General features: G+C 40.6%; 2 protein-coding genes across 3 annotated transcripts in view; one reads left to right on the forward strand and one right to left on the reverse strand.

Annotated features, from left to right (window-relative positions):
• Positions 1–8955: 8955 nt before the first annotated feature.
• Positions 8956–52523, forward strand: LOC115215759 (S-methyl-5'-thioadenosine phosphorylase). 2 transcript variants are annotated; one of them, XR_005000557.1, is made up of 10 exons: positions 8956–9102; positions 26183–26269; positions 29506–29564; positions 35083–35250; positions 36791–36893; positions 41234–41386; positions 44223–44309; positions 46047–46169; positions 51005–51140; positions 52386–52523. XR_005000557.1 is itself a non-coding variant. In XM_029785056.2 (9 exons), exons 1-9 carry the CDS (start codon positions 9088–9090, stop codon positions 52419–52421), a joined length of 831 nt encoding a protein of 276 aa, XP_029640916.1. In that variant the 5' UTR covers positions 8957–9087; the 3' UTR covers positions 52422–52523. The 2 variants fall into 2 exon arrangements, 1 of the variants encoding a protein (XP_029640916.1); XM_029785056.2 differs by lacking the exon at positions 51005–51140 and having other exon boundaries at positions 8957–9102.
• A 16711-nt stretch (positions 52524–69234) lies between these two features.
• Positions 69235–72089, reverse strand: part of LOC115215521 (RING finger protein 11) — an 81048-nt gene continuing 78193 nt past the window's right edge. The window contains exon 3 of the mRNA XM_029784696.2: positions 69235–69803. Coding sequence (XP_029640556.1) covers positions 69629–69803 — 175 coding nt within the window. The 3' untranslated portion in view covers positions 69235–69628. The remainder of the gene's footprint in view (positions 69804–72089) is intronic.

Here is a 72089-nt window from a genome sequence, read left to right on the forward strand (position 1 = left end):
ACAGATACTCAGAAAACAGATTCTATTACACTCCAGAGGGAGAAACTAGAAGTTGTTGATAGTTTCTGTTACCTAGGTGACCAAGTTAGTAGTGGACGTGGATGCTCAGAGAGTGTTACCACTAGAATAAAAATAGCCTGGGCAAAGTTTAGAAAGCTTCTACCCCTAATAGTGACAAAGGGCCTCTCGCTCAGAGTGAAAGGTAGATTGTACGATGAACGTGTATGAATTGCCATGCTTCACAGTAGTGAAATATGGGCTGTGACTGCAGAGGACATGCGTAGGCTTGAAAGAAATGAAGCTGGCATGATCTGCTGGATGTGTAATGTCAGTGTGTATACACGGCAGAGTGTAAGTGCCCTGAGAGAAATGCTGGACATAAGAAGCATTGGATATGGTGTGCAAGAGAGACATCTGCGCTGGCATGGTCATGTACTACTGATGTATGAGGAGAGATGTGTGAAGAAGTGCCACTCCCAAATAGTTGAAGGAATCTGGGGTAGAGGTTGACCCAGGAAGACATGGGATGAGGTGGTCAAGCATGACTTTCAAACGTTGGGCCTCACAGTGGCAATGACGAAAGACTGAGACCTCTGGAGATGTGCTGTGACTACGAAGACCCGACAAATAGCGTGCATCAGCTTCACATAGAAACCCCAGCCCATCCAAAGTACCTTGGATTGCAGGACAGCCTGCTGTGCTTACCTTGGATTGTAGGGCGACCTGCTGTGCTTGAGGAGACCTATTGAGTCAAGTACATCAACATCAAAACTCAAATGGAAATTGTAGTTGTGATACCTGTGCCGGTGGCACGTAAAAAGCACCATCCAAATGTGGCCGATGCCAGCGCCACCTTGACTGGCTTCCATGCCGGTAGCATGTAAAAAGCACTCATTACACTCACAGAGTTGTCGGTGTTAGGAAGGGCATCCAGCTGTAGAAACTCTGCCAGATCAGACTGAAGCCTGGTGCAGCCTCCTGGCTTCTTAAACCTGGGTCGCACCGTCCAACCCATGCTAGTATGGAAAACGGACATTAGACGATGATGATGATGATGATGATGATGACGATGATGATGATGATGATGACGATGATGATGATGATGATCATCATCATCGTTTAACGTCCGTTTTCCATGCTAGCACAGGTTATATATATATATATACAAGCTTCTTTCAGTTTCCATCTACCAAATACCCTCACAAGGCTTTGGTTGGTCCGAGGCTATATTAGAAGACACTTTCCCAAGGTGCCATGCAGTGGGACTGAACCTGGAACCATGTGGTTGGTAAGCAAGCTACTTATCACACAGCCCCTAAATACAAAACAACACCACAGAGGAACCGACATAAGCTCAAATAATAAACCCTGATGGGTGAACCGCGAAATGGCGAGGGTTTGCTGTATCTTTTATCTCTTATCTTTCCCTTCTTTCCACCATTAGACTACGTCCATGCTGGAGCACTGTCTTGAAGGATTTTAGGTGAATAAATAAACTGTAGGGCTTATTTTTCTTTAAAGCCCTGTATTTATTCTATTGGTATCTTTTGCTGGACTGCCAAGTTACAGGGATGCAAGCAAACTAACACTGGCTGTCAAGTGGTGGTGGTGGTGGTGGTCCACTTTTCCTGCTTGCATGGGTCAGATGGAATTTGTGGAGGTGAATTTTCTATGGTTTTAGAATGTCCTTCCTGCCACTACTCCTCACGCATTTGCGAGTAATTTAATATTTCCCTGAAGCATGTTTTTCGCCTCCTTTATTTTATGAAAGATTGGAAAGAAATGATGCTCATCTCGACATCGCCCGATGGTTTCACAACTGTCACGTGATGTCTAGACAAAGAAACACACATGCACACACGCATACACATAAACACACACACAGGTACATACATACATATACGTGCATGTGCACTCGATGGGCTTCCTTCAGTTTCCGTCTACCAAATCGACTCACAAGGTCCTGGTCAGTCCGTTACAGCTGGAGGTTGACTTTTTCATCAACTGGGATGAGGGTAAAGGCTGGTGGGGTATTGGGAGACACAGACATGGATATGTGGGTCACACATACTCGCTTTCAAAACAGGTCGTCTCGAGTTCAGTTCCACCTTGGGTAATATGGCTCAACCCGAAACGACATAATTTGGCAGCAAGTTTTTGACCACCCAGCCATGCCTGCCCCTGCCAATACTTGACAGACTCCACTCCACACAAGGAGATTAAAAAGTGAATGTGATTCGGACAGCATTTTATCTCAGAATATTCTCGGATGTAAACAGAAACCAAAAGACGTTTTAAACGTCACTCTTCTGATAACGGAAGGCAGCGAGCTGGCAGAACCGTTAGCACGCCGGGTGTGATGCTTAGCGGTATGTGGTCTGTCTTTACGTTCTGAGTTCAAATTCCGCCGAGGTCGACTTTGCCTTTCATCCTTTCGGGGTCGATAAATTAAGTACCAGTTGAATACTGAGATCAATTTAATCGACTGACCCCCTCCCCACACAATTTCGGGCCTTGTGTCTAGTGTAGAAAAGAATGTATAAGATAACGAGATACAGAAACATGGGAGTGAACTCCATAGTAACTACAAGAAGAATTTGAGAGTTATTTCCCTTAGATTGTTATATTCATAACGTTAAAGATTCAGTCCTTAGACGTAAATTCAATTTCCACATACAAAGGTTATGGCTTTGCTATAATTTCGGTTGAATAACGTGAAATATTTGATGAAGTCTTAGTTAAATAGAATCTAGAGACGTGTTAAGGAAAAGATACAAATGTTTTAGACTGTGGAACTTATGAAACCATTATGTTGGGAATCAAAGTTTTCTTTACTATGCAGCCTTGCTGGAAATGAAGAAATTTCTTTTTTACATCAAACTCAAAGGTTGTCAAATATTTTAAGAATTCTTCACGTTATTGCATTCAAATATGCTCAGATATTTTTCCAATAAATTCTAGATTTGTTAGAATGCATAATTTCCAAAAACTTTTAACACAAAAAGTCTGCATTCTTCATTAAAGCTGTTTATATTTGTTTGGAACTTTCCTCACATTCTATCCAACATTATGGCAATTTATTCACTTGGTCACTCCCACAACGGAACTAATCGATTGCGGGAGAGATTATTCATTCATCACACCATGCAAAATTCTGCAATCTTTATTAGAAATGCCAAACTTTCACCAATTTCCGTTGACCAAATTCACCCAATTCAGAAAGCACCAATTATGTGGATTTCCAACTTCAGCACAAAGCTGGGTATTTCAGGAGAGGTGGGTAAGTCAATTACACCGACCACAATATACAACTGGTACTTCTTTTATTGACCCCACCAAAACGATGAAAGACAAATAAATCTTGGCAGAATTTGGTCTCAGAACATAAAGCCGGACACAATGCCGCTAAGTATTTTGCCTGGCATGTTAACCATTCTGCCAACTGACCACTTTACAAAGGACCAGTTATATGGGTTTCAAATTTTGGCACAAGGCCAGCAATTTCAGGGAAGCGGGTAAGTTGATTACATCGACCCCAATGTTCAAGTGGTATCTAAATTATTAACTCTGAAAGGACGAAAGGCAAAGTCGACCACGGTAGAACTTGAACTCAGAATGTAAAGGCAGATGAAATGGGGGTAAGCATTTTGCCTGATATGCTAATGATTGTGCCAGCTGCCTTAGAAAGAGCCAACTCTATTGAGAATTATTCATTTTCTTGCACCAAAATATGTCAATATTTTATAAACAATTATGACATTTGCAAAAATACATGATTTTTCCACTTTTTTTAATATGAATAAGTCACCATTTTCAGTGAAGAAAATATACCTGTGAAATATTTTTTAATTTTTACATCCAAATGCATGTTAAATTTCTTCAGAATTCTGGAGTTGGCTGCTCCAAAATTTTCCTGTTTTTCTTTCAGAAAGATATTTTGCATCACTCAGACCGAAATATTTCTACTTCTTGAAAATACAAAATTTCTTCACTTTTTAAAATCTATTTGTGTGGGGTGAAATCTGTTGAGTATTGGCAGATGCAGGCAGAAGTGTAACATTCTTTAAATGATGATGATTGTGATGACAACAATGACAATGACGATGAGAAGAAAGAAAGAAAGATTAGATAGAAACTTATCGGAAATGGGAAATTTTAGTTATTTTACTCCCAAACCTTCTTAAATTCTTCTTAGACTCCATTTTTCATAGAAAAGTTTAATTTCAAAATTTGTTTTCATAAATATACTCAGTGGTTCTTTTAATGGTACACGCCTACGAAATCTGAAAGTTAGTCTCATTCCATCCATCTTTATACAAAAATTCTACAGAATTGTTGATTTTGTTGTTCAAGAGTGACAGTCATGGACTGAGAAAGACGTTCTACCTCTATAACACCAAAAATATTTCTAGTTTTTGAAACTACAGAATTCCATAATTTCTACTGTGTCTCATTTTCACCAATCTCAGAAAATGTCAAATATCTTGAGAATTCTCCATTTTGTTGAAGCCAAACATGCTTAGATATTTTATTCCTGTAGATTCTACAGTTCTTAGACAAGAATAGATTAGAAAGCAAGCTTCTTACCACACAGCCACTATTCATTGTTACTATTGCTATTTATTAATATTCTGTGGAAGTGCAATGACCCAGTGGTTAGGGCAGCAGACTCGCAGTCATAGGATCGTGGTTTTGATTCCCAGACCGGGCGTTGTTAGTGTTTATTGAGCAAAGACACCTAAAGCCCCACGAGGCTCCAGCAGGAGGTGGCGAACCCTGCTGTATTCTTTCACTACAACTTTCTCTCACTCTTTCTTCCTGTTTCTCTTGTACCTGTATTTCAAAGAGCCAGTCTTGTCCTGTTCTGTGTCATGCTGAATCTCCCTGAGAACTACGTTAAGGGTTCACGTGTCTGTGGAGTGCTCAGCCACTTGCACGTTAATTTCACAAGCAGGCTGTTCTGTTGATCAGATCAACTGGAACCCTCATCGTCGTAACCAACGGAGTGCCACGATTAATATTTTACATTTTATGAATATTGTTTTCAAGGTTTGCTAAGGGTTGTACAATCATCATTTTCACTAAAGCACCCAGAAGTTCACCCACAGCAACTTGATGGATTAAATAGTGAAGGAAGTCCTTGTGTTGTTCTCGTCGTATGTCCAGAAACACATAAGCGGAGAGGAAAAGAATAAGTCAATGCATGGGGCAGGGGATTAGAATGTTGCAGGAAAGAATGGCAAGATGGATTCTCCAAGCCAAGCTAATGGTCAGGAGACCAAGGGGCAGACCAAGAATGAGATGGTTGCAGAATATCCATAGATCCAGGCATGGTTGTATGGTAAGAAGTTCACTTCTCAATCACATGGTTCCCAGTTCAGTCCCATTATGTGGTACCTTGAGCAAGTGTCTTCTACTATAGGTTCAGGCTGACAAAAGCCTTCTGAGTGAATTTGGCTGGCAGAAACTGAAAGAAGTCAGTTGTGTGTGTGTGTGGTGCTCTTAACCACTACGCCATATGCCCGTGGGCATATGGTGTAGTGTTTCAGTCATCAGACTGTGGCCATGCTGGGGCACCACCTTGACGTATTTTTAGTCAAATGAATCAAGCCTAGGGCTTTATTTTTTAAAAGGCTGGTACTTATTCTATCAATCTCTTTTGCCAAACCACTAAGTTACTGGGACATAACACACCAACACCAGTGGTCAGGCAGTGGTGGGAGACAAACACAAACACATGCACACATACACACACACACACATATACAATGGGCTTCTTTCAGTTTCCGTCTACCAAATCTATTCACAAAGCCCCAGGCTATAGTAGAAGACACTTACCCAAGGTGCCACGTAGTGGGACTGAACCCAGAACCATGAGATTGGGAGGCAAACTCCTTACCACACAGCCACTCCTGCACCTTTTCACTTTCGTTTCTTTAGAATTTGAGTTTTATTTCTTTTTGCTGCTCAAAAAATTGCAAGATGAAGTCACTAAATGGTCATTCCTCCTGCAAGAAATAACAGCTAAATCTTCATATTTAAAAAATTTTAATTTTTAAAGAAGGATACAATAAATAAGATAGACTTAGATATAGTGTGCCTGAAAACAGACTAGATGGCTATGGATGGAAAGCTTTCTTTCATAGGCCTGCTTGATTTGGGCTGACCTGTGGCTAAAGAAAAACATGAAGACAAGCCAACAAGGGAGCACCATTCAACTTGTTAGGAATTGCAACCAAATCGCTCCCCTATTATCTTAAAAGTGGAGATGAATGGCTTAGCGGTTAGAGTGTTGCACTCATGATCACATGGTTGTGGTTTCAATTCCTGGGCAGGGCAATGGGTTGTATTCTTGAGAAAAAACTTCATTTCACATTGCTTCAGTCCACTCAGCTGACAATAATAATAATAATGAAATTATTGTATACAGTGCTCAGGTGCACCACAACTTGTCAGAAAGTGCGTATAAAGAACATGTAGTAATGTAGAAATGTCTGGAAAGTAAACAGTGTAAGAGTCAGATACATGCTTGTGTGTGTATGGAGGGGAGAAAATCAGGTGTAGTGTTGGCGAATCTCAGAAAGCATGGAAGTTTTGAAGGATGCAGTGTTCCGACAACTAACAACTGATGCCGGCAGTTTGTTCCATGCTTCAGCAACTCTCAGCGTGAAAAAATGTTTCCGAAAGTCATGGAAGGAGCTGTGCTGTTTTCTGACTTTGTAAAGATATCTATGGGTGTTAGACAGGTGGAGTTTGAAAAGGTGCTCAGAGTTATTGTTTGTAAGATGGTTAATAATTTTATGGGTGTCTGCCAAGTCAGCTGCCAGACGTCGGAGTTTCAATGTGTCCATGCCCTGGGAAGTAAGGCGTTCAGAATATGGCAAATGCCTGATGGAGGGTATTCTCTTGGTTGCACACCGCTGAACGGCTTCCAGACGATTAATATCCTGGGCAAGATAGGGGTTCTTTCAGTTTCCATCTTGTAAATCTTCTCACATATACAAAATGTAAGAATGATGAGGTGTCTTTTCCAAGATGATAATTGGGAGGGTAGAAGTTCTACCCCTACCATAAACCAATGAATAAGTGGGGCAGAGATGGTAAAGAATTAGAACTTGATACAGTGTTTATATGGGGCATTCACCCAACGGAGATACGAGGATCAGGGCACGTGTAGGATTTCTGGCTTTTGGGCTGTAAGTTTTTATTCACACCTCATCTTTTATTCTTTTACTTGTTTCAGTCATTTGACTGTGGCCATGCTGGGGCACCACTTTGAACAATTTTTAATCAACCCAGTACTTAATGTTTTTGCTTAGCCTGGTATTTATTCTATTGGTCTCTTTTGCAGGGACGTAAACACACCAACACTGGTTGTCAAGCGGTAGTGAGGGACAAACACAGACACAAAGACATATACAACGGGCTTCTTTCAGTTTCCACCTACCAAATCCACTCACAAGGCTTTAATTAGCCTGAGGCTGTTGTAGAAGACACTTGCCCAAGATGTCACGCACTGGAACTGAACCCAGAACCATGTGGTTGGGAAGTTGGCAGAAACGTTACCAGTATTTCGTCTGTCTTTACGTTCTCAGTTCAAATTTCGCCGAAGTCAACTTTGCCTTTCATCCTTTCGGGGTCGATAAATTAAGTACCAGTTGCGTACTGAGGTCGATCTAATTGACCAGACCCCTCCCCCAAAATTTTGGGCCTTGTGCCTAAAGTAGAAAAGCATGTGGTTGGGAAGCAAGCTTCTTGTCACACATCTACCCCTGCGCCTATCGGTGGTACCATATTCACAGCTCGGTGAATCAGGCACCTAACAGTTGTCATTACTAAGGAGAAAAGAGTGGCATACCTACTCAAGCATGCCCTCTCCCTTCGACTTCCTTTCCTCATAACTTCACGCTCATTTGAATTTTCCGAAACTCCTCTCCCCAGTCACGGAGAAACTCTTTTCACAAATTTCGATGTAACTGGAATTTCATGAAAAAATATCCATTTTTCAGGAAGCTATGAGGAAATAAAGTCGGGAGGGGGACACTTGTGTAAGTATGCTGCAAAGGATAAATAAGCAACGTCCTTAAAACCTTGATAGGGCACGAACCGGTGACCCTTCTGTTCACAAAAGGACACCTTATCGACTCCGTTAACAGCGAATTTCCTTCTTTCTGGGAGTATCAGCGAAAGTAGAACAATTATGTTTTTATTGTAAGAGAATAAAGAAACAGAAAAAAAGAATGGAAAGCTGTGAGGAAACAAACCCCCTAATTTAAAATTTAGTCCCGTTTGTCGAGACCGCTTAAGTAAATGTTCGGGTATAACTACAGATTGGTGCCCCCAACTTTGCTCATAAGTCATAACTTTTTGAAAAGAGAGATTTTTACTAACATTTTGTGGGGATACATTTTCGAAGGTGTAGGTTAGAATTTTCTTTATAGAATTTAGGAAAAAAAAACCCCGTTTTTGATGGAGTTTCGGTTCGTTCTGACTTTGTCACAATTCAATTTCCATAACTTTGGCATTTTCACTAACTTTTATTTCCAAGTTTTTATATCTAAAACATAACCCCAACCCTAACCTCTACACTTTTGAAAACGTTTTTCTGCAAAATGTCATTCAAAAATAAGCATTTTAAAGAGGGTCATAAAGGGTGAAGAAACTCCTTAAAATTCTTTTCCAAAATTCGTCAAGATGATCGTAATACCCGAAAAAAGAAATCTCGGCAAAATTTATTTTGAAAGATGTGCATTTTTCAGAAAATTTTTAAGGAAAGAACTTTGGTAATTAGAATGCTACTCTGTAGTCAGGGTAAGATTTGTTCTCCTTCTTTCAGCAACAGTAAAAGAAATCAGCAATTTTGTAAACATTTATATTTTAAAGACATTTTATCTTGAAATTTTATAATATTTTTTAAAAATTCGGATCTATTAAATTTATTCTAAAAAAGGAAACCCATTGAAAAAGTAAACAAAAAGACGTGGTGAGGATCTGTTGTTGCGGAGATGTAGTTTTGTACCGGAAGTAGTTCTGTCATTAAGCCGTCACGTTGCTTCCAGTCGGGTTTCCTCCACAATTTCTCCTGCGATGACCAAACTCAAGGTTCGTTCAATTCTCTTCTTGTCATCATTATATTATTGGTTTTCTAACTAATATCGCCCTATTCATTTCTAATATTGACAAAATACCGTAAATTTAGAAGGTTATAACGTAACCGTTCTTATCGACCGCAAGTACTCGACTAATATTTTAGTTTAGCGACCCGGGAAAGAGTATAACTACACTTTAGGGCCCCATCCACTTTTTCTTTTCCTTATGTATTTGATATTTTATAAATATATTTTTGAGGGTATATATTACGATTATGTTGATAAGATTAAAGTGGAAAGCAAAATTTTTACCAAAGTTTTTCGGATCGTTTTCTCCCTGCTCCGATTTTTTTTTTATTCCATAACTCTCTATAAAATGCATATTTTCAAAAGACATTTTGCAGAACTACATTTTATTGAATACATTTTAGTGTTGATGTTTGAAGCTTGTAAGCTTGATAAAAGAAAACGAAAAGTGCAAAACTTAACAGAATTCGGTAACAAAATTGGGACAGAGAGATGCGAAAACGACCCAAAATTTCAAAATTCTTTTTCTAATATATATATATCATCAACATAATCGTATTTGACACTCTCGAAAGCGTATCTGCAAAATTTCATTGCAGTATATGCATTTTTCAAAAAGTTATGAGGAAACAAAGTCGTGAGGGTAGAGTACCACAACGGACCGGCGAAATCAACTTCAGCGGGATTTGAACTCCGAGTGTAAAAGTAACCAAAAAAAAAAAAAAAAAATCGTGATTCTGCAAATAACCTTCCGAATATTGCTATTAAATATACTTTCAGTTTAAATTTACTTGTTTACAAAAATATCAAGTTTTTAATGAGAGGAGGAGTGGATCGCCAAGGATTCCGGTTTAAGCATTCTTTACACCCCTCAGAACTTTTCCAGTTTTTTGGAATTTTCTGAAAATTTTTGCGAATTTGTATTCTACACACGGAAATTCATTTAGGAAAGAAAATTGTGTGAAAAAATGAAAAAAAAACTGTGATTTAAGTGCGATTTAGCTGTTGTTTTTAGCACATCTCACGACCACCTGATACCTTCCTCGTTTCGTTGTCACTCTGACATGTATTGATGTTTTTTAACATTTTTCTCTCCCATAAACACATTTTATGGAATGATAATGCACTTAAAGGGGGATCCATTGCTGGAATATCAGAGATCAGGTTGTGTTATAGTCCCTGTTTGTAACCAGAGGCGTTCCAACCGTGACTATACCGTCTTATCAAATTAGTGATTTTATTTAATTAGTTCTTCATATGAACATTGCATTTATCTTTGTGTAGAGGGCAATTTCAGATGGTGCCAGCCAGAGTCTAATGACAGGAACAAGTAAAAGACAGTCCCAACTGGAGCACTCATAAGTTCGTTATTCAAGAAGTGCTTATGAACATCACATCTTGCCTTTAACCCTTTTTTTTTACTGTATTTCTGTTGAGATGCTCTGTGTTTCTTTAAATTACTTTAAATATAACAAAGAATTTAGTAAAATAACTTAGTTATCATTCAGCTAGTGTTAGGAACATAAATTGTGACTAAGGTCTGGTGGAGGATTTTAATTCAGAACTTATGAAAACAAGACATTTGTACTACAGAGCCAGAGCCGGTTTCAGCCGGGTTGGTAACGAAAGGGTTAATCTCAATCTCTCTCTCTCTGCATGATTAAAATTTGTTTTTTTTTGGGAGAATAGAGTCGGAAATTATCTAGTGCCCCACCCTCCCATAAAAAAAAGAGGAAAAGCTATGTGATGAATGTTGATGTTTTAAGCCTCATAAATTACAGTTCTGCCAAAAAAAAAAAAAAAAAACCAGTAATTTTAAAAATTTTCCTTTAGCCAAAAAGAGTGGATTTTTTTACACCCACTTTTCCTCTCTTCCAGTAATTTTTCAGTTTTGACTTTTTTTCCTCCAAAAGAGTTACTTTAGATTTATATTTTTAAAAAAAGGTTATGCAAGGTGCAGGCATGGCTGTGCAATAAGAAGTCTGCTTCCCAACCACATATTTTCCCGGTTCAGTCCCGCTTTGTGGTGCCCTGGCCAAGTGTCTCTATCCTTGGGCCAATCAAAGCCTTGTGAATGGATTTGGTTGATGGAAACCGTGGGCATATGGCGCAGTGGTTAAGAGCGCGGGCTACTAACCCCAAGATTCCGAGTTCAATTCCGGGCAGTGACCTGAATAATAATAACAATAATGATAACATCGAAAAATACCTTAGAAATGAGAACCCAGGTTCGAAATTTCCCTAAGTCATCTGATGAAGGCTGGAGGGTATATCAGCCGAAATGTTGTGTCAACAACAAACAAGATGAGGACAAATATCCGTCGAATGTAAATAATGTGAAAGAATGTATGTGTGTTTGTGTTTGACAACCAGTGTTGGTGTGTTTCTGTCTCATAACCTAGCAGTCTGGCAAAAGAGACCAGTAGAATAAATACCAGGCTTTAAAAAATAAATAGGGAGGGGGCGTTCATTCAGCTAAAATTCTTCAAGATGCTGCCCCAGCATGGCCACAGTCTAATGACTGAAACAAGCAACAGAATAAAAGATATGTTTGATGAGTCATTAACTCATGTTTGAAATAAATCTGGAAAAAAAAAGTATATTTTTCAAAATCCAGTCAAAACTGAAAGAGTGCAGAAAAGGTGGTGGGATGAACAAAAGAAATCTCCCCTCCTCCCCAACATGTACGGAGAGAGTTAGACAGAGAAGGATACATAAGCAGAGATGAATAGCAGGCTCATAACTTGCACCACTCCAAACTCGTGCTGAGCTTTTTGGTGCACTAGAGAATTTCCGACTCTATTGTATAGGAACCCTAACGTCCAATTGGAACTTTCACTTACAGTGCTGTCAGCACACCAGTTCTGGTCCCTGTATCTTGTTGTTTAATCACAGGTCAGCTCTAACAAAAAGCATCCAACCATGACAATAGAGAACGATTCTACTGGCCTATCATCTGAGTGTCTCCTTTTTTTCCTTCGGTAGAGGTTCTCTTCTATCTCAGACTGCAGCCATGCAGGAATGGCTGTGTGGTAAGGATTCTTAGTCGAATGATTTGATCCCAGTTCTTTTTCAATTCTAAGCCTGATATTTATTCTGTCAGTCTCTTTGGCCAAACCACTAAGTTGCAGGGACACAAACACACCAACACTGATGTGGTGGTGGTCATACAAGCACATGATGGGCTCCTTTCAGTTTTCAAATCCACCCACAAAACCTGTGAGCTATAGTAAAAGACACTTGTCCAACGTGCCACACAGTTGGACTGAACCTAGAACCATGTGGTTGGGAACTAAGCTTCTTACCACTCTGTCTTCAGTACTGGGTACTTTGTACGTAGGCACCATCACCAGTGCTTTTTGAATGGTAGGGGATGAGATGTGGGGTTGGGGTGTGACATAGCCCAGCCCCTTATGGATAACATTACCAAGATGGTTTTAGGATATCGATTCTGTTTTGGTGGATGGGTCTTCTTGAGTAGAGCAATGTGCCGCCATACAAGTGGCTATTGAAAATTTCCTGGTTTTTTGTAAAAGAAAATACATGAGGTTCAGTTAATTATGATTTTATGCAACCATGAAGCCAAGTGGAATCCTAGTTGTGGCCGAAGCTGGTGTCACGTAATTGGGACTCATGTCAGTGGTATGTAAAAAGCACCCTTTGAACATTGGGCCTCACAGAGGCAATGACTAGTGACTGAGACTTTTGGCAATATACCATGCTTGAGAAGACCCCCCCCATCAAGCCAAGTGAAATCATAGTCATAGCTGATGCTGGTGGCATGTAAAAAGCACCCACTACACTCTTGGAGTGGTTGGCGTTAGGAAGGGCCTCCAGCCGTAGAAAACCCTGCCAAATCAGACTGGAACCTGGTGCAGCTTACCAGTCCTCAGTCAAACTGTCCAACCCATGCCAGCATGGAAAGCAGATGCTAAGTGATGAGGATGAGGATTTCCCTCTCAGATTCACACACTTATAGCAGCTGTCCTTCAGTTTTTCTAATCCCTGTAAAAGAGTTCGGAAGGTTGGGCCTCCAGCCAGGCCTTTCACAATACCCTTAAAACTAGGAGCTTTTCAGTACCCCCTCATGTTGCTCCTTTGTCATCTCCTTTCTAAATCTCAGTATTTAAATTAATTTTATTTAATTTAACGTTACATGTTTAAATACGATAGATAAGGTTCCCACTTTCTAACCTTTAACCCAACACTAGACACAGTTTAACAGAGGCACACCCTTATGTTGTTCTCAGTTGACAGTCTTGTAGGGAATTTGGTTTTGGGTTATAAACATTGCCGTGAACCCTTCTTTACAATGATGAATAGATTAAAAGAGTAAAAAACTCTTCACACATTTTGCAGACCCACAAGTTGCATTTAATTGATTGTTAACTTCTAAATTCTAATGTTTTTTTTTTTCTCAAACTTTGTGTTTTCTAGTTTGGGAACCCCTGCCCTACAACATACAAGCCCCTCTATTATAATTAGGTTCTATGTTGGAGCAAAGTAATAGTTGAGGATATAACTACACTTTGATGCCCCACCTCATAACTTTCTAAAAGATGCATATTTGTAATGAAATTTTACTAAGATACATTTTCAAGAGTGTCAACGATAATTATGTTGATACAATTCAGGAAAAAGAGAAAATAATTTGGGGGCAACTTTTGGATCATTTTCTCTTTCCCACCAACTTCTTCACCAGTTTCTGTAACTTGAGCATTTTTCAATTGTTTTTGGGTTTTTTCTGTCTACAGGTTTCTATGTTTTGAAACGCCAGCATTAACATCATTTCTTACAAACGTATTTCTACAAAATGTCATTTAAAGAGAGTTTTGATAAACCAAAATTTAGGAGGATGAGAAAGAATAATCCAAAACTTTCTTCTCTGCTAAAATTGTTTAGCCCTTGGTTGATACAGATTGAGCATACCTATAATGAAAGACAATCCAGCTGTGATCATTCCAGTTTTTTTTTTTTTTCTTTTTCCACACACCATATCCACTCACAATGCTTTGATCATCCTGGGTGCTATCATAGAAGACCTTTGCGGCAAGTGTTTTGTACCCTAACACTCAGATGACCGTAGCATTGCGAGTGGATTTGGTAGAGAGGAAACTGAAAGAAGCTTGTCATGATATCATATGATCTCTCTAGACAGGTGTTACTGTCATACAAGTGATGTTGTTAATTTCTGAGGAGCATGTCTGGCCATGGGGAAGTATTACCTTACTTGGAAACGGGCAAGGGTTGGTGATAGGATGGACGTCTGGCCAGAGAAGGTCTTCCTCAACAAATTCTGTTTGCTTCATGCAAGCAGGAAAATGTGGATTTTAAAACAAAGATGATGAGTCAACTTCGTATAGACTCCTCGTTTCACATTTAAACCAGCCGCATCCAACCAAAATAGTCTACCCGTTTTATGGTCAAGCTGGCCAGATTCATTCAGCCTCTCAATGTCATTCTAAAAATAAACAGCCACACCAAAGCGAGGAAATAATGTATGCTTAACCCTTTAGCATTTAAACTGGCCACCATATCCGGGCCAGATATTCTCTCTGTTTTGATGTTCAAACCAGTCAGATCCAGCCTCTCACACTTGCCCTGCAATGTCATTCTAAAGATCTACAAATACGTCATCAATATTGTAATGCTAAATGATTAATTCAAAACAATGTGAATAAATAAAGCATTGCATTTGACAGAGTAATTTGACTGCTAAATAGTTAATACACAGCTTCTTAAAGCAGCTAAATCTGCTTTTCTTTTTCCCTTTCTTCATCTAACTAAACCACTAAAAATGATACAATCTGGGTTGTATAATTCAACCTCTTTTATTTTCCCTAACAACACAGGCATAGCTGTGCGATTGAGAAGTTTGCCTTCCAACTTCGTGGTTTCAAGTTCACCCCGTGCAACAACACAGGCAAGTGTCTTCTATAGCCTTGAGCTGACCGAAGCCTTGTGAGGGGATTTGGTAGAGGAGAAACTGAAAGAAGCCTATCATGTGCATGTTTATATCATCATCGTCATCATCATCATTTACTGTCCACTTTTCCATGCTGGTATGGGTCAGATGGAATTTGTTGAGGCAGATTTTCTTGGTGCCAACCCTCACCAGATTCCAAGCAATACTATGTTTCTGCAAGAGGCAGAAATTTTAACAGCTAGGTCCATGATCCACTTCCAATCCATTTACAGAGGAAACATTTCTTTTCGATTCCCTTATGTTGATGATGCCAATACCAAATTCTCGAGCCTCATAAATTCCAACTTCCACAAGAACATCTACCCAAGTCTTCAGCATGGTTTTAGTTGAAATTTCTACTTATTTTCCATATTTAATAAAAGATGATGAAATCCTATCAAGACTGGCCTGACTGGACATGTCACGGTACCCTGGGTCAACTCTTTCCCTACCATTACTAATAACAGTCCATGAAAAGCCATTTCACTGTTGATCTAAGACATTGTTTCTCCTGGGAGTGGACGTGGCTGACCAGACCGATGCGACAAGATAGGCACATCCTGCAACACTGACCGGTACTAAAAGAGACCCTGAATAACAGCTGCAGGCAGGTGATGATGACGTCCCCTCCTCTCTTCAGACAGTCTCCTGCATTTGGTTTCAAAGTATTCTACCCCAGCACCACACATGGACATCTGTGCCTTCCGATTAACAAAGGCCCCAACCAATTGGGAGGGACACTGTATAAAATGAGACAGCTTGAGATGACCATGTATGTCCAATGTAAGTTTTGGACATACATTGTTATATTTCTATTGAAATACAGTGATTTTATTTCAATTAATTTTGAAGATAATGGCTTGTTTAATAAAATAATTTTGTCCAACCCATGCCAGCATGGAAAACGGACGTTAAATGACAATGATGATTAATCTAATATTTTATGGCAGAATCATTACCACCCCAGGCAAAATGCTTGATGTTCTGAGTTCAAATTCAGGGTCAATAAAATAAGTAGCAGTTGGTCACTGGGGTCAGTGTAATCAACTTAGTCCCTTCCCCAAAATTGATGGCTCTCTGCCAAAATTTGTAACCGTTATTCATCTGGTATTAACATGAAAATTTGTTGGAAAGTTTTAATTTAGATCACCTTTAAAATGGAACTTTATATCATAGAACTAAGGGTTTCCTCAGTCAGGTTGCTATGAAAAGGGTTCATCTTTTATCATCATCATCGTTTAATGTCTGTTTCCCATCCTGGCATGGGTTGGACGATTTGACTGAGAACTGGCAAGCCAGGTGGCCGCACCAGACTCCAATCTGATCTGGCAGAGTTTCTACAGCTGGATGCCCTTCCTAATGCCAACCACTCCGAGAGTGTAGTGGGTACTTTTTATGTGTCACCAGCACGGGAGCCAGTCAGGTAACACTTGCATCGACCATGTTCAGATGGTGCTTATTGTGTGCCACCAGCACGAGAGCTAGTCAGGCAGCACTGGCATTGGCCATGTTCGGATGGTGCTTTTTACGTGCCACCAGCACGGGGAGTCAGTCAGGCGGTACTGGCAACGACCCACACATAAATAGTGCTTATTGTGTGCCACCAGCACAGGGAGCCAGTCAGGTGGCACTGGCATTGGCCGCAACTGCAATTTCCATTTGGTTTTGATTTGATTTTTGCTTTTAGGCTATTTTAATTCGTTATCCTCAAAGTATTAGTTCAGTGATTCTCTCTCAATTAAAACTGTTTTGCTCCTCATCTTTAACGAAGTCGCTCTCTTCCAATCATGTCTTCCCTATCAATGTCAATGCTCTCTCGCACATTAGCTCCGACCACTGTTCTGCTTCTTCTCTCTAATTGTTCTGCTATAGCCTTTGGTGCTTCTACCAACACAATTTTAACATTTGTTTTCTGTAGCCATGTATTTTGCACGAAGCTAGAAATTTAGTTAGGGCACTAACACTAATGGGGTGGGATGGGGGGTCTGTGAATAACTTGGTCAAGCATTTCCTGTTCAGCAATTTTTTCCCCATAATGACTCATTGATGCCATTAAGCTTTATTTAGAAAGAAATCCTTGTCTGTTATCATTACATCTCTTTTCTTTTGGTAATTTGATGTCTGGTATTACCCATTGCAAGATATTAACATTGTTATTTAGATACTTGAGCAATCCTGATTGACTGCACGTGTGACACAAGGCATTTTTAATGTGACTACATCATCTTTTGAAGTGTCTCTTTTTTGGGTTTTTTTTTTTTGTCATAGAACATTTAGTACTTCATGGCTGTGAGCTATGGTTTTAAGTTCAGCCCCATTGCGTAACTTCTTGGGTTAATAATGTCTTCTACTATAGCCCTGAACCAACTTAAGCCATTTGGCAGGATTTGGTAAAAAAATAGAATTTCATGTTACTTATAGACAAATGTTTCACCAGCAAACATAGCGTATGCACAGGTTCAAAACCATGATAGGAACTGAGAAAAAGAACCCCACAATAAAACCATCATGACACGAACATGCCATTGCCTAACTTTAGGAACACTGCACCAATGACTGTATAAAATATGGGAGTTTTTCCCTTACAATAATAGAAGATACTTGCCCATGGTGCCATGTAGTGGGACTGAACCTATAGTCATGTGGTTGCAAAGCAAACATCTTACCACACATCACATATGGGCCTAATGTGGTGATTAATGATTTAAAGTCTATTCTCAGCATATTGGCATAGAAATCTTTTTTTCTTTTGCCCTTGTTTATAATTGTATGTGTGTGTGTGTGTATATATATATATATATATATATATATATATATATATATATATATATATATATATATATGGTTCCAGGTTCAGTCCCACTCCATGGCACCTTGGGCAAGTGTCTCTTACTATTCTAAAAACTCAGCTTGTTGGAATGTTCTAAGAGGCGCTAAAGTTGTCAAGAACTCAACGGTCATCATCATCATCATCATCATCAAACACATTTGAAATCTGAGGGTTACTCAATGTATGAAAGCACAGATTTAACTTTATAAGCATTACAAACTATTTTTGTTAATGTTAAAATACCATAATGGAAAACATGGAAACCAGACCATGTTTTAACTTTATTCAACTGATACTACCTACCTACCTACCTACCAGGCATTCACAAAGGAATAGAGACAGACAGACAGACTACCTGAAAACTATGGAAATATTTACATATTCAAAGACTATGAAAATATCTACAAAACGTTTCACTTAATTTATTTCTCCAATTTAATTGTTTTTCTTGTTTTACACTTAGTTGAAAAAGTCTAAAAAGACAGAAACCGGTACTAAAATGTACTTCCTGATAAAATTATTTTAGCATTTTCTACTTTGTCTTATTTTCCTTATACACACACACACACACACACTCAATTGCATATACATAAATAGCAGGCTTCTGTATAGTTTCTCTTTACCAAATATCACTCAACTAGCGTTTTCCGACTTGAGGCTATAACAATAGGGAACACTTGCCAAAAGCATCCCACTGTACATTTGAACCCTTAACCACATAAAGTGAAGTCTTACCAACTTGCCATACCCAGATATATTGTTTTATTTAGAAAGAAGAAAGAAATTTAATTCCTGGTGGGTATAATTATTTAGACAAAGTATAACAATCATTTCAAATTTAAAAACCTGTTTAAGATAAAAAAAAAAATGGAGACTGGTGGTGTGTGTGTGGGGGGCACCTTTGTTTCTTATGAAATGCATTCTACGCATTTTGTTTTGAAGCATCTGATCCAAGTGATAACCTGCCGTGCAACATTTGCTGGTAAGTACTATGACCTACATCTAGCAGCTGTAGTGAACAGAATTCCATTGTTGTTAGGGAAAATCTCTTGCAGAGCTGGCCATAACGAGAAAAGGTGTGTGTGAGTGAAAGTATCAGCATTTTGCAGGAAACGACTCTCTTTGAATTTATATTCACACTTCAACTGCTCCGGTTCTCCTATCAGCTTCAGACAGGCATGCGACTCCTTACACATATTCACATGCACCAAATTCAGCAGTTTATAAAGTCTGGCCTGACCTAAAACATTGCTCAGTTTCTAAACTTCACATCTCTCTCTCGTATCTAATCATCAAAAGTATTTATTCTTATCAAACTAATTACTTGGACAGGAGTTCCTTAATAAAGATTTTATGGCCTCAGAAGCTGTTTTATATGAAACTACAGGCACGGCTGTGAGGATAAGGGTTCAATCCCACTGTGTGGTGGCTTGGGCAAGTGCCTTCTACAATAACCCTGGTCTGAACAAAGCCTCGTGGCTGGATTTCGTAAATGGGAACCGAAACAAGTCTGTCATGCATGTGTGTATATACACACACACACACACACACACGCTAATATCAAACTGAGAATGGGTGGCCAACACTGCATTGGTGGATAAACATTCTTTATTTGTGGGTTAATGAGGCCACCAATGGTTTCATTTGATGGGTTAAAGGGATCTCAATTAAAACCTTCCATCAAAATTTCTCTCCTAAACACACCCGATTAATAACTTCAAAGTTATTCTTCTAAATTTTTCATAATTTTCAAAATTGATTGAAACAAAGTTGGTGTATTTCACCAGAAATGTGGTCCCAAAAGGGGTTAAAGTGAACACCTTGTAAAAGCTCAGTAAATGTGTGTGTGTATCACCATCATCGTAATGTCCACTTTTCCATACTTGCATATTTTTTTGTCTTCTACTTGTTTTAGTCATTAGACTGGCCATGCTGGGGCACCACCTTGAAGAATTTTTAGTCGAATGAATCGACTGCAATACTTACATTTTTTTTTTTAGCCTGGTAATTATTGTATCGGTCTCTTTGGCTGAACCGCTAAGTTACAGGGATGTAAACACACCAACACCGTTTGTGAAACGGTGGTGAGGGACAAACACAAGCACACACACTTACACAACTGGCTTCTTTCAGTTTCCATCTATCAGATCCACTCACAAGGCTTTGGTTGGCCTGAGACTATAGTAGAAGACACTTGCCCAAGGTGCCACTCAGTGGGACGGAACCTAGAGCCATGTGGTTGGGAAGCAAACTTATGCAGCCATACCTGCTGATAGCTATATAACGATAATATAGAAAATTTCTTAGTTTTTGCTGAATAAAATAGGTGTAGGAGTAGCTGTGTGGTAAGTAGCTTGCTTACGAACCACATGGTTCCGTGTTCAGTCCCACTGCATGGCACCTTGGGCAAGTGCCTTCTACTATAGCCTCAGGCTGACCAAAGCCTTGTGAGTGGATTTGGTAGACGGAAACTGAAAGAAGCCTGTCATATATATGTATATATATATATATATATGTATGTGTGTGTCTGTGTTTGCTCCCCCACCCACCCAACACCGCTTGACAACTGATGTGTTTGCGTCCCCGTAACTTAGCGGTTCAGCAAAAGAGACCGATAGAATAAGGACTGGGCTTACAAAGAATAAGTCCCGGGGTCGATTTGCTCAACTAAAGGCGGTGCTCCAGCATGGCCGCAGTCAAACGACTGAAACAAGTAAAAGAGTAAAGAAAGTAAGATAGATAGATGTGTGTGTGTGTGTGTGTGTGTGTAATCTTAATAAAAAAAACTGAAAAGTGTCTTAGTCATGTGGTCAGAGTAAACATTTTGGTAATGAGATAGTGGAAGATACTTCAGAGGTTCTAAACGGAATTTCTGACATGAGAAATCCTAAGTATGGTGCCTGTGTCAGCTTGTTATTATGCATGTACAAGGCATTGTGCATCTGCTGCAGTACTGTAAAGTGCAAAAGTTTGTGTGAAATGTGCAATGCCAGAAGAGAGAAACATCCTGGTGAGATCCGATGCCTTGTTACATCCTCTTTTCTACATCTCTGACACTGGAATGTGTGTCTACACACAAAAGGCGGCCAGCTGGCGGAAACGTTAGCACGGCGGGCGAAATGCTTAGCGGTATTTTGTCTGCTGCTACGTTCTGAGTTCAAATTTTGCCGAGGTCTACTTTGCCTTTCATCTTTTCGGGGGTTGATTAAATAAGTACCAGCTACGCACTGGGGTCAATGTAATCAACTTAATCTGTTTGTCCCCTCTGTGTTTAGCCCCTTGTGGGCAATAAACAAATAAGCACACACACACCAGTGGCATGGCTAGGGTAAACTGCACCCAGGGCAAGCTACAAAAATGCGTTGCCGCTGCTTCCTCCCCCACCCCACCCCGCCATTTCAAAATCCACGATGTTATATAGTAATTATTTTAGGAATAAATACTTACCAGGGTTCCTTTACCTGCCAGTTCGGCACAACCTGGAATTCAGTATATATTTTGTGGATGTTAACTTTTACAAAACCTCTTTATTTTCACCGTTTAATGCACCGGCTTCCTCGATAGAAACATTCAAAAAGCCTAATGTGGGAAATGAGGTGTAATTATAGAAAAAAACATACAATTGTTTAAAGTCTCCTCTCTTCTTTCTTGCTTTTGATGAGGTGTCCCCCCCTCCCCGCCTTCAATAGGGCCTGGGGTACATGCCTCCTTTGCCCCCTGCCCCCTAGTTATGCTACTCACACACACACACACACACACACACATATATACCAGGCTTACAAAAAATTTTGTTGTCAATTTGTTTGAGTGAACCCTGGGCCATGGCTGCCCCTGTAGTATTGGTGCCATTAGAAAAGCAATCAGTTGATTCATTCGAGTGGTTGGGGTTAGGGAAAGCAGTGACCTGCAGATACAGGGCCAAAAATGAATCTCATGAGCAGAATACAGTCCCATGGCCCTTCTAGATGAGTAGTGGCCCCGAATATGCAGGGATTCTGGCTGGTGACCCATCCAACCTATGCCATCATGGAAAAACACACATAATCAGGGAACATATATGGATACATATATATATATATATCTTTTGCTTGTTTCAGCCTTTGGAATGTGGCCATGCTGGGGCAACCCCTTCGAGGGTTCAGTCAAACAAATCGACCACAATGCACAATGCTTTATTTCTAGGCCTAGTACTCATTCTATTAGTCTCTTTTTGCCTAACCTGTAAGTTACAAGGACATAAACAAACCAACAGCAGTTGTCAAGCAGTGTTGGAGGACAAACTCAAAGACACAATAGGCTTCTTTCAGTTTCCATCTACCAAATCTGTTTACTAGGTTTGGTCAGCCTGGGGCTATAGTAGAAGACACTTGCCCAAAGTGCCATGCAGTGGGACTGAACCCAAAACCAAGTGGTTGGGAAACAAGCTTCTTACCACACGCCCACGTCTGTGCCTAGAAAGAGCAGCCAACAACTGATGAAGGGTCGTTCTTTATGTTGTTGTTTTTTTTTGTTTTTCATTTGTGTCTTTCATTGTTCAAAAGAATAGTTCATGTTCCATGTACTCATGCATCGTACTTTTTTGTTGTACACATTTCGTGACATCCTCTGCCCACATATGCATATACATATATATATATATGTGTGTGTGTACGTATGTAACCTACACCAGTGTCACATAACCAGCCCACTGAAAAGTACCTTGGATCATAGGGTGACGTGCTGTGCTTGAGGAGATTTATTGAGTCATATATATCAACATCAACAGCAATATCAAAATCAAATCAAATGGAAATTGTAGTTGTGAGCCCCGTGCCGGTAGCACATAAAAAGCACCATCTGAACGTGGCCGATACCAGTGCCTCTTTGACTGGCTTCTGTGCCATTGGTACGTAAAAAGTACCATCTGATTGTGGTCGATGCCAGCTCATCTGGCCCCTGTGCCGGTAGCACGTAAAAAGTCCTCACTACACTCTCGGAGTGGTTGGTGTTAGGAAGGGCATCCAGCTGTAGAAACACTGCCAGATCAGATTGGGGCCTAGTGCAGCCTCCTGGCTTCCCAGATCCCAGTCGAACCGTCCAACCCATGCCAGCATGGAAAACGGACGTTAAACGGTGATGATGATGATGTATGCATGTATGTTTGCTTGCTTTTTTAGTGAGTAACTGTTTATTAACTTTTACACGAGAAACATTGACAGTAGCCTCAAAACTTTGGCTTTTAAACATTAACACACACACACACACACACACCCCTGGAAAAACCCAATCTAAAAATTCTGCTGTTATCACTATCATCTTTTTCACATCCGGTTTTTCTCTTGCTTCTGTGATTTTGATGTGTGTATTGTGTATGTCTGTGTGTCCTGCGCAGGAAGGAATGATGCTACTTGGTAAGAATCTCTCTCTCACACACACACAAACACACACACACACACACATACAAATTTATCTCATTAGTGATATTATAAAATAGATGTCCTGCTTTTGTGATGTGTGACAAATTTGTTAAATTAGAGTTGTAATACATATCACTAATGAGCTATTAATGAAACAGAACTCCCTTCCTGCCTCATCATCCTTTTCCCAACTTCTAAATTAATAAATCTAAAATAACCGCCTCGACTGGCACGTAAAAAGCACCAACCGATCATGACCGTTGCCAGCTTCGCCTGGCACATAAAAAACACCCACTATACTCTCGGAGTGGTTGGCGTTAGGAAGGGCATCCAGCTGTAGAAACACTGCCAGATCAGACTGGAGTCTGGTGCAGCTTCCTGGCTTCTCAGACCCCAGTCGAACCGTCCAACCCATGCTAGCATGGAAAGCAGACGTTAAACGATGATGATGATGATGTAACCATTTTGACTTTGAGTACATGTCTATTAGTATTTCGATTAAAGCACATTTACCCTTTACGCTACCTGTAACGACAGGTAACGACATAATTTCCACTGGATCCTCGTCAGGGAATCTGCAGTGTTTGTTGAGTTTATAACTGATGAAGGAAGCGGCAGGTGGATTTAGTACAAATCTTCATTCATCATGACAGTCGTTTTGACCCATCCTGCACCTGTCCCTCAGGGGTGGGGTATTGTGCATCTTGTTGCGCTTGCATCAATCAGTGCAGGCTGTGTCACTTCAGGTGCTCGGTGCACCCACATACAACGAGCAACAACAACATGCCAAAGAGAACTCAGCATATCCGTTGGGGTATGTTTTTTTTTCTTTACACCAAGCACCTGAAGAGACACAGCCTGCACTGATTGATGCAAAATATCCTACCCCTGAGGGACAGATGCATCGTGCTGATTCAAGGTTCATACTAAATCCACCTTCTGTTGCCTTCATCACCATCGTTTAACGTCCACTTTCCATGCTAGCATGGGTTGGGCAATTTGACTGAGGGCTGGCAAACCAGATGGCTGCACCACCCTCCAGTCTTGATCTGGCAGAGTTTCTACAGCTTGATGCCCTTCCTCATGCCAACCACTCCAACAGTGTAGTGGATGCTTTTACGTGCCACCAGCACAAGGGCCAGTCAGGCAGCACTGGCAATGGCCATGCTCAAATGGTGTTTTTTATGTGCCACCTGCACAGGAGCCAGTCCAGCGGCACTGGCAATGACCTCGCTCGAATGTTTCTTCACGTGCCGCCAGCACAGGTGCCAGTAAGGCGACACTGGTAACGATCACGCTCGAATGGTGCATTTTACATGCCGCCAGCTCAGAAGTCAGTCAGCTGCTCTGGCAACGATCATGCTCGGATTGTGCTCTTAATGTATAAAGATAGATAGATGTACAGTGAGCTTCTTTCAGTTTCCATCTACCAAATCCACTCACAAGGCTTTGGTTAGTGCAGGGCTAGAGTAGAAGACACTTACCCAAGGTACCATGCAGTGGAACTGAACCTGGAATCATGTGCTTGGGAAGCAAAACTTCTTACCGCACAGCCATGCCTGCACTTAGGTACTGACCTTCAAGTGAGCTTCAGTTTTTTTTTTTCTCCCATCTTTAAGGGCCTACAAACACCATGAAGGCCGCTCCTTTTCCCTGGCTAACTTATAGCACACATTTATAACAGGCTGTTCCAGTTGGCACAAGGCCATCAATTTCAGGAGAGGTGGGTAAATTGATTACATCAACCCCGACCCTTAAAGTTGATTTTGGTGGAATTTACACTCAGTAGGACAGATGAAATGTTGCAAAGCATTCTTCCTTGCATGCTGATGGTTCTGCCAGCTGGAAAAGCACTATTCGAGCATGATCATTGCCAGCCTCGTCTTACCAGCACATGTGCTGGTGGCACGTGAAAAGCAACATTTGAGCGTGGTCTGTGCAGGTGGCATGTAAAAAACACTTTTTAAGCGTGGTCGTTGCCAGAACTGCCTGACTGGCCCTTGTGCTGGTTTCACGTAAAAGCACCCACTACACTCTCGGAGTGGTTGGCTTTAGGAAGGGCATCCAGCTGTAGAAACTTTGCAGATCAGATTGAGCCTGGTGCAGCCTCTGGCTCACCAGACCTCAGTCAAACCATCCAACCCATGCCAGCATGGAAAGCAGACGTTAAACGGCAGGGATGATGATGACAGGACTGTTTATATATATTGAACACTCATGCACCAATATACAACCCAACCAGTCACAGCCTCCAAATAAATCACGTGAGACAGTCTGTTCTAAACGCCAATTTTGAGTCTACCGTTAGCTATAAAAACTTACCTCCTTCTAGTCTCAGAGTCTGTTACTTCCAGACCTTCTAAGGTCAAACCACTGACCACATTACAGCGACCTCCATCTTCAATGCCACCGTCTCTCACCGATGTCGTCTACACAGCACTGACGTCGCTGCACTGGTTTTAACATATCGCAATTCATGAGCTTCTCACCACGGTTAACAGCAAAAATACAACCCATGCAGATACATGTAGATATATGAATAAATGTCCATCAACCTCTTCCAATAAATCATTCAGCTTGTGTATATATATATGTATGTATGTATGTGTGTGTGTGTGTATGTGGCCGGCATTAAAGACATTTAAAGTTACCACCTTGTTCTATGTGTTCCTGTCAAATGATATTACAGCCTTCTGAGTGGAGTCACGTTAGATGGAATACAGCCTATCCTTCTAAAGATTTTTATACCAAAAGTTAAAAAAATAAGGTCTTACTAAAGAATAAATTTAGAGAAATATAAAACCCTGAAATTTAATCCTGTATAATAAAACCCCTGCTTGTTATTTTCGTATTTAATTTGCCTTTTCTTTGACAGATAGGAATTATCTGTGGTAGTGGTTTACAAGAGTTGGATTTTTTAAAGGATAAGTATGAAAAAGATGTGACTACACCTTTTGGGAAGGTAAGTTATTCAAACTTTCATTTGTAACTTCATGGAGTTATTCGAATTTATATGAATAGCTTCCATTAGTTTTATTTTTAAGATGGTTTCCTCTGTTGTCTGGGGTTTTTTTTTTCTTTTATTAAGATGTATTCTACAAGAGTGTTCTAATTCATTTCGAAATTACTTCTATTTCATAATTTATGGTATTTAAAAGGGGGTTAATTACATTTATTATATCTGTTTCAATATTCATGGTATGCCATATATATATAATTGTAAATGAGTGTCACTGTCATACAAGTGGTGTCAATCATTTCCAGTATTCAGTGAGAACATGTCTGGCCCTAAATAAATATAACTTGGCTTGGAAACAAGTGAAGGGTTGGTGACAGGAGGGGCATCTGGCCTTGGATAGTCTCCCTCGATACATCCAGTCAACCCATGCAAACATGGAGAATCGCACATTAAAGCGATGATGATTATTTACATTTGACGGATATTTGTCCTCATCTTGTTTGTTGTTAACACAACGTTTCGGCTGATATACCCTCCAGGCTTCATCAGGTTTCTTGAGGAAATTTCGAACCTGGGTTCTCATTCCTAAGGTATTTTTTGATATTATTATTATTATTCAGGTCACTGCCTGGAATCGAACTCTTAACCATTATGCCATATGCCTGTGGGCATATGGCTTAATGGTTAAGAGCACGGGCTACTAACCCTGAGATTGCAAGTTCAATTACAGGCAGTGGCCTGAATAATAATAATAATATCGAAAATTACCTTAGGAATGAGAACCCAGATTCGAAATTTCCCCCAAGACACCTGATGAAGGCTGGAGGGTATATCAGCCTAAACGTTATGTTAACAACAAACAAGATGAGGACAAATATCCGTTGAATGTAAATAATGTAAATAATTCCTTATCTCATATAGAACAGTATTAACGATGATGATGATTAAGATATTTATCCTTTACTAGTTTTAGCCATTAGACTGGACAAACTCAGGTACCATTCTGAAGAGTTTAATCAAATTAACTCCAACACTTATTCTTTTTAAGTCTGATATTTATTTTAACAGTCACTTTTTGCCAAACCACTAAGTTACAAGGATACAAACAAACCACACTGGTTGTCAAGCTGACACAAACATACATGCACACACACCCACACACCCACACACATTTGCTATTTTACTTCCTGAGTTATACTGAATGTGTATGAACAGATACATTCCTCATCAGTATTTGATATTCACTTTCCCTGGCTGGTAGTGGAGGTGCATGGCTCAGTGGTTAGGGTGTCGTGTTCTTGAGCAAGACACTTCATTTCACATTGTTCCAGACCACTCTCCTGGTAAAAATGAGTAATCCACTGATGGACTGGCAGCATCTTGTCCAGGGAGGTATATATATATGAGAGAGCGACCACTATGTGGTCTACTCTAGTGCTAAATTATTTACATCAATAATGAAACAATTGTTCAGGGTTAATCTATTTTTTCGTTATTTTTCACTTGCCCCACGTTAAATGTTATGTTATTTCTCCTTGGAAACAATTTTTTAGTGGCTATACCATAGTGGATCTATTTTTAGCACTAGAGTAGACTACATAGTGGTCGCTCTCTCATATTTATGTATAAATTTGTATTGTATCCCTGGTTTTTATGTGCTAAGCCACTTGGTGTTAAATTGATGGTATTATTAAATTAATATGAAATTTGTCACCCTCATTTATGAATATATATACACACACACACATATATACATGTATAAAAGCGCATGGCTCACTGGTTAGGGCGTTAAGCTTAATATCGTGAGGTTGTGAGCTCGAATCCCGGACCGGGCTGTGTGTTGTGTTCTTGAGCAAGACACTTTATTTCACGTCACTCCAGTTCACTCAGCTGTAGAAATGAGTTGCAACGTCACTGGTGCCAAGCTGTATTGGCCCCTTTTGCCTTTCCCTTGGATAACACCAGTGGCATGGAGAGGGGAGGTCGGTATGCATGGGCGACTGCTGGTCTTCCATAAACAACCTTGCCTGGACTTGTGCCTGGGAGGGTAACTTTCTAGGTGCAATCCCATGGTCAGTCATGACCGAAGGGGGTCTCAGCATACATGTATGGATACCAGAGAAGTCAGGAAAGCAGCCACATGCTCTTTACGGAATAATGTGGACTGACCTTGTTAGGCTGGAACTGCTCAGGTGGGTTGTTGCTACCAGGATCTGTTCTTATCTGAAATTACTGCCTCCTACATTTTGTGCATGTCTGTTGTTTGAGTCACTTGGCTCTCCAGGTGTGAGCTACTTATGTTTTACTTATTCACGCACACACAAACTGCAACAAGCTTGATGCAAATAATATAACAGTTCAAAGCACACTTAATTTCAATGATAAAGGAAGCCGCCCGTCCTGTTACAATACAAAAGAAAGACCATCTTGAGAAGTGGTACTCGAAACAGGAACATCTGCTGTTGTTTGCTGAGAGGTGGCGGATATGCCGTACTGCTGCAGAACACCGAAACTAAAACCAACAACAAAAACTTCTTTCCAAACTGCTTATCAGAAATCATCATCATCATCATTTAACGTCTGCTTCCCATGCTGGCATTGGGTGGGCAGTTTGGCAAGGCACAGGCAAACCAGAGAGCCGCACCAGGCTCCAATTGTTTGTTTTGAGATGGTTTCTATGGCTGGGTGCCCTTCCTCATGGTTACATGAATCTTCAGATGTGTTTGTAAAAGGAATTGGGGTGTTCATGCTTTTGCAGAATAAACAAGCTTATCATCATCATTATCATCGTCTTTATGATCAGTGTTTAATGTTTGTCTTCCATGCTGGCATGGTTGGATTGTTTGACAGGATCCAACAAGCCAGAAGACTGCATTGAACTCCACTTGTCTGTGTTGGAGTGTGGTTTCTACAGCTGAATGCCCTAACCCTAATGCCAACCACTTAACACTGTGCTGGGTGCTTTTTAATGTCCATCTTCTATGCTGGCATCGGTTGATCAGACACGACAGTCCTCTTTCGGTTTCTGTCTGCCAAAATCCACTCACAGACTTTTGGTCTGCTCAAGTCTTTAGCAAAAGATATTTGGCCGGGGTTCCACACAGTGGGACTGAACCTGAAACCACATGCTTAGAAAGCAAACTTCTTAACCACACAATCTTACCTGTACTTAAAAACATATTCAGTTCCACCCAGGTGTGCATCCTGTCACAGTAGACTTACTCCTTGTATTTTTGCAGCCATCCCAAACACTGACGTGTGGAACTGTTGAAGATGTCCAGTGTGTTATTTTGTCCAGGTAAGCCTTTATTTGTTGACCATCTGCTCTGCTTTGCACAACTGGGTCCTTTGACCAATTTTATTCCTCCTCAAGAGACACCCCCAACCCCACCACTACTACCTCTCTAACTGCAGCTCTTCCTTGTTACCACTTACGACCTAGAACCTTTCATCCATCCTTCAGCCATTAATACTCTTCTCTCTACCCACACTCTATATTGATCACCTCAACTCATCCACCAAATTATCTCTCCTTTGCCACCCTCTCTCTCTTTCCCTCCCCTTCCTGCCTCTCCCCACCACTTCCTGCAACCTACCCAATCACATGTTGTCTCTCCCCTTCATCCTTCTCCTGTCTAGTCTATGGACATAACCATTCTGTTGCTCTCTCTTTGCCCTTTTCTTTTTCCTGCACTGTCAGTCATCTCCTACTCTCCACCAACTCATGCATCATTGGTTACCCCACTCCCCACCCCTTATCCACCCGTCAACCCTACCCACTCTCTACAGTTTTCACTCACCCCCCTCCATCCACCCACACTTTTCCTTCTTTTGTCCCCACCCACTTCTACCCCCCTTCTTCCTTGTGGGTCCACCCAGATGCCCTCATCTCTATTATTTCTATCCCTTCCCCACTCCACCTGATCGGCCCCCATCCTCTCTTCTAAAATGTAACTCCTCCACTTTTTGCTTTTACTTGTTTTAGCTGTTAGACTATAGCCATGCTGGAGCACCACCTTGAAGGGTTTTAGTCAAACAAATCGACCCTAGAACTTATTTTTAAATCTGATCTCTTTTGCCGAACCACTCATTTACCGGGATGTGAACAAACCAATGCTGGTTGTCAAGGGGTGGGTGGGTGTGACTAACACACACGCATAGATGGTGGGCTTCCACACAGCTTCCATCAACCAAATTAACTCACAAGGCTTTGACTCACCCAGGACTATGGTAGAAGTCACTTTTCCCAAGGTGTGCTGCAAAGTGGGACTGAACCCAAAACTACATGGTTGCAAAGTTGTCTTCTTCAGCACCCATCCATTCCTGCAAAACTAATAAGAATTCATGAGGAAGGAGATCTGGTTGTAAAACGGTGATGGCTCAAATGATAACTGAGGCACAGGTGTGGCTGTTTGCGTGCCAACCACAAGGCATTGGTCACCCCAAGAGTATGAACCCAGAACCGTGTGGTTGGGAAGCAAACTGCTTACCACACAACGATCATTGCACCTCGTATATGTGTAATAGTTGACCCTCTAACATTTAAACTGGCCGATGCCAGTGCCACCTGATTGGCACTTGTGCCAGTGGCATGTAATAAGCACCATTCAAGTGTGGGTCAATGCCAGTGCTGCCTGACTGGCTCCCCATGCCGGTGACATGTAAAAAGCACCCACTACATTCTAGGAGTGGTTGGCGTTAGGAAGGGCATCCAACTGTAGAAACCAGATTAGATTGGAGCCTGGTGCAGCTACCTGGCTTGCCAGTCCCCCACTTGAACCGTCCAACCCATGCCCGCATGGAAAACGGACATTAAACAATGATGAAATTATTGTATATAGTGCCCAGGTGCACCACAACTCATCAAAAAATTATGTACAAAAGTCAGGAAAGTGACCAGTGTAGGAGTCATGATATACATGTGTGCATGTGTATGGATGGGAGTGGGGCTATCTGGTACAGAGTTGGTGAATTTCAGGAAGCATGTTCAAACTTACCCCTACCCTACACTGTCATTCTAAATTTATGCAATCACACCATTGAAATCTCAAAGCTACAAGACAATGCCTGATTAATTCAAAACGGTGTGACTGAATAAGTGTTACAATTGACAAGATAATCCGAATGTTAAAAGGGTTTAATTTCATATTCTGCACTTTATTGGTGTTTTACTATCTGTGATCCCTCAGTCTCTGTGGGAAAATTGTCTTACAGGAATTGTCTTGATCTGGGGTTGCTTGCTGCCCATAGAGGTTCCAATAAATGCTGTTGCTTAACCCCAGGCCAGATATATGATCAAAGGCATTCCAGCCATGACCATTTTGACTTGAATATTTAGGAGTGCATTATTGAAAGTTTTCTTTTAAGACAGTAGGATTTGATTTGCAGGAGATTTGGCTGCTATTTCTGGCTGATTGAGCGACCAGCTTCTTTGGTTCAAAGTTCTTGCTTAGCCCCAGGTCAGTCTTTATTGACCAAGCTTATAATCAAAGACAATCCAACTGTGACTAACCCTCTTTTTTGCTATATGCTAGGAATCCAAGTCCACATTGTCTAACATATTCTTTTCTAAGATGATAGTGTATTATGAGAGAGAGAGATTTGGGTGGCTGCTATTTCTAGGATGTCGGGTGACCATGTAGGGCAGTAGCTATGCCCCTCGGGGCTCCATATAAGATTTTCTTATTAAAATTTGTCTGCAATAATTTACTTATACTTCTGCAATGCACAACATATTTTGACAATTTTTTATTATAATTTCCTAATAATATTTGATTATGAAAACAAAATGGGATTTTTAAACATCAAATGTCTGTGAGGGTCCATCATGGTAAAATAGAAATGAACAGGGTCGAAAGGGGGGTAAAAAAAGGGTTGAGAATCACAGAGTCCCACATCATGAGGTGTGGGATGGCAGTGATTGTGATAAAATGTCCATTGAAAGTCCGTAGCCCCTACTTCCTGAGATGACATATATTATGGCTTCAACCAGAACATTTTGGAACTGCTGCTGCTTGAGATGGCCAGTGAAGCCTCTAAACTGGGTCGAGATAATTTGGTGGAATGGCAGTGAAGCTGTCATTATTGTCTGCCAGCCGATGCTAGCAGCCAATCCCATTAAAACTGGCACGTGACACATGTAGAAGACTTACTTTGAGTCATTTACTAACCTTGTGACTAAATTCTGTTTTCCTTCCTCATCATTTTACATCCGTTTTCCGCACGTCGACAGAGATTGGATGCTCCCCCTTCTCCCTCGTATCTCATCGCAGTTTGCATCTTTTGATGCAAACTGCAACAAAGAAACTCAGCCGCTTTTTTTTGGTTTTTTTTTGTGAAAGCCTTACAGCATGTGATGTGCTGTGTCCAGTTTCTCATGCCACCAGTGCTAGAAGGGATTGTCCACTGCTGCAGGAGCAGACTGAAGAATCTCTTCCTCTCTCTCTTCTCCCAATTCTTATTCAAAGTCACACTGTGCCCCTAACTGAGCAATCTGGGATGTGACTTGCAGAGTCTGTGTCTCTCTCACTTCTGTTCCATTGATGTTAAAGAAAGTGAAGGACTTTTTTGTATAAGTTTAAAAGCTGAGTCAGCAGAAAAGAGTTCCATCATCATCATCATCATCAGCGTTTAACGTCCGCTTTCCATGCTGGCATGGGTTGGACGATTTGACTGAGGACTGGCGAACCAGATGGCTGAACCAGTCTCCAATCTGATCTGGCAGAGTTTCTATAGCTGGTTGCCCTTCCTAATGCCAACCACTCCAAGAGTGTAGTGGGTGCTTTTACGTGCCACTGGCACGAGGGCCAGTTTGGTGGTACTGGCAACGGCCACGCCCAAATGGTGCTTTTTATGTGCCACCTGCACAGGAGCCAGTCCAGCAGTACTGGCAACGACCATGCTCGAATATTTTTTCACGTGCCGCCAGCACAAGTGCCAGTAAGGCGACATCACCAAACAGCTTAAATGCACAAGTCTCCAATATCCAAATGGCTAAACAATGTCAGCTGAAGGGCATCCAGGAGTCATGGACCTCAATGCAGCAATGACCCCCGTTAGAGTGTAAGAAGTTAAGGGCTGCAACACTTGTCTGAAGTGAGTGGGGTTTCTCCTCTGAAGCCCTTCTGCTATTCAGCTCTCTTGTATGTTTCTCCCCATTCCATTCATGTCAAAGAGAGTGGAGGTTTTTAGCTATTGAATGCGGGTTGGAAACATGGTGATAATCTGCTTCACCTTGACATAAAATGTGTTTTACATTATGCAGTGAGTAGAAGAAGTAAGGAGAAGGTGGGGATTGTGAAGACATCTTAACCGTTTAGCATTCTAATTACTTCATTAAATATAATACTTATATATTCACATTTTATAAAATTATTTCTGTATTATCTCGTAGCTTTGAGATTTCAAAGTTGTGATTGTCTGTTTTAAGAATGACATTGCAGGGTAGGTATGACAGTCTGGATCTGGCCAGTTTGGACATAAAACAGGTAGAATATTTGTGCCAGGTAGGGCCTGTTTAAATGCTAAAGGGTTAAGGCATATAGTGGGGAGACTGTTTCCATAGGGAACTTCTTAAAAAATTTCAAGGAAGCTATCACGTCCACTGATGAGGCAAGCAGATGCCTATACCAGCCTGTATCATGCAAAACAAAAATGATTTTCTAACACAAATCATTCTAGAATTACAACTCACTTCTAAACATCATCAGCATTCTGGTTTTTTTGGCCATTTTTTCCCACATTAACATAAGTTAGACAAAACTTGTTGAAGCAGATTTTGTATGGCCAAATGCTCTCCCTGTTGCCGTGTTTCCACACCAGAGGTCGTCACTAAACGAATTTTTAAATGAAAAAATAGACACACCAGTTTTTTAAATTAGAGAATGTCCAGTTATCTCTTGTAGACATCAGAACCATACCACATAGATCTCTCAAGCATTTAGGAAGAATATTGAAAAGCTGCTGAAATTACAAGATTTCTGTTTAGTGAGGAATGTCAACAACAGCACTGTTTTTTTGTTTTTTTTCATTTTTACTTAGTCATTGTTAAGAAGGACCTGTGGAAAAGTCGTTTAGAAGGGAAAGGTCTTGAGGCTGAGTGCTACAAATATTTCTGTCTGCACTACAAGAATCAGGTTGGCTCAAGTCTTTTGTAAAAGTTGAAATGTTGGATCAAACCAGGGCTTCACAATTCCAAAGTGAATTTCTTTACAATTTAGCTAAGGCTGCACTTTTACACTCATACAAGTAAACAGATAATTTGTTTAAACCTCTAAAACCTCTGTTGTCAGAAATTTGCTTCTCAACTACAAGGTTCCGGGTTCAGTCCCACTGCATGACACCTTGGGCAAATGTCTTTTACTATAGCCTTGGGCCAACCAAAACCTTGTGGGTGAACTTGGTAGGCAGAAACTAAAAGGAGCCTGTCTTGTGTGTGTGTGAGTGTGTAGAAGACGGACATTAAATGATGATGGTGATTGTGTGTGTGTGTAGAAGACAGATTTTAAATGGTGATGTGTGTGTGTGTAGAAGATGGACATTAAATGATTATGATGATGATGTGTGTTTATGTCTTTGTGTTGGTGGTTGTTTCCTCACCTCTGCTTGACAGCTGGTGTTGGTGTGTTTACATCCCCATAACTCAGCAGTTCAGTTGAAGAGAATAAATACTAGGGTTGATTCATTCAACTGAAAATTCTCCCAGGCAATGCTCCAGCATGGCCACAGTCTAATGTCTGAAACAAAAAAAGGTAAAAGATACCATCTGTGACCGTGTTTTAATTTATTTTTCTCTTTTTCTCTTTTTGTCCGGTTAGGCATGGGGCCAAGCATACCATCATGCCAACCTTGGTCAACTACCGAGCTAACATCCATGCCTTGAAAGAAGAGGGTTGCACACACATCTTGGCCACGACAGCCTGTGGGTCATTACAAGAATCTATTTCCCCTGGGGACATCGTTGTTCTTGACCAGTTCATCGACAGGTTAGTAAATTAAAAGCATTTCTTTTCCCATATTCTTTTGATACCAACCCACCTGGGACCACCCTTTCATTCCATGATCAAACTCCCTGTTTTAAAGTTTCCAGCAGAAGGCTAATTCATGCTTCAAACACCAGCTGATCCCTTTTGGTACCAAACTGCCAAAAGCTGCCAGTCGTTTGATGGTAAAAATTTCATGTCTTAAATTGATCTAAATTAAGATCATTCATTACCAAAACTTTGTTCATTTTGGTTCCAATTAATAAATTCTTCATTATTTTTAAAATGAAATGATAGTCATCATCATCATCATCATCATTTTTGTTTAACTAGCAGAAACTTAAAATTGTTTGTGGAAGTTTGATCAAATGGGCTTTGAATAATTGGTAGAGCTGACTTTTTTTGTACCTTGTGCTGTTAGCCATATTAAGACCATGTCTACTCAACGATTTCAATGGAAACTTTTATGTACATAAAAATGTGAAGAGGTTTTTGCTGAGAGTAAACCATCTGCCACAAGTGTCTAGATAAGCATTTATCACTGCAGATATGACTGCATGCCAGCTAGGAAGATTCAGTGCTCGTTTTGGACAAATGATTCGAGTAACAACTATGAAACTTGTCTTCTCAGAGGCCTTCATGTGGTGTGCATCTCAGTTGATAGCCTATTTCTCATTACTAAGCTGACATGGTTTCAGATCTCTTAACCCCCACTACTACATGTTATTCTCATTCATGTTGTTGTTACAATGGCAGTAAATTGGCTGACTCTTTAGTGTCGAATGAATTCCTGGCTGTATGTTTTCCAGCTCTTTGCATTCTAAGTTCAAATCCCATCACAATCAACCTTAATTGTTTCCCTTTTGAGGGTTCTTAAAAGACAGGCCTTGTGTCTATAATCCTTTCTACTATACGCACAAAGCCTGGAATTGTTGGGGAGGGGACTAGTCGATTACATTAACCCCAGTGTTTTACTGGTACTTAATTTATTGACTCCAAAAGGATGAAAGGCAAAGTCAACCTTCGAAGAATTTGGACTCAGAATGTAGTGACGGGCGATAAGTATTTCGTCCAGCGTGCTAATGATTCTGCCAGCTTGGCACCTTGCTTTGTGTCTGTAATAGAAGCACTTCATTAGAAAGACAGTCGATTGGCAGAACCATTAGGACATCGGACAAATGCCTTGCAGTATTCTGACTTTTTACATTCTGAGTTCAAATCCTGCTGAGGTCAACTTCCAGGGTTATAATCAAATACTGGAGTCATTGTTTAATGTCTGCTTTCCATGCTGGCATGGGTTGGACGGTTTGACTGGGGACTGGCAAGCCAGTAGGCTGTACCAGGCTCCAATCGGATCCAGCATCGACCACGTTCCTCCCTAAATATTTCTGGCTCTCTGCCTCTGTTACAAATTATCATTGTTTTTGTTGTTGTGGTAGTAGTAGTAGTAGTAGTATAGATAGTATCAGTAGAGCGATGGATCAAATATTCTATGATGTTCAGCTACACCAGCAGATTTCTTCACCTTTCTCTCTTCTTTCAGGACCACCAAGCGATGCCCAACCTTCTTCGATGGCTCTGACATTGCTCCCAAAGGAATATGTCATTTAGAAATGCATACTCCATTTTCACCAAAACTAGCAAAGGTATTTTCTTGTCAGATACCACATAATTTTTGAAAGGCAATTTCTATATCCAACTTAATGTAGATGTTTTGTTAGAACACCAAATACTGTGGTATTCACCTTGAGAGGACTTCTCATACAGATGTATGGGGCCTAAAAGCACACCTGTATTTATATAGTGCTGGAAAATGAGAATTGTCTGCTACGGGCACAGGAACTGCCAGATCATGTGATTTCAACATGCTGTGTCTCATCAGTGACAGCTGCCCACTTGCTCCACACCAACCAAATCTTACTGCCAGCAGTCTTATTGAAAGCATTACCATTAGTGGCAGAAAGTCTACCTTGATTTCAAAGGTTAATAAAAAACAAACACATGAAGATACTAGAGAGAAAAAAACGATGCTCCCCACTCCAGACCATGGTGGGAACTACCTGAAACAGGGGACAAAATGGCATTTAATGAACTTCATAGAAATACAAAGTTGGATGTAAAGGTTGCTTTTTAATATTAATGCTGCTTCTGTCTCTAATAATTATTTCATTTTTTTTTTTTTTTTTGGTGGGTGGCATTTATTTATTTTTTATTATTTTTTTTTTTTTGTTCATTATCACATATCTTATCTTTGACTTGTTTCATTCTTGGGCTGCAGCCATGATGGAGCTCAGCCCTGAAGTGTTTAGTCAAACAAATTTTTTTTTAAAGTCTAGTACTTATTTTAGCAGTCTCTTTTGCTGAACTAAGTTACAGGGATATAAACAAACCAACACTGGTAATCAAGTGGTGGGGGTAGGGACAGACAAAAGATACTCGCATGCAAATAAATACAGTTTGGCAAAAGAGACCAATGGAACAAGTGCCATACTTCAAAAATTGTAAGTCCTGGGGTCAAGTGATTTGACTAAACCCTTTAAGGTGGTGCCACAGAGGGCTGCAGTCAATGCTATCCTTTCCCGACTATGCATCACCCATACACAACCATTATACTTCACATCAAACCCTATTTTTTCTGTAAACAGAGACCTCAACAGCATCTTCCCTTGGGAATAAGTCAGTCCTGTCTCTTTTCACAGCAAGAAAATTCAGATGTTATTCATATGAGAAAACCTTCATCACGCCACTCCCTTAACCCTTTCAATACCAACCCAGCTGAAACTGCCTCTGGATCTGTAGTACAAATGTCTTGTTTTCAAAAGTTCTGAATTAAAATCTTCCACCAAACCTTAGTCACAATTTATGTTCTTAATGATAACTAAGGTATTTTACTGAATTCTTTTGTTACATTTAAAATTAATTGAAAGAAACAGAGAGCACCTCAACAGAAATACGGTAACAAAAGGGTTTAATATGAGCAGCAACCATTTTAGAGTTCTTGGAATCTCTCCTGAAGCTGGGTTCCAGCATCAGCCTACTTACACCCTCAATGCCTTCTCATGTCTACCATCGCACCCCACTTACCACAGACTCCCCCCCCCAATGCTTCTATACCTCCCACCATTACTCACTACATACCCCCTTCTGCCATCCACTTTATCTTGCGATACTCCAACATCCCACAGACACATCCGTCTTTCTTTCCAGCTCTCCAACCACTCAGCCTTGTATCTCCGTTACAAGCCACCTGCACTTGTCAACACCTGGCATGGAACTGTTGCCCATCCCCGTCTCATGTACTGACCTCCCCCACAAAATAAGGCACCTGGCACACTCTGTAAAGTAGTTGGCATTAGGAAGGGCATCTAGTCATAGAAACCATGCCAATGTTGACATGAGGGCTTGGTACAGCCCCATGGCTTGCCAGATCCTTTCAAAGTAGCTAACTCATGTCAGCATGGGAAAATGGATGTTAAACGAGGATGGTGATGACGATGGTGGCAGTGGCTCCTCCTCTCTTCTGGTGGAAGCACATCCCTAGCTCTTTTGCTACCATATACATATTGAGATGCTCTCTGTTTCTTTCAATTAATTTTAAATATTACAAAGAGATTAGTAAAATAACTTGGTTATCATTCAGCTAGTGTTAGGAACATAAATTGTGACTACGGTTTGGTGGAAGATTTTAATTCAGAACATTCGAAAACAAGACATTTGTTCTATAGAGCCAGAGGCAGTTTCAGCTGGGTTGGAATCGAAAGGGTTAAAAATATCATAGTGACTTTAACCCTTTTGTTACCATATTTCTGATGAGATGCTCTGTGTTTCTTTCAATTAATTTTAAATGCAACAAAGAAAAGTAACTTAGGTTGGTATCAAATGGTTACTCTTTTCCTTGTTTCAGTCACTTGACTGCAGCCATGCTGGAGCACCACCTTTAGTCGAGCAAATTGACCCTGGGACTTATTCTTTCGGTCTCTTTTGCCGAACCGCTAAGTTACGGGGACATAAACACATCAGCATCGGTTGTCCAGCGACGTTGGGGGGGACAAACATATACATATATACGACGGGCTTCTTTCAGTTTCCGTCTACCAAATCTACTCACAAGGACTTGGTCAGCTTGAAGCTATAGTAGAACACACTTGCCTAAGGTGCCATGCAGTGGGACTGAACCCAGAACTATGTGGTTGGTAATCAAGCTTCTTACCACACAGCCACTCCTGCACCTAACATAACTAGGATCACATCCCCAATTACTGGTCCTTCTCTTCAGGGTCAGAAGATATTTCAGTCCCTAATAATTATTAAGGTGGTGAGCTGGCAGACTCATTTGCACACCAGACAAATTCCGAGTTCAAATTCCGCTGAGGTCACCTTTGCCTTTTGTCCTTTTGGGGGGTCAATACAATAAGCACCAGTTGAGCAGTGGAATTGATGTAATCAACTTACACCTTCCCCCAAAATTGCGGGCCATCCTTTTCTGTTTGACTCACAGACATGCCACACCCTCTGGTCCACAGGCATGTTATGTCCTCTCTTTGATGGTATTCTCTATCCCTGCTGTAATGGCCTCTCATCCTCAGAGCTGGATGAATGAATGCCTACGTTAAAGTATTCACACCCTGCTTGTCTCCCTTTGTCTGTCATGTTGTGCCAAACTCGTCTGTGTCCCACCCCCCCACACACACACTAACCAGTGTATCCCGTCCTTCCCCGCACCAATATCCTTATAGAACTCCCTGCCTGCTGATGTCTTTCCCACAAATATTGACTGGTAATGATCCAAGAGGAACATTAAAAGCATCAATCTCTCACCTGTCTGGCGCAAGGGTAACTGCAAAGGGCATCAGCATTGCCCTTTCTCCAGGACTGGCAACTCTGAAGAAACAAAAGTACGTCTACGATCCTTATAAGATGACACACATGACTCATAGTCTCATATAATGAGTTGCATATTTGAGCTGATATGCAAATGAGAGTGAAATAAATTATGCTTTAATATGTAGTCATCATCATCATCATCATTTAACGTCCATTTTCTGTGTTGGCATGGGTTGGATGGTTTGATAGGAGCTAGCTAGCCAGAGAGTTGCACCAGGCTCCACTTGTCTATTTTAGCAGGGTCTCTTTGGCTGGATGCCCTTCCTAATGCCAACCACTTTACTGAGTGCACTGGGTGCTTTTATGTGCCACCGGCACGAGGGCCAGTCAGGCGGTTCTGGCAATGACTACACTCAAAAGGTGTTTTTTACGTGCTACCTGCACAGGAGCCAGACCTGTGCCACTAGCAGCGACCACACTCAAATGTTGTTTTGCACGTGCCAGTAAGGCGACGCTGGCAACAATCACGCTCGCATGGTGCTTTTTACATATATATATAAATGTGTGTGTGTGTGTAGGTATATATATATGTGTGTGTGTGTATATATGTAAATATATATATATACATACACACACATCACAAAAGAAACCATCGTGATGGGAGTGGGGGTATTATGTTTCGTATATGGAATACTTAAAACATCATTTATACATTTAATGCACCCCTGAAATGGCCGTAGATGATATCCTTTAACCCCGAGTTTGTACATTTATCTTATATAATATTTAACAAATCTATTTACCTCTGGACTTTTAAATTTCAAATTCTCATCCAATAACTCATATAAACACCAAATTCTTAATCGATTGGAAGATTTCCTTTAGGGAGCCCTTACCTTGGATTCTTATCCCTATAGTTGTCACTTCTCCATTCGATATGGGAACCCAACCTACACGAGGCATAGTTTACACATATAACTTTTACATGTGATTCTATTCATTTATTTATAGACATTTTTTATATTTATTTCGTTGTGTGCTTCAAAGTATTCTTTTGAATTTGTATTGATTACCTGGATGTGCTCCTTCTAGAATTTATCTTATCACACACACACACACTCACACACACACATATATATCTTTCAGTGTTTCTACTTTACAGCTTCTGCATGATACATCAGCAAAACTGGGTTACAAGACACATCCTACTGGCACCGTGGTGACAATTGAAGGACCAAGATTCTCAACTAGAGCTGAAAGTAAAATGTTCCGATCTTGGGGAGGTCATATTATCAATATGACAACAGTTCCGGAGGTCAGTTGATGGCATTTTGTTTACTTCTTTATGGTTTTTTCTTTTTACTTGTGTTTGTTGCTAAATTTTGAAGAATTTTAAATTCGTAACTTTTTTCTTCTCTGTCCATTTATCTGTGCTAACATCAGGTGGACAAATATATTATCAAGACATTGTATTTATAGCTGGATACCTTCCTGTTGCTAACCCTCATCTGTTTTGCAACAAAGAGATCTCTTCTGCCACATGTCTTTGAGAGTGCAAAGCTAAAGGATATTTTATTGACAGGGGAAAATGACAACAGTGACATCACTACTTGCTTGTAGCCCAAAGATTCTCTGAGAAGTACACATGTAAACACACACACACAATTTCAGGCTTTGTGCCTAGAGTAGAAAAAAGAATATTTGTCTTTGATTCTGGAACTAAATAATGTCTAGCTTGCTTTCTTCAATCAATAAGGTTTCTGAAGTGTAAAAGTGTTCATGTGTGTGTGTATATATATATATATATATATAGTTATCCGTAATAATGAAGGGTGAAATTAATTAATTTGGAAAAATTATCAATTACACCAAGTAGTCTTCGGCATGTAAAAGCCTCATTCGAGGAAAATTTAAGTAATACTAAGCAATAAGGGTTTAGCAACGAGTTGCCTTACCACATACCGAATTTAGAAATAGCAGTCAAAGGGTTATAGCTATTTCTTCTACTAAAAAGGGAGATCTCAGTAAAAACAGCATTTGGAAGGCAGACACAAACCTGTTTGTGTCTGCCTTCCAAATGCTGTTTTTACTGAGATCTCCCTTTTTAGTAGAAGAAATAGCTATAACCCTTTGACTGCTATTTCTAAATTCGGTATGTGGTAAGGCAACTCGTTGCTAAACCCTTATTGCTTAGTATATATATATATATATATATATATATATCCATATCCATATCTGCATGGCTGAAACAGCTGTAAGATGTAGTTTATATTTATATTTATTTACATTCACTTATACATACTGTACTTATTGTATCATATTACTCTTTCATGTACATTGTTTTGTTCTATATTATTATGTTTGACCTGAATGTTCATATGTAGTGGTTTAATAAATTATGTAATTGGGTATTATCTGGTAGTTGATCATTGATTAAGATGTATTTCTCCATTTTCTTATTTTGTATTATATATATATATATATATCAGACTGGAGCCTGGGGCAGCCCCTGGCTCCCCAGACCCCGGTCAAACCGTCCAACCCGTGCTAGCGCGGAAAACGGACGTTAAACGATGATGATGTATGTATATGTGTGTGTGTATGTATGTATGTGCGTGCGCATCAACTTCTAGACATGTCTATTAATTTTTTAAAAAAGACAACTATGACAGTATACATACATGCATAACATATTATGCTTTACATATATAATATGTAAAATATAAAAACACCAGTAATTATTAAAGTATATAACGTAGAGCATAGAAAGTAGGATAATATCTTACAGCTGTTTCAGCCAAGGGGGTCATAGTACCCCTCTTTACTTCCATTCCTTCAGTGAACTGAAGTATTTGGCAGATAAGATTAAGGTACTTGGGTGTGTCTCTGGGCTTCTACTGGTATTTTTATATTTTATATATTATATATATATATATATATATATATATATATATATATCAGACTGGAGCCTGGGGCAGCCCCTGGCTCCCCAGACCCCGGTCAAACCGTCCAACCCGTGCTAGCGCGGAAAACGGACGTTAAACGATGATGATGATGATGTATGTATATGTGTGTGTGTATGTATGTATGTGCGTGCGCATCAACTTCTAGACATGTCTATTAATTTTTTAAAAAAGACAACTATGACAGTATACATACATGCATAACATATTATGCTTTACATATATAATATGTAAAATATAAAAACACCAGTAATTATTAAAGTATATAACGTAGAGCATAGAAAGTAGGATAATATCTTACAGCTGTTTCAGCCAAGGGGGTCATAGTACCCCTCTTTACTTCCATTCCTTCAGTGAACTGAAGTATTTGGCAGATAAGATTAAGGTACTTGGGTGTGTCTCTGGGCTTCTACTGGTATTTTTATATTTTATATATTATATATGTAAAGCATAATGTCCAACCCATGCTAGCATGGAAAACGGACGCTAAACGATGATGATGATGATGATGATGTATGAATATTGTTATAAATGTCTTTTTAAAAAAAAATATATTTATAGGCATAATATAATGTCTAAAAGTTGATGACTACCACCTCTTGATCCCCTCCACTTTCTTATTGCTGTATAAATTAAGGGTAAAATAACTCTTTACCCCCACCCATTTATTACACTCGGTAATATAATTGCCATGCAATGAAAAAACACTTGTGTATTAATAATTAGGTGTTCTACCAGCAGCAATATTGGATAGATATTATCCCTCAGTTGGTTGGATTCACAACCTTTAACTCATGGATATATATATATATTTGTGTAGGCGTGTGTGTGTGTTCTAATGTGTATGAGTATATCTTTACACATTTACTTTTTAATCTGCCTGTGTTGTCCAATTCCTAAAATGTCTGTGTGTCATCATGTTTTGTTTTACGTCTGTTTTTCTATGCTGGTATGGGTTAGATGAATATAATATCGAGGGGCATTGTTTTATGGCCACATACCCTGCTTCCTGATTTTCAGGAATTGCATCTTTTTTTCAAGTAAGGGATTTTTTATTCCACACTGCTTTAAAAGGGGCTGGTGACTTAATTACAAATTGTTACTAAATGTTTAAAGTTTAGTTTTAGGTTATTTGGTATTAATATTCCAGGGAGCATTTTATTTCATGAATACTATTTATTTTATCAGGTGATATTGGCAAAGGAGTTGGCCATGTGTTATTCTAGCATTGCTCTGGTCACTGACTATGACAGTTGGAGAGAGAACGAAGATGGTGTAAGTATTGAGAGCTTCGTTTAGCTTATCTGTTTGTTTGTTTTTTGTTTACTCATTTGTTTATCATTGCATCCCCCTCTCCCACCTCTAACCATCTATCACTCTACTTTTACATTACTTTTACAATGTCGCCTTACTGGCACCTGTGCTGGGGGCATGTGTAAAAGATTCAAGCGAGGTCGTTGCCAGTACCACCTGACTAGCCCCGTGCCGGTGGCACGTAAAAAGCACCCACTGCACTCTCAGAGTGGTTGGCATAAGGAAGGGCATCCAGCTGTAGAAACTCTGACAGATCAAGATTGGGGCCTGGTGCAGCCATCTGGTTCGCCAGCCCTCAGTCAAAATCGTCCAACCCATGCTAGCATGGAAAGCGGACGTTAAACGATGATGATGATGATTGCCATGAACCTACCTACTCACCCATTCTTTCAAATTCTCTGCCCCTATCTCCTTGTACTGTGAGGGTAAGCCCTGGCACCTCATCACCCCCCCTTTATCTCCCTTTCCCACTCACCCTTCTATACTATGGATTAGCCACTGTGAAGGCACATGGCTTAATAGGATATTCAGCTCAAGATCGTAAGGTTGTGAGATTGATTCTCGTCAGCATGTTGCGTCCTTGAGCAAGACACTCTATTTCACATTGCTCCAGTCCACTCACCTGGCAAAAATGAGTTGTACCTGTATTTCAAAGGGCCAGCCTTGTCACACTCTGTGCCGTGTTGAATCTCCCCAAGAACTACATTAAGGCTACATGTGTCTGTGCAGTGCTCAGCCACATGCATGTTAATTCCACAAGCAGGCTGTTTCCATTGATCAGATTAATTGGAATACTTGTCATTAGCCACTGCCTCGTTAGAGGTGAAAACACTACAAATTAACCTGGAAATGCTGGATGCAAGTCAACAGTTTATTCAGGAGGAGGGGACAGCGTTGAAGGTGTCCCCTCCCGAAAAAAGTGTAGAACTGAAAAGAAAAAGAACCGGGGTCTACAGGATGCAAGCGACCACATCGCGGAGGATAGAAGTGGCCTCTGAGAGAGACATAGAGTGCTGCTTGCTGCCGGTAATGGCAGAGGCAACCTTCATTCACAGAGAAAAGAAATTTAACCCTTATATTTGTACAGCAACATGCCTGCCCCTTCGATCATACTTTAGCCTCTCAAAACCCAACACAAAGTCACCATCTTCTCCATTACTCTCCCACCAACACTGAATTGAGGTGTCTTTTTCTTTCTTTTGTGTGAGAAGAGTACCAAATGCACACTGATTGTCATTACGAAGGACATCCAGTTGTTGAAGTCCTGCCAAAGCAAATATTGGAGCTCAACATTGTCCTCTGGCTCATCAGATATTCTGTCGAACTGGCCAACCCATGCCAGCATGGAAGAAGGACATTAAATCACGAGGCTGGTGAGAACTGAGTCCTGTAGGATTTACTGGGTGTACCACAGCTTTGGCATTCTTTTTTTGGTTGAATACTCTTCCTAACATTAACCACTTTACACTGTGTTCAGGGCACTTTCCTTTGTGCCATTGGCCCTAGCGAGTTCGCCAAATAACAAAGGGAAAAACTCCTTCAATTAAGTGTGGAAAGGTGGCTTTATGCCAAGGTGTTTAGGGCAAAACCTGTTATATTTTTGATAGATTATTGTTAGGGGCAGGGTGTTTCTATTTTGCTGTTGAAAAAAATTAAGGACATTCTTGAAAAGTTTTTTCTTTTGGTATTAATATTTAGGTTTCAGTTGATGCTGTTCTGAAGACTTTCAAAGAAAATGCTGTAAAAGCTGAAAACATCCTCAAATCTGTCATCCCAGAGATTGCCAAACATAATTGGACAGATGAATTGCAACACAATAAGGTAGGAACAACCAGATCATTCTCTTTCCTCTCTCTCTGCATCTATGTAAATGTTTTAATTAGCAGAAGTGACTGACTCTTTAATGAGGTTAACCAAATCAGTTGAAATCCTGAAGTAAATGTGTAATTAGACAAACCACCCGGTACTTTTCCCATGGGTCTACCCAGATACCTAACATTTCCACCTCTAATAATCATCACCATTTTAGCATCCATGTTTCCATGAGTTCAGTGAATTTGTCAAACTGTCTGTCACCACACATTCGGATCCTTCAACATCTCATCTTTAAGCCTTGATATTCTGAGATCCAATCACACCAGTTCTTTTCATTCTTCTCTTCTTCTTCCACACCCATTCTTATTCGCATCACATCTTTATACCAATGCACTCATCTCCTGCATTTAACAACACCTCTTTCAACTCACTTTTATTCGAATCATGTCTTCCTTATTGGCCCTCCTGTCCCTGCAGATCCTCCACATTTATTACACCAACCATTAGATTTTTTCAATAAGCTCTTGGCACAGCCTGCTGTTTCTACAAACAAAGAAATCGTTTTTCGTTTCTAACAAATAAAACAGCTTTCTGAACCATTTCCATTCTTTGCTTATTTCAGAAACTAAGTTTTTAATCCCCCCCCCCTTGCAGTTCTTCTTAGATCCCCCAGGCTAACACAAAACTACATCAAGTAAAATGCCTGAACACTTACTGGATAACTTACTTTGTTAGGTACTCACCATCACCATCCCTTAACATCCATTTTCCATGCTGTCCTGGGTTGGACATTTTTGACAAGATCCAATGGGCCCAAGGACCGCATCCTGCTCCACTGTCTGCTTTGGCATTGTTTCTATGGCCAGATACCATTCCCAGCGCCAGCCACTTTACTCCTTCACACATGATCCTGAAGTCCTGGTTCTCTTGCATTATTCTCCCAGAGATTCCACAACAACATTTTGTATCTGTTCCTTGTTCACACTCAGAACACAGTACCAAATTCTTACCTTTTTCCTTAACAGCCAATGTTTTGGAATCTCTCTTTCTAATTCCTCTCTTGATTTTTATGTCAGATTATTCTTTGGTCTTCGTTCCCCTCTTCTCTTACTCGCTCTCTTTCTTTCTCATTATTCTATTGTAAATATATTCCTGCAACTCTTCAACAGGTTCTGCCTTAAGAACCATATGTAGCTGTGTTGTTTAGAAGTTTGTCTCCCAACCCCTTGGTTTCAGGTTCAGTCCCACTCCATGACAACTTTGATCTTCTACCAAAGCCTTGTGAATAAATCTGGCTGATGGAAAATACAGTGATACCTTGCAGTACGAGTTTAATTCATTCCAGGACTGAACTCATCTTACGATTCACTCGTTTTACAAATCCATTTTCCCTATTGAAACAAACTGATTAATCCATTCCAACCCACCAAAACCTCTCAAAAATAATTTTTTTATGGGTTTTAAAACAGAAAAGTTTCAAGTAGAATGACAATTATAAAAAAAGAGAATGCAAAAGAAATATGTAAACTGGTTTTATTAACTGAATTACCTTAAAGATGGGACGATTTGTGTGCTCGTACTGCGGATTTCCACTTCCAGACAAAAATTTGCACAAGTCTCAGCTCATACGGCAAATTACATGTCCAGTGGGGCCCTCGTACAGTGAGGTTTTACTCTTTTACTTGTTTCAGTCATTTGACTGTGGCCATGCTGGAGCACCACCTTTAGTCGAGCAAATCGACCCCGGGACTTATTCTTTGTAAGCCTAGTACTTATTCTATCGGTCTCTTTTGCCGAATCGGTTGTCAAGCAATGCTAGGGGGACAAACACACACACACATACACATATATATACATATATCCGACAGGCTTCTTTCAGTTTCCGTCTACCAAATCCACTCACAAGGCATTGGTCGGCCCGGGGCTATAGCAGAAGACACTTGCCCAAGATGCCACGCAGTGGGACTGAACCCGGAACCATGTGGTTGGTTAGCAAGCTACTTACCACACAGCCACTCCTGCGCCTGTGTGTATAGAATTTGGAAATCTTATTATTACAATAGATTGGCAGAATCGTTAGGATGCTGGGCAAAATGCTTAGCAGCATTTCTTCCGGCTCTGAGCTCAAAGGCCACCGAGGTTGACTTTGCCCTTCATCTTTTTAGGGGTCAATAAAATAAAGTACCAGTTGAGCTCTGGAGTTGAAATATTCGACTAACACCCACCCACCACGCTACTAAGAGGCCATGTGCCTTCAGTAGAAAGGGGTTGTTGCCAAATCAGACTGGAGTCCGGTGTAAACCACCACCACCACCCTGCAGCTTACCAGTCCTGGTCAAATCGTCCAACCCATGGACGTTAAATGATGATGATTGTTTGCTTCAATAGGATGGTGTTTTGGCAGAATCATTAAAGCACTGGAAGGAATGATTCATTGTATTTCTTCTGAGTTCAAATCCTGTTCAGGTCAACTTTCCCTTCTGGGGTTGATAAAGCAAAATACCACTCAAGTACTGAAGTCAACAAAGTCTCTCATCCGGAAATTGCTGGCCTTGTGCCTTACTAGAAACTGTAGTGGTTGTTGTAGATTGAAGGTATCACACGGTACCCAATATTGTGATGTTGTAGATTGAAGAGATTGTGTGTGCCAGGGGTTTGTACTGCCTGTCGAGTCACAAGGACTTCAAACACAGTACTTTATGCAGTATGGCCGATTTTCAAAATACACCAAATACACGAAAGTGTCGGGGGTCATAGAACCTGCTGGAAATATGATTGTTAGTTGTTAGTTGTCGGAGCACTGCATCCTTCAAAACTTGCATGTATCTGACTCATACACTGTTCGCTTTCCAGACATTTGTACATTGCTGCATATACTTTATATGCACTTTTGACAAGTTGTGGTGCACCTGAGCACTGTATACAATAATTTCATTATTATTATTATTATTATTAACCAAGGGAGATAACGGAGTTTTAAGTAGTTAAAAGCCCTCAGGTCAGCTTGTCTCCGTTTCACCACTCTGCTTATTTTTGTCTTCCAAGCTTTATATATTTCTGGGGCCAGTCAGGTATTAATTTTATTTCCCTTTTGTACATAGGTTGGGAGACATTATTATGAAAAATTACAAAATAGCTTGTGGTCAGTGCCCCCCTCCCCCCGCCACCATTTCTCTGTTTCAATGTCCACTTTCCCACGCTTGCATGAGTTGGACAAAACTCGAGGCAGATTTTTCTTTGACCTGATGCTCTTCCTGCCACCAACCCTTACCTGTTCCCAAGCAAAGTAATGTTTCCCCAAAACCAGACATGTTCTCACAGAATACTGGAAATGAATGACACTGCTTGTATAACAGTGGCACTCATTTACAGCTATCACACAATATCGAACCAAGGACACACGCACAGATGAAGGCCTTTCAGTTTCCTTCTATCAAATCCACTCACAAGTTTTTGGTCAGCCCAGGTAGAAGACACTTACCAAGGTGCTACACAGTGGGATTGAACCTGTAATCACATTGTTTGGAAGCAAACTTCTTACCTTCACAGCCATCATGCCTGCGTGGAAATTTGTTTGTGAGTAAAAGTTGTTTTCCTTTGTAGAGTCTGTGCAAAGCCATGTTGGTAATCATTATACAAATTTCCTCAGAAAAATCAAATTTCATCTCAAAACCTTTATCTGCATACAACTTCTTAAGAGTTCATCTTTCCTTCTTCCAGAGTCAATAAAGTACCAGTCATGTACTGGGCTCGGTTTCATCAATTACTCCTCCCCCACTCCCTTGTGCTGCTTTTACATCTAAAGCTGTCGTTGGATAAAATGCTTAGCAGCATTTCTTCTGGCGCTCTGGATTCTGAGTTCAAATTCTACTGAGGTTCACTTTACCTTTCATCATCATCATCGTTTAACGTTCGCTTTCCATGCTGGCATGGGTTGGATGGTTTGACTGAGGACTTGCACACCAGGCTCCAATCTGATCTGGCAAGGTTTCTACAGCTGGATGCCCTTCATAACGCCAACCACTCCAAGAGTATAGTGGGTGCTTTTTACATGCCACTGGCACGGGCCGGTCAGGTGGCATTGGCATTGATCTCAAATGGTGCTTTTTACATGCCATTCGCACAGGGACCAGTCAATTAGCACTGGCACTGACCACGCTTGAATGGTACTTTTTATGTGCCACCGGCACAAGGGCCAGTCAGGCAGCATTGGCATTGACCTCACTCGAATGGTGCTTTTTACATGCAGGTCAATAAAATAAGTACCAGTTGAACCCTGGAGTCAGTGAAATCAATTAGCCCCCAACCCATATTATTATAAACCTTTTTCTCTTCTGGTATGAACTTGGTTTGATCCACAACAGAATCTTTCAGCATTGCTTCATCATCAACATGCGTCCAGTGCTAACTCACCAAAAACACAATAATATCCATTTATATTCTTACATGTTTAGACAAGTATTTCTTTACTTTTCGCTTTAACCCAAGAGCTGTGGATATTTTACCTGACAAGCTTGTGACTAGATTTTCTAAATTGTATTCAACTCATATCACCTGTCTTTAAATGTCTTTACTCAGCTAAATCTAGTCATACAATTTACTCTGGCCTTCAGGGCATTTTTTAAGACGATTCCTTTATTTAAAATGACATTTTTGACAGTCAAAGCAGCTGCTGTTGCCTTTGTTTGGACTTCTCTATATTTCCGTTTGCCTTTTGTAACTCTTACTCTCCGATCTGTCAGTTTCTCCCCAAGAAACTGACCCTTACACAGATGTAAATTGACGAATATATAATCTAAACATGTGGTTTCCTTTCTTCTCATTCTTAACACTGAGAGCAGACAGTTTAACTCTAAAAATCCAAGCCTGCTCCTCCTCCTCCTCCTCATCTGTGATGCCATCTCGTAGAACCTGCTGGAAATAGGATCGACCAAGGGAGATAACCGAGTTTTAAATAGTTAAAAGATAAGCCGTCAGGTCAGCTTGTCTCCGTTTCACCACTCTGTTTATTTTTCATATTCAACGTTGCTCTCTTGTCTTCCAAGCTTTTGCATTGGTACAAGTTTACAGCCTCCTACCGTTTACAACCAATCAATCACACCCCCCCCTCCTCTCTATTGATATTTTATAGTCAGCAGTTATTTCGGATGCTGATGGTGATTCATGTTCAATGCAGTTGTCTTGGAACAACAAGATATGTCTTCTTGAAAATCAAATAAAAATATATTTCGTTAGTGTTTATATGTAAATTGGAAATAGCTGTGCTTAAAATCGATCACTGACATCTTCCCTTCAATGACTCGTTTCTAGTTTTTCATTTTTAACTTTATTTTTGTTTCGTTTTTATTTTCTAACCTTTTGCATAAACTCTACATTTTAACAGCATAAATTTCTTGTTGCAGTCTGTTGCATGTCATTTTTACTATTCTTTATGCTTTTGCTGTTATATTCCTTTCAAATATGCTACCTTTGTTTCGTTTGATTTTGTAAATAATGAAGAATTTAGTAAAAAAAAATAAAACTTCCTTATTTTTGAAACCTAAATTAACCTGAAAGTTTGATGGCAGGTTTTAATTTCTATCATTTTAACCCTTTTGTTACCATAAAACACCTGTTCCTGTCCTCTGTCATACTTGAACCTCTCATCGCTTGGCTTGCAGCCACCTGCCTCAATGCTACGTCCACTGCAGTTGAAGGAGTCTTGTGAGTCACTCAGCAACCGCACTGGTATTGGCACCACATAAAAAGCACCCAGTTACATTCTGTAAAATGGTTGGAATTATGATGGGCATCCAGTTGTAGAAATTATGCCAAAGCAGACATTGCAACCTGGTGCTGTCCCCCATTTCACCAGCTCTTGTGGAATTGTCCAACCCATACCAGCATGGAAAATGGATGTTCAATGGTGATGGTTTCTGTTGAAATACACTGCATTTGTTACAATTTTTAAAATAATGAAGAATTTATTAAAATAATTTTGTCATTATTCAGCTGATGTTTGGAATATAAATTAGCACAAAATTTTAATGGAAAGTCTTGTTTTTTTTTTAATCACTTTAAAACAGGAAGTTGGTATCATAGAAACAGGAGCAGGCTTGGGTGGTAACAAGAGGGTTAACCAAAGCCCTTAAAAGTCACAGTTACCATTAAATAACTGCTGCCTTTGTCAACAATCATCTCTGAGACTCTTTTATAACCTTGTTTTTTTGTTTTCTGTTGTAGGAGGTCCTGACCGGTTCCATTCTTTCTTACACCTGAACAAATGCTGCTTGTGTAATTCTAAGTTTGAAAGCAAATTCTTTCCTCATTTGCAAAGTAATCACTCCAACATTACTTTTTTTTTTTTTTTAAGTCTTGAATCAAAAAGTGCAATCTCATGGTTGCACTCTATTTCTTATCAAATCCTTTGTGCAACATCTTATTTACAATTTCAAATGCCTTTTACAGCATTAACTCTCGTAATTTCTCTCCCCCTCAATGCTGGGCCAACACTCTACTGTAAGAACCATAACAATTGGAAAAACAAAAGGTTTTATATTCAAAATACCATTTCTTACTGAAGTTCGAGTTCTTTTTTTTTACTCAAAGAAAAAATACATTTTTTTTTTTAATAAATTTTTGATAGTCTGAAAGCATAAAGGTAAAAAATATTTCCTGTTCATTTCAAACTTCCAATGCAAATGTTATCCAATTATTGTTAATTATATAAGCTAAGATTTAATTTTTATTTCCAATAAAAGAGCTGAATGCTTTTTTTCTAGTATATTCTTTGTTGTTTATTTCTTCCATTAGACATTTCTGTCTTGTCGTTAATTAGTTCCTTAAGTCCTCCCCCCTCGACAGTAAAATAATGTTGAGGCAAAGGGGGAGGGGGGCAACCATAGCAACCTTTATAATACATTTTACTGTATTAGTCTCTTGCTATCTGATCATGCTGGGTCTCCACTTTGAAGAATTTCAGTCAAATAAATCGACTCCAGAATTTTTTGAAGCCTGGAACATATTCGATTAAGGGCCAGGCTTTTGCTGATGGTGGAGGACAGACACACATGTATGTGTGTGTATACACAATGGGCTTCTTTTAGTATCCGTCTACCAAATCCACTCAAGGCTTTTGTCGGTCCAAGGTGCTATGCAGTGGGACTGAACCTAGACTCCTGTGGTTAGGAAGCAAACTTCTTACCACACAGCCATGCCTATGCTTTCTTTTTACATTTACCAACGCTAGAGATGTTTTGCAGCCAGATGCCCTTATCTATTTTACAAGTAAGGACTTTCTTATTTTATGTGTCTTAGAAGGCATAGACACATACAAACATTATATGATCATCACTAAGGGAGCCGACACACCTACATTGCTAGATATAAGAGTTAAAATACCCTTAATGCCATAAGAAGATTGCAGACATACATGCTGACAGGAGAAACTGTAGGTGCTTCAGCATCCTCAGCCTCAACTCGAGAACGACCTCCCAGTGGTGTTGGGTGTGCCAGTTGGCCACAAACAGTTCTCAACCAACAACTGCCGGTGATGGCTCCAGACCCCCAGGGTCAAGTTTTCAGGAGCTGCCTACCCAACTTCACTGTTCCTCCACCATCTGCGCATCCTAAGATCGGGAGATATTGAAACCAACCCTGGCCCTCAATATCCTTGTTGGGGGTGCAAGAAGGCAGCGAGTAGAGGGAGATTGCACTGTAAGGAGTGCGGCAAATCGTTTCACCGAAAGTGCTGCCAACTATCGAGGGTGATTATTGACCGAATGAAGCAAGATGGAGAATTTGTTGTATGTTGCCACTTGCACACAGACGGAAGAAAGAAGACCCCTTTGTGCCCGGTGTAAGAGGTTGATATCAGACTGGCACATGCCAAAGCAGAATGTCAACAGTGCCAAGAGAAGTCACATTTAGAATGTACAGAACTCAATCGACAGGAAAGGGAAGAATTGAAGGCAGGAAGGAGAATATGGAAGTGTCTTCGATGCTGCACGTCTGCAGAAGAGCCGAAAAGTGAAGTAAAGGTCGTGGACAAGAGATGTCAGCATTGCAAAAGAAGGGTGCTGAACCAATCTATTGTCTGCGAAGAGTGTCGTAAACATTTTCATTTGAGCTGTGCAAAGCGTGAAGGAAGGCAGACATTCCAGTCGGCAGAATGGAAGTGCAGAGAGTGCCAAAGACAGAATGCAGATGTGAAAGTGGCCAAAGGCGACAGTGAGGAAAAACCAAAGAAAGACTTTAAGACGGCAACGTGTAAGGTATATAAAGAAAAAGTAAGATTGGGAGCAACCGGATTAATAGTTTAGCAACTATTATATCGGCCTATGCCCCTCAGCCAGGGCTACCTGATGGACAGAAAGACTGTTTCTACGACACCCTACTGCAGACCACCTCATTGACGAACGACAGGGACCTTCTCTTTGTGGCTGGTGACTTCAATGGGCATGTTGGATGATATGCTGAGGGCTTCTATGGCGTTCATGGAGGTTATGGTTCTCGCAATGAGGAGGGAACCAGGCTGCTGGAGTTCTATGATGCGAATAGTCTTATGGTTTGCAACACTAACTTCAGGAAACCGACAAGCCACTTGGTCACCTACCGTTCGGGCCAGCAAACTAGCCAAATCGACTACATCCTTGCCAGAAAAAGGGAAAGATGGCTGCTTATAAATGCCAAAACCTTCCCAAGCGAAGAATGTACCCCACAACATAGACTGGTAGTCAGTGACTTTAGAATCAGGACTAAGAAGACGACCAACATGGAGAAGAAGGGTCTGGAAGCTTAAAGACCCTGCAAATGGACAGAGATTTAGAGACATGTTACTTGAAGCCTTTGAAATAGAAGGGGGTATAGCTACACATGGGGTAGAGATAACTGGGCGCTTCTAAGGGACAACCTGCTGAAAGCCACTGACCAGATCTGTGGCTGGTGCAAAGTCCCCTTAAGACCCAAAATAACGTGGTGGTGGAACAATATTGTTGACAGGGCTATTAGACAAAAGAAACAGGCTTGGAAGAACGGTGGTAGCAGGGAAGTGTATCAGACTGCAAGAAGGGAGGCTAGGAAGCAGGTGTATTTAGCCAGAGGGGAAGCAGATAAGAAAAAATTTGCCAATGTCCTGTGCCGTGAAGATGAAAGACTTGAGGTATTTCGTGTTGCAAGACAGTGTGTGAGAGAGAATCACAACGTGGTAGAAGAGAAACGTGTTCGCAAGGATGACGGCTCACTTGCGCTAAATGAGGATGCAAAGAGAGAGGTTTGGAGACGCCACTATGAAAGGTTGCTGAATGAGGAAAATGAATGGGATAAAGAGAGTCTGCCGAATGTTGACCCAACAGAGGGACCAGCAATCAGAGTTGATAGTTCCTTGGTAGTTAAGGCAATTAGAAGCATGAAGACAGGGAAAGTCCCAGGCCCATCTGGTATCACTGCAGAGATGCTCAAAATATCTGGTAGTGCTGGCTATAGCCTAGTCACCCGTATAGTTAACCAGGTGATACACGAAGGAGTCATTCCCAATGACTGGTGTAGCAGCATAATAGTCAACTGCTACAAAGGTAATGGTGACGCCCTAGATACAAATAATTACAGAGGTATCAAGCTGTTGGATCAAGTAATGAAGGTTACGGAGAGGGTTATAGCCCAACAAATTAGAGAGAGAGTTAGCTTAGATCAGATGCAGTTTGGGTTTGTGCCAGGGAAAAGTACTACTGATGCTATTTTCCTGGTAAGACAGCTGCAGGAGAAATACCTAGCCAAAGACAAGCCCCTATACCTGGCTTTTGTCGATATGGAGAAAGCCTTCGACAGGGTCCCCCGATCCCTTATCTGATGGTCAATGAGGAAACTAGGGATAGATGAATGGTTAGTGAGAGCTGTACAAGCCATGTACAGAGATGCTGCTAGTAAGGTGAGGGTTGGCATCGAGTACAGTGAAGGATTCAGGGTAGAGGTTGGGGTCCACCAAGGTTCAGTCCTCAGTCCCCTCCTATTTATCATAGTCCTCCAGGCAATAACGGAGGAATTCAAGACAGGATGCCCCTGGGAGCTCCTCTATGCTGATGACCTTGCTCTAATTGCTGAGTCTCTATCAGAACTGGAGGAGAAGTTTCAGGTGTGGAAGCAAGGTTTAGAATCGAAGGGCCTTAGAATCAACATAGCCAAAACCAAAGTCCTAATAAGTAGGAAGGTAGACCAATCACAAACGCCTTCAGGTAGATGGCCTTGCTCGATCTGTAGAAAAGGTGTAGGTAGAAACTCTATAAGATGCACCAAATTTAAGCTATGGACACATAAGAGATGTAGTAATGTCAAAGGAAGACTAACTAGGAAAATAGTTTTTATCTGTGGCAGATGCCCAGGAGCAATAAACTCTGAAAATATGCAGAGACCAACTTCTATCACGTTTCAGGGAGAAAAACTAGAAGTAGTTGATAGCTTCCGCTACCTAGGTGACTAAGTCAGTAGCGGGGGCGGGTGTGCTGAAAGTGTAACTGCTAGAGTAAGAATAGCCTGGGCAAAGCTTAGAGAGCTCTTACCCCCGCGGGTGACAAAAGGCCTCTCGCTCAAAGTAAAAGGCAGACTGTATGATGCATGTGTACGTACAGCCATGCTACATGGTAGTGAAACTTGGGCTGTGACTGCTGAGGATTTGCGTAAGCTCGCAAGAAATGAAGCTAGTATGCTCCGTTGGATGTGTAATGTCAGTGTAAATAGTCGACAGAGTGTAAGTACCTTGAGAGAAAAGTTGGACCTAAGAAGCATCAGATGTTGTGTGCAAGAGAGACGATTGCGCTGGTATGGTCATGTGGCGAGAATGGATGAAGATAGGTGTGTGAAAAAGTGCCACACCCTAGCAGTTGAGGGAACCCGTGGAAGAGGTAAACCTGGGTCGAGGTGGTGAAGCACGACCTTCGAACTTTAGGTCTCACCAAGGAAATGACCAGAGACCGAGACCTATGGAAGTATGCTGTGCGCAAGAAGACCCGGCAAGACCAGTGAGAACAATCAAAATCAAACCAAATCAAATCATATATCAGAAAGCAGAACCAAAATTGAGGTCGATCAACATCAGTGGGAATTGCAGCTTTGGTTAAGCGAACTATCCGTTCGTGTCCGCTGCCAGCCCCGCCTGGCCCCCGTGCCGGTGACACATAAAAGCACCATCCGTTCGTGACCGTTGCCAGCTCTGTCTGGGCCCCCGTGTCGGTGGCACGTAAAAGCACCATCCGTTCGTGTCCATTGCCAGCCTCGCCTATCCCCCGTGCCGGTGGCACGTAAAAAGCACCATCCATCCGTGGCCGTTTTCCAGCTCTGTCTGGCTCCTGTGCGGGTGGCATGTAAAAAGCACCCACTACACTCACGGAGTGGTTGGCGTTAGGAAGGGCATCCAGCTGTAGAAACATTGCCAGATCTGACTGGGCCTGGCGCAGCCTTCCAGCTTCACAGACCCCAGTTGAACCGTCCAACCCATGCCAGCATGGAGAACGGACGTTAAACGATGATGATGATGATGATGAATTGCCATGGTCATCATCACATAAAGTGTGTTACAAATACAAGACTACAAGCTGAACGCACCAAGGCCAATAAAGAATGGAAATTCAAAGAATGCAGAGAAGCTGATCCCCCAAACATCCTCACCAAGTAATGCCAATGTCACTATTACTGGTGAAACAGTAGGTACCATCCAACCCCCCAATTGACCATTTTACAATGGAACGCGAATGGTATAATGCGAGAGGTTAACCTCCTGGAAGAGTGGAATGTCGGCATTGCCTGCATACAAGAAACTAAGCTGGTACCGACTGACACCCTCCCCAGATTGAGAAAGTACATAGAAGTACGTCAAGATAGAGAAAGGGGAGGGGGTCTGTTCACTTTTATCAAAAAACAACTCCCCTATGCAGTCACGTCGAAGAAGGTTCACGTCGCCGGTCTTGAAGAACTTCATGTGAAGGTCCCGATACCAAATGATGAGAATGTTACAGTATCAAATCTTTACCTCCCCCACCCAAGCAACTCCCCCCCCTACCTTCATCGTCTCCAATACAAAGAGGATGAAATCCCAATTCCAATCGAGCTGATATCAACGCTTATGGTCCGCCGTGGGACAACCATGCTCACACCGATGAACGAGGTCGCCTGCTGGCAGAGAGAGTGATGGACGAGAACGGGGCTTTTATAAATGATGGCACACCAACAAGGCAAGACCCAGCAACGGGCAGTTTTTCATCGCCTGATATAACCATTGTTCACGAAGCCCAGGTAGAGATGTGTGCATGGGAGACATTGAACCATCTTATCATCGGACCATAAACCTATAATTATAACAATCGGGTTCCCCACTGCGTTGAATGAAGGAACAAAAACGACTTGTTTGGGATTGGAAGACAGGAAATGTTGAGGCATTTAAGATTGATACAGATGAGGAGTTCAAAGACTGTCCTGCGGAAAGACCAAGCAAACTTAGTGACGAGGTGAGGCTGTTTAATGAACGCATCTTAAAATCAGCGAGGAAAACGATTGGCTTGAAGGCAGTTGGGATGTCAAATGAGTGCTGGAGAATGCGGGAAATTGCCAAAGCAGAAAAAGAAAGGGATGTCATCCGCGAAAGAGTGGGGATTCACACGGACGAGTTACAGGAGCAAGATGAGAAATTGAAAGGGTTGATCAAAGAAAGAAAGATGGAGATTTGGCAAAGGAAGGTAACATCTATGAAAGGAACAACACAAATGTGGAGAGTTCTGCGCAGTCTGACCAACCCACGTAGAGAAGACCCAGCAGGAATAATCACAAAGGGAGACAAAAAGTATGTTACTCGTCTTGAGAAGGCGAATGTCTGCAAGTTCCCTCAAGATTGCCAAAGAAGACAGAGGCATGAAAGGTGTAACAAATGGTTTTCCCCGTAAGCACCAAGATGACTCCAAAATAAGCAAAGAGTTCACTAAAAGCGAGGTCGCAGCTGCAATCAATAGTCTGAATCCTTCCAAAGCAGCGGGTCCAGATTATATCCACCCACGCCTTCTGCACCACATTGGGAGCAATGCCCTAAAAGCTCTAACAGACATCTACAACAAGTCCTGGGCCTCACTCCAAGTCCCGCAGGAATGGCGCAATGCAGACATATGGCCTATGCTCAAACCGGGGAAAAACCCGAACCAATTTTCCAGTTATAGGCCGATCTCGCTTACCTCAGTGGTGGGCAAGGTGATGGAGTGTCTCGTGTGCAATAGATTGCGGTACATCATAGAAAGTAACAGGCTCTTAACCGAAGATCAAGCAGGTTTTAGGCCGAGAAGGAGGACCGAAGATCAACTCCTCAGATTGTCCCAGACGATTAATGATGGCTTCCAACAGAAACCAATAGCAAGAATGGTGATGGGGTTGATTGATGGGGTTCGGCGGGATGCTTTAATCAATAAGATGGCAAAGAAGGGAATTCCAATACATATCATCAGATGGACCCACGCGTGGCTGGCAAACAGAATGAACTGGGTTTCGTATGAGGGCAAGCAAAGCAAAAAGCTGGTATTCAAGCAAGGTGTACCTCAGGGTTCGGTGCTTTCTCCGCTACTTTTCCTGCTCTACATTGATGACTTAGCCGATGAAATGCAAGACCTTAACATAAGCATTTTTGCTGATGATGTGGCTTTGTGGAAACAGCACCCAAGCTTGGCTATTGCAGAAAAGGCATTACAGGGCGGGTTAAACAGATTGGCAGAGTGGAGTGCTAAGTGGAAAATGACAATTTCCGTCCCAAAGTCAGAATGTACCTTCTTCTCGACCAACTCACATGAAGCAAGCTGGAGACCAAACCTTGAGCTAGAAGGCAACCAGTTGAGTTATAACCCAACCCCAGAGTTTCTCGGGGTCACTTACGACCGCCAACTCACCATTACCGCCCATACAAACATTGTTTGCAACAACGTGAAGCGACGGGCCGCAGCTGTGCGCAGATTGGCAAATACAGATTGAGGATATGATAAGGAAACTCTTCAAGCTGCCTATATCACAGCAGGAAGATCCATTATTGAGTATGCAGTGCTGGCTTGGACACCTTGGATCTCGAACACAGCCATGAAGAAATTGGAGGCGAGCCAGCGGTATGCTGGTCGGGCAATTACTGACCACATGCACACCACACCACGGGAGGCGATCTTGGCCGAAGCAAACCTAGCTCTGATTGCAACTCGTGCAACCCAGCTAAGCGTTATCGGCCTGGAGAAGTCGTATTGAGTCGGCCAAGATAACCCTCGCCAGTTAATTGCAGAAAGGGAAATTCAACAGCGAACGAAGAAGAAGGGTTGGAGAGAGAAAGCCAAGGAAGCATGGTCCTCCCTATTCAGGGAAAGCAAGCCGCAAAAGCTACCAGATTTGCTGCCACCATGGTTGGAGATTGGGAACCCGGTGTTTGAAATAGAAGGGGAGAAGTCAACCAATAGCGAGAAAGATCACCGGAACGCCATCACTAGATTGAACAAAGACTGGGTGGAGTTTGACTCGACAAGCTACAAGGATGGGTCAACGTCATCAGAAAATCAAAACGGAGGAGGCGGTGTCATCACCACACCGGGTCGACTGTCAGAGCCGAGAATAGTTTCAGCAATGAGCCTGCCAGCAGGAAAATGGTTCTCTTTGTACCAAGCGGAGATGAAAGCCATGAAGCAAGCCTTGAACCTTTTAATCGATGGTTGCAGTGGAAAGAAGGTCCGAATTGTTAGCGACAGCAAGGCAATGCTCCTGAGGCTGAAGAGCTTGGACCCCTCCAGTCCCTTACAAGATGGTGATGAAAGAGAAGTTGTTAAGTTACTCCACACTCTTCATCAACAAGAATGCGACCTGACGTTCATTTGGTGCCCCAGTCATCGCAGGATCGTAGGGAATGAGCTGGTGGATGAGAAAGCGAAAGAGGGACCTGAACAAGATCAAGAGGGGGAAGATTGGCATTATGCAGCAGCAAAGGCGGCTATCAAACGATCGATAAAAAACCCTCCAATGCAGCATGAACGGTTGCGAAAGGTTTCTGGTGAAAGAGGAGAAAAGCCCAATCGCATCGAGGAACGACGGTTGACTCGTAAAGAACAAGTCACGCTTAGCAGAATGCGAAGCGACCACCATCCGGATTTGAGAAGCTGGCAGCGCAAGATTGGAAGAATTGAGGACCCTATTTGATGCAATTGCAAAATGGGTTAAGAAACGGGAGAACATGTGATGTTGGAGTGCCCAGCTATCCATCCGTCGATCCGCGGTCAGCTGACGGACCCTGAGGCGATTGCGAAGGAGACCAGACTGGCACTCAAGGTGTGGGAGAAATGGCTGAAGATGGGGAGCAGCACTAACCAACTATACAGCCAGTAGTTGCTAAACAGCAACAACAACAACATCAGCATCCTCAGTTACACTTAGGGATGATTGAAGTTTTCCTTTATGGTATCACATTGCAGCTTATATTAATGTTGTTTTTTTATAAATATATATATATATATACACACACCTATATATATGTACACACATCTATATGAGTATATAGATATACATTGATACATGTTTAATATGCGCACATGTCTTTCTAGATAGATATGTGCCACTCAGTCCAAAAGTTGAACCCATGATCTAGTGGTCATGAGTGCAACACCCACACCACCTGACCACACACCTTCACCTTATATATGTGTGTGTTTTTTTGTTAGAATAAAAACAATTTTACATTAAACTGAATGATTACTCAGTATTCATAGAGTACACATTTTTTAAAAAAAACAAAGAAAGAATGGTAATAGAGTTAAAACTTTCAGTCTGATGAAGGCAAGCAGCCGAGACTTCGAAGTCACTGTCACCATTCCTGTGAAAAAATCTGTGTGTGCATTCATGTTACACTGCATGATAATTGTAGATAAATATCAGTGTCATGTGATTTCCAGTCTTCCCTGAAAACATGTCTGGAAGGGAAAATATTACTTTGTTTGGGAATAGGTGAGAGTTGGTGGCAAAAAAGGGAACCTGGCTGAAGAAAATCTGCCCCAATAAATTCTGACCAATCCTTACAAACAGGGAAAAGTGGACACTGTAATATCCACTTTTCCATGCATGTACAGGTCAGTTGTGGGGGCAGAATTTCTACTGTGGCTGGATGCCCTTCCAGTCACCAACCGTCATCTGTTCCCAAGCAAGATTATATTTCCCCATACCCAGACATGCTTTCCATGGAAGATTGGAAATGAACAGCATCGCTTGTATGATGGGGATGCTTGTTAACAGCCCATGCATTTCTGCCCTATTTTCCTGTTCACACAAAGACAAGAGTACACACACACACACACACACACACACAGTATGCAAATTAGCAGCCGTTGTAAGTGTTGAGCATATAAACAGACTGGCTTCTTGTTTCTCTGGGATTGGCCAAATTGATGTAGATGCGTCTGGTGAGAATCCCATAAGATTCAAATTTCATTTAAACCAGCCAGGTCCAACCAAATATTCTACAAGTTTTATGTTCAAACTATCAAGATCTGGCCTCTCACACATCCTCTACATTGTCATTCTAAAAGTAAACAATCACATCAAAATCAAATAGAAATTGTAGTTGAGCTCCCTGTGCCGGTGGCACACAAAAAGCACCATTCGAACGTGGCCAATGCCAGCACCGCCTTGACTGGCTCCCATGCCAGTGGCATGTAAAAAGCATCATCCAATCATGGTCGATGCCAGCCCCCTCTGGCCCCTGTACCAGTGGCATGTAAAAAGCACCATCCGGTCGTGGTCAATGCCAGCCTCCTCTGGCCCCTGTGCTGGTAGCACCAAAAAGAGCACCCACTACACTCTCGGAGTGGTTGGCATTAGGAAGGGCATCCAGCTCTAGAAACACTAACAATGTGAAATCTGAATGCCAAAGGTTTAAAAGATGGTTCATCATTTTTTTGTTTTGTTTTGTTTTTCACTCTGCAGAAAAACAGCCAAATGAACCGTTTGTAGAGGTAGGAGATAAGTTACATATGTATATACAACAGCTTCCACATAGTTTTTTTTTTTTTTGCCTGTGAAATCCATTCAGAATGGTTTGGCTAATGCAGGGCTGCAGTTAAAGACACTTGTCCTTGGTGGGTCACAGCAGAACTAAACCAAAAGCCAAGTGGTTGGGAAGGAAACTTCTTAACGAAACAGCTCTTTGCAGTCTGAGATCAAACCTACTGAGGTCAATCTTGCTTTTCATCTTTTCAGGGGTGGGACATCCATAAAGTCTAAGAAATTAGAATGGCAGAATGGTTAGAATCTCAGCAAAGATGCTTAGCAACAAGCAACGTCTGTTGTGATTCCTTGCTTTCTAGGTTATAATGATAGTCCAGATTAAACAGCTGGTCACATTAAACCTGCAATAGGTTAGCTTGGATGGGTTGGCATATGACCAATATAGAAGAACCTAGCAACAGCATGCTGAGGCTTTCATCCAGTTCCAAACTAAAAACAGCTGAATGGAAAAGACCATTAAATACTTTGATGATGATGATGGTGAAGTTTTTTAACACATAAAGCATGACAGGCCACGATCATGGCCCAGATAGATGCATTTAATTTATGAGCGTATGTTGGGGTCTAATGTCACTCAAACACTCTGATACCCCCCAGAATGCAAGAGGACTAATAGTTTAACTAAAGACTTTTCAGATGATCTAAAACTTTCCATCATTAAATACTAAGAAGATATTTTAACTACTGTTTTTGTTTTTTATGTGTGCGTGGTAGTCTCATTTTCATAAAATGTGCTCAGCAGTCCATGCTATGTAAAGTCCCAGCACTTTATCAGTTAACATAATAACAAAAGCTTCAAATTTTGTAGGGAGTGGCTAGTCTATTAGATCAAGCTCTGGAAGATGTCCGGTACTTATATTTCATTGGCCCAGGGAGGATGAAAGGCAAAATTGACTCAAAAAAGATTTATACATCACATCTGAAGGGTTGCAACTATTGACAGCTCAGCATTTGTTGTAGTCTCTTCTCATTTGACATTTGACAATTAAGCTTAGAAATGTTTGTGTGCCACTGGTGCCACGTGCACTCTGTAAAATGATTGGCATCAGGAAGGGCATCCAGCTGTAGAAACCATGTTAAAACAGACCACTGGAGCCTGGTTCTGCTGTTGGCCTTGCTAGCATGGAAAATGGATATTACAAGATGATTCTGATGATAATGAGGAAGATGATGATGATGATGATAACAATAAAAATCAATAACTTAAAATATGTTCTGTTTTATATCTGATAATCAGCTGGCTCAATCATTGTCAATATGACAAAGAAATTGCTAACCAAATTCCACAAGCTAATAGAAAACAGAACATTGGAACTGTAGCCCTTTCCAACTACAGATTTGGCAAAAAACAAAAACAATGGACATCAAATGAGTTTTTTCTCAAAGAAACGTATATACTTTTGATCCCTCCAACTCTTACAATACAAGTATTTTTTTGTTTTCAACTGAATCCTCTCACAATCAAACAGACTTTGTAATGTTCATGAAGTGTTGTTGAAGCTTTTTTTTTTGTTTTTTTTTGTTTTTTTTTGGTCTTTTTTTGTTGTTTTGTTTTTTTTTCAATATTTGGGATTTCCATCTGAAAATAGGAATGTTCCTCGCACAAGAAATAAATTAATATAATAATCAAATTATAATTAAATATAAAATAAAATATTTACTTACAATAATAATGAGTATCAATGAATTTTTTTTTTTTTTTTACCTAATTTTTGGAACTGGAGCTGGGGTTACGTATGAATTTTCAAATAAACAACTGGTCCTAATTTGTGTGGGTCTGAATTTATATAATACATCTGAGCCTCTCAGTATGATCAATGAAACTCTGAGTCTATCAACATGTGTGTGTGTGTATGTACATATATATATACTGTGTGTGTGTGTGTGTATATATATATATATACACACACACACACAAAATGTGTGCATGTATATATGTAGATAAATAGATAGATACACAAGGTATGTGTGTCTAAGCCTATTTAATCCAATTATGACCTCTCCGTCTGAAATAGATCTGGACAGCGATATAATCAATGTGTGCAAGTTTTATTGTTTTGTTGCACTCTATCAACATGTGTATATACGTATACACAAGCTTTATGTGTGAGTGTATATGTTTATATTGTGTCATGTCAATCGAGAGTATTTATTTGGGGACAAATAAGCCAGGACAACCTGTCACTGTATTGGGTCATTAGGGAGTAACCTGTTGTCCCAGCCAGGTTACCCTAGGAGAGAAGGGTTGTTAGAAACCAAGCAGGGCAAAACAAGGTCAAAGGGATAGATGAACCCACTCTAAGGTCAACAACCATCTAGCAATTGTGTGAAAATTTAGAAACACCAAGTGGTGTTCAGTGTACCCTAAAATCAATAGGATTGTGCCCACTCCACTGGCTCTCAATAAAGCACGTTTCAAGGAGGGGGTTACTCTATTGTAAAACCTGAGCAATGCTGTTTGAAGAGAGTGGCACATGAGAGCTATTTCTATTTTTCTGTCGTGAAAATCCCTCAGCAGCTCAGTACTGGAATTGTATTTAACTATTGAGCCTTCATACATTGAATTGGACAGGATAGGCCACCATTAAATATGTGTGTATACTATATAGCCTCACTGTGTATTAAATAAGAATGTAAACATTCCTTCTACACTATTGATGTAAAGAAAAACAATGAGGGGGAGTTTCCTGACTGACTGCTTCAAGTTGAACACTCTTCAGAGAAGTAACCCCGTTTTCTTAGTCAATGGCAGAGATCAGCTGCTTATAAAGTAATCATAGATTAGGCTAGCACATTAGTGGATAGCTTAATTGCATATTTGTGCTTTTGACAGCTCATCATCAAATATTTATCTTCAAAACAGTGTAAACCAGGACCGAAATAAATTACAAAGCCTCACTGTGAGTTAAATAAGAACATAAACAGATTGCTGTTGATGTGTGGATAATGAGGATCTGTTGGTCACTCCGCAGAGAAGACATACTTGGTTTCTGTCCTCAATCAGTAGCATGCACATATATATATATGTGTGTGTGTGTGTGTATATATATATATATACACACACACATGCAATTTTAATACAAATGTAAGTGATCAAAGATCTGTCACTTTGAATCAGAGGCAAATCCCTTCATAATATCATCATTCAGAAATATCTATCAAAGACTGACTGACCCTTCTGTCTTCAGGGATGAGGGGTAAAGAAATAGCCGTTCTTACCTGCATTCCTTTGCCAAAGACAGTAAAAACAAGTGCCAATGAAAAAGAATGGTAAAAGCAAATGTTGGAACTGGACTGTTGAGGAAGCAAAAGTCGCTGCAAGCTGAAAGTTCCACTCGTATTGGCAACATCACTGATTGTCACAGCCAGTGGTTTTAAAAGCCAACCATTGTAAGACTGGTCCTAAATCTAACTTAGAAAGTTATGAGCTATATCAAATAAGTTCACCTAATTCAATGCCTTGTTTAATTATAACCAACAGATTCAGAAAACATGATAAAAATAATTGTTAATAGAAGTAACAAGATCCCTAAAGATTTTTTTTTTTTTGCATAATTAACCCTTAGAATACAATTAGATTGGGCTATCACTTAGAAGTTATAAAAGAGGTAGAGCTGATCCCTTTAAAAATGTATAAATTCTTTCTTTGTTGAATAGGTAAATTGTGGATAGGATGACCTTCATGTAAGAGCCACCAGCACGTGGCTCCGGACTAAGGATTCCAGCTGACCAAGCCTGCCCACGTCTCCTGGTTTACCACCTCTACTGGACTTCACCATGTGTGTGTATGCAGTGTATTGGAAATGTGTATATTCATGTGTGTGAATATATATGTGTAGATATGTGTTTGTCATGTCTGGACACATTTGTATTTATCCAAGAGCAATATTGGTTTCCATTTTGGCACAAGGCCAGCAATTTTGCAGAAGAGGGATTAAGTCAATTACATCAACCCCAGTGCTCAACTGGTACTCCAAAAGGATGAAGGGCAAAGTTGACCTTGGCAGCATTTGAACGATTCTGCCATCTTGCTCCCTTAGACCCAAGTACAATATTAAGCTTATATACGCATGAACTGTGTGTGTGTGTATAGACACATATATGCATGTACACACACACACACCTACATATGTGCTGGAGGCCATTGTATCTACACATTGTTTAGGAGGAGGTCAGTGTAAAAAAAAAATGCAGTTGACAAATAAGTAGAAAATAATATTTAGTTGTCAGTTTTGAAAATGTGTGTGAGTGTTCAAATCCCATGCTAGTTCTATGTTTGGATCCTCCCCCAACCCCACTCAACATGAACTAAAATTAAATGCTACAGAAAGGACTAACTTAATCTGGGTCTGGTAATGGTCAGAATTCGTGAAATTAGTTTTTCTAAAGGATTTGTTTATAGCACCTATCATAAAATCATGTGTGTGTGTGTGTGTGTGTGGAAATAAATACATACTTAACAAAATAATAATTAATAATAATAATAAGGGATTGGAAAAATAAGATAAAAATGAAGAATGTTGCTGTAAACCCTTAGGAATCTTCATGAGTCTATGGGAAAAAATTTTGTCCCTTTTTTTTTTGGTTTTGTTTGGAGCAACAACTAAAAAGAATAACAAAATAAACAAGTTAAAATGAAAAAAAAAACACAAAAGACAAACGAAAACAAAAAGGTCATTAGTGTTTGAATTATACAAGATGGGAAAAAATAATAATTATAATAATAATAGTAATAATAATAATAACAACAATATGATATCACATTCTGTCTTACATAGGTTTGAACCGGCAACAGCATGGTCAACATTTTAGTATCATGTCTCTGCCCGGAACTTGACCAATATGGAGAAAAACCCACCCACCCCCATTGTATAATGTTCGTATCATCTCCATGTGTCCTCCATGTCCAGAGTCTTTCATCTAATTTCATTCTTAAACACCACCACCCCCGGCTCCCCTCCACTGCTGCCAAACACCAGACTGACCGTTCACCCAAACACCAGCTTGACCACTCACCCACTGAGAGGGTGGAGCGGAGGTGGAGAGAGAGAGAGAGATGATGTAGAAGGAAAGAAAGAGAAAAGGTCTAAGAAAATAATTACAAAGGCTCTTTGAATAATTTACTTTCCATTCACACAGGTTTATGGCGAGAAGGGAGTCTGGGAGAGAGAGTGGGAAGAAGAAAAGGACGACAAAAACAAGGGGGCAGGTGGACCCCCACACTCACCCACCCCCACCCATAAAAGCAGTCATTCAGTGTTTGGCATTTCCTTTCCTCCTGAAATTCCATCTGGATTAATTAATTAATTAAAAATTAAAAAAACAAAATCTTTATACACTCACACATGCATTCTTACAAGCAGTCAGTCGGCGAATGAAAGACATATTTTAGGCGCTGCATTTGTTGGTTTCTTCTTCTTCTTCTTCATTTTCCACTCCCCTCTTCCTCCTCTTCACAATGCAGCAAGTTTCAGTTCTCCAGTGACAGTTGACTGTCAGTACTGTGTTGGTGCTATGCATTTAGTAGGTTCAGTTATATATATGTGTGTGTGTGTATATATATATATACATATATATATATTACATATACATATATTTTTATATATAATTATGTATATATATATATATATATATTATATATAATTATGTATATTTATATATTACATATATATATATATATATATATATATATATATTATATATATTTATATGTAATTATATATATATATTAAATTTTTATATACAATCATATATATATTTGTGTGTATAAATATAGATGTGTATGCATATATAAGTGGATGGGTTATATATACATATATGTATGTAATTATATTATCTATATTTATACACACATACAAACATATTATACACACATATAAGTATATGTGTATGCATGTATAGATATATGTAATTATATATATTTGGGTTTATGCACATGTGTGTAAGTATGAGTTATATATACAAATATACATACGTGTATGTGTATATATATAATCTGTGTGTATACATGTTTATGTGTCCGTGTGTGTATGTGTATAAATATTTGTGTATTTGATGTATAAATATCTATGTACACGTGTGTTTATACATGTGTGTGCATGTTCTGTAAGTGTATATACTTCCTTTGAAGTGGTGCCTCTTGGTACTGCCCTACTCCCAAATCAAAACAGACTGGTTGATTTCATGTGGGCCCATGCTTGTCTTCAGATGCACCGAGATCAAGAGTTGAGGATCCATGTAGGAGACACCAACAGAACTCCGAATCTATGCATGTCAGTATTTATGTGTGTTGTGAGTGAGAGACAGAGAGAAAGAGTGAGCATATTGTGTGCGTGTCTTTGTGGCGTCTTCAATGTTTACAAGGATGTGTGAGAGAGAAAATAAAATACCAATGAACCCAACAATACAAAAAAAAAGAACAGACAACAGTCAACAGCAGTTCACTGATTGGTCTCATAGGTCGTCAGTAAAGCAGCATCAACTGGTTCCATACACGAAGGACAGGTGAAGGATCGCATCAACCAGTCGTCGATGCAGTCTCTATGGTAAGTGTGCATACAAGGAAGATAACGTAATGCATCACCGATATTGAATTCTACCATGCATATCACGCACCTGGAAAATAGAAGGAAAAAGGTTAGTGAGTGGTGTGTAAATAATGTTGATGTTACAAGTTAAAGTAGGGGAAAGGGGTTAGTTGACAGAAGCAAGCCCAGGACTTGGCTTCCATTTTATCAATCCTGAAGAGACAAAAAGTGAAGTTGACATCAGTTGGACTTGAACCGAGATGATTACTGCAAGGAATGCGAATGAGAACAAGAGAGATTCACAGACAGACGGATGTTGGTAAGCCTTGGATGAATTGAGAATAATTAAAACATATCAAGCAAAGAATATTTTCATTAAGATTTTAATTATTTCTTTGAATCACACACTAAATCATCATCATCATCATCGTTTAACGTCCGCTTTCCATGCTAGCATGGGTTGGACGATTTTGACTGAGGGCTGGCGAACCAGATGGCTGCACCAGGTTCCAATCTTGATCTGGCAGAGTTTCTACAGCTGAATGCCCTTCCTAATGCCAACCACTCTGAGAGTGTAGTGGGTGCCTTTTACGTGCCACTGGTACGGGGGCCAGTCAGGCGATTTAATATCCATTTTCTGTGTTGGCATGGGTTGGACGGCTTGACAGGGGCTGGCAAGGCTGGAAAGCTGCACCAGGATCCAGTTGTCTGTTTTAACATGGTTTCTATGGCTGGGTGCCCTTCTTTATTCCAACCACTTTACAGAGTATACTGGATGCTTTTATGTGGCACCAACAATTCCTAGAACTGTTATCTTTCTGGGTAGGTATGAGAGGCTGGATCTGGTTAGTTTAACCATCAAATAAGAATATTTGGCTCTGATATGGCAGGTGTAAATGCTAAATGGTTAAGGCCTGACCAGAAGTCAAGAGCTGGAATAGATCCTACAACACTTCTTGCCCAACAAACCATCACTTTGGGGACTGACAGTTTATTGCTCCCATAGTGATTAAGAATAAGCAAGATGCGATTTGTCAGCTCTTTGCTTCAAATTTTACACCTGAAGTCATCAAATAGTTATGTTCCTCTGGTAACAGTGCATGCCCCCACACCTAACCTAAATGTATATACCTTGTTGGAAGGCATGACATTGTGATTTTCGTCTGAGAGACACTATAGATATATATCGTGTTATAAAGCACAATATATCAGAGTGAGGTGAACATCTCCACAACACTCGTGACTATTTTACTCACTGCTTCCTATATATCAAAGCACACATCTCATCCAGGCAAAGGACACGGTATGGCAGTGGCAAGCCCCCAAGCGGAGTGAAACATGTCCGTCATTCTTGTGAATCACAGTCACGATAACGTTCATCTCTCTCCAATCGTTGAGAGACAAAACCCACAGCATCAGGCCTGTCAATAATGTGTAATGCATTTCATAAGAGACACAGACAGCTTCTTTAGTTTACTGCTAAATTGTCTTCATATGTCACAGTTAAAACCAGACCATCCGATGCTGTAACACACCACTGGTCACAATGCGCTTTTGATTGCACCATTCTTTTTAAAAACAGTCAGAGATGTGCAGACAGACAGACAGACAGAGATGGAGAAAAGCACGGGCATAGCTGTGAGATAAGTCTGCTTCCAGGTCAGTCCCACTGTAAGGCACCTTGAGATATTGTCTTCTACTATAGCCTTGCCCCAACCAAAGTTCTGTGTCAATGGAAACTGAAAGAAGCCCATCTTGTGTGTCTTTAGCCTCACCACCACCACTTGGCAACCAGTGTCGGTGAACCTTAACTCAGCAGGTCCCGATAACATTCCCATTCTATGCTGGAACCCCCTTGATTACAAACCAGCCAAGTTCCAACTGCTAGAAATAACAGCTGAATAAATCCCCTTCAAATTTTCAATCTACCATCTCAGTCCTTTAGCATTTAAACCCATCAAAATATTCTACCTGTTTTCTCTTTAAACTGGCCTCATCCAACATCTCACGCATACCCTACAATGTCATTCTAAAAATAATCACATCCCAAGCTACGAGATAATGCTTCATTGATTTTAAATAACGCGAATAAGCATTGCTTTCGACAGAATTGTCTGAAAACTGAAGGATCTAGAAAGAAAAAGAAAAAAACGTTGAGCAATGTTGCTTTTCTGTTCTCTCTCTCTCTCACGCACACACACACAAATGGGACGGTCATGGATGGAACATCTTTCATCAATGTCTATTCGTTTAGACTTGTCCTGGGACTATTATAATGCCTGAGACGGATCCAGTCTCTGTACTGTGGAGCTACCAACCAACATTCCATCACCCGCACACGCACACTCCCCCCTCCTCCTCCCACTACTAGAAT

The sequence above is a fragment of the Octopus sinensis genome, linkage group LG9 (genome assembly GCF_006345805.1).
Source record: "Octopus sinensis linkage group LG9, ASM634580v1, whole genome shotgun sequence".
Taxonomy (NCBI): Eukaryota; Metazoa; Mollusca; class Cephalopoda; order Octopoda; family Octopodidae; genus Octopus; species Octopus sinensis.

Bases quoted from the DNA above. Each gene is read 5' to 3' on its own strand.
- LOC115215759 (XM_029785056.2), top strand. The intron at 35,251-36,790 runs GTTAGTAAATTA...CTCTTCTTTCAG, and splicing joins CTTGACCAGTTCATCGACAG to GACCACCAAGCGATGCCCAA. The intron at 41,387-44,222 runs GTCAGTTGATGG...TTATTTTATCAG, and splicing joins ATATGACAACAGTTCCGGAG to GTGATATTGGCAAAGGAGTT.